The sequence below is a fragment of the Accipiter gentilis genome, chromosome 23 (assembly GCF_929443795.1).
Source record: "Accipiter gentilis chromosome 23, bAccGen1.1, whole genome shotgun sequence".
Lineage (NCBI taxonomy): Eukaryota > Metazoa > Chordata > Aves > Accipitriformes > Accipitridae > Astur > Astur gentilis.
Window position 1 is genome coordinate 11081572 of NC_064902.1, and position 51943 is coordinate 11133514.

Here is a 51943-nt window from a genome sequence, read left to right on the forward strand (position 1 = left end):
AAGCAATGCCAGGGTAAGAGATTGGGGCCAACTTAGATTAGTCTCTTGACCAATTTCTTGACCAATTCCTATTGTCTAATTTCAGGGGATATTGCTTAACTTTGACAGGTTCTTCTCCTGGTTTCAGCTTAATCACTGTAGGGGCTGCGTTTTTAGCTTTTCCTGGAACCTCGGAGGCCCAGGCTCCAGGATATAATTGATCAACAATTTCTGGAGGTACTTCAAATTTTGGTTCAGCTTGTATTAATGCCAAGCTTAAAATGTTAATTACCTGGTCTTCCTTGATTTTTAATTCCATTTTTCCTTTTTCAAAAACAATTTCTGCTTCCAATTGTTCCAGCAAATCGCGACCTAACAAAGATTTTGGAGATCCAGGCAAATACAAAAATTTATGTATTCCTATCTGTTTACCCAATTTATATTTAAGCGGCCTTAGGAAAAAAGCCTTTTCCTGCTGGCCCGTAGCTCCCACTACAGTCACAAACTCTTCATCCTCTGGTATTAGCCTTTGGTTTAACACTGAATAGGACGCTCCCATATCTACCAGAAAATCCACCTCTCGTTCTATTTTCCCAAGCTTAACTTTAACCAGTGGATCCGCTAGGGTGGATTCCCCCGGTCCCCCTCACTGACCAGAGGTAACATTGGCTACGACAGCTTGTGCTCCACTCAGCTTAGGACATTGTCCTTTCCAACGGCCTATTTCTTCACAATAAGCACATTGGTCTGATCTCAGGGGCTGGCGTGAGCCTCCCTCCCCTCCTTCCAGTTCCCCAACCCCTCGCACGAAGGGAGTCATCCTGCTTTCGCAGCGTAGCTACGGTGGCTGCAGCAATAGTTTTTCCCGATTTTCATCTCTCATCCCCCTCTCTGTTCCGATATGTTCTCCAAGCTTCCTCTATCAATTTCTCCAAGTCCCTTATCTCAGGCTCTTTCAGTTTCTGAAGCTTTCACCTTATGTCTTCTGAAGATTGTCCTAGAAACAAAGAGACTAACTGTTGTCTTCCTACTTCAGATAAGGGATCTAAGGTAGTAGATTTCTGCATAGCTGCTCTTAACTGATCAAGAAACTCTGTGGGAGTTTCAGTCTGACCTTGTTTTACTGCATACAGACTTGACCAATTAACTGCTTTCAGTATCGCATTTTCAATACCAATCTTTATCCATTCTCGATATTTCTTCAACAATCGGTAATCACTATCATCATTAGGGTCCCAGCTGGGGTATGTTCTTGGTACGTGATTATCTACCACACCGGGTAAAACCCCAGCAGTTATTTGCATTTGGACCTGAGTCCGAGCAGTCTTTATTATTAATTGCTTTTCAGTTTTGGTTAAGGCACTTGCCATCAAATGGATGTCCTTCCAATCTGGATCTTGATTTTTAATAATTAACTCAAATCTTTTAGCACCTCTCTCAGGATCACCCTGATATCCTTTTACCATTTCCCTCTATGAGTCTAAATCATTCATTGCAAATGGTACTTTCATTCTTGCAGGACCGGTAGGTCCTATTGCCTGTCTTAAGGGAGCCTGGATTATTGGACTGACCTTACTCTGGGTGCAAGCTGTAATAGGAGTAAAACCTAAATCTCTCGTGTTTGTACCTTCATCAAGTTCTTTTGCACCCGTATCGTCAGTAAAATTACCTACTACGGGTGTTGGAGGTAGTAGGGGTGGTGGAAAAACAAAATCTTCTACTCTTTCCTCGGGTTCTTTTAATTTTACACATCTTTGTCCTATACTACATGCCAAACAACATTTCTTCATCTTTCCTGCAGTCTTTTTCTGCTCCTTTTCCATTGCTAACACAAGAAGATCTTGTGGGGCCAAATTAATGCCACATTCCTTCTACCATTCTGAATGATTTCTTAAAGTGAAAAACATATCTGCATATACCACCTCATCCCATTTTCCTTCTCGTCTCAAAACCAACATCAATTCTAACAAAGTGTTATAATTCAGTGTCCCATTAAAGGGCCTTTTTTCATCATCATCTAACTTATATAAAGGCCACCACTGATTGCAATATTTTATTAAAGTTTTCCTATCCACAATTCCACCTGGCGGTCCCCCTATTTTCTTCCAGTGATCCAAAATACAGCCTAAGGGGCTCTTTTTCAATATTCCACCACTTTGCTTACCTCCTATATTACTAGTTTTGATTTTTACCTTTCCAACCACAAACAACCTTAACTGTATACGTAGCCCCATTCCCTCTCATCCCAGGGAGTCCAAACCTGACACTCAGGACATTCAATATCCTCTCCACAATCTATGTGTGACCCCTGTTTGTACCATACGCATTCCAAGATATACAAGGGCATACACTCATTTCCTGGATGTAAAAGACACCATTCAAATACCCACAATTTTACGATGCACCATACAGGGACTTTCTTACACCAACAACACAAAATGATTAAAACAATCAAACTTAAACTTACAATTACAACGCTAACATATAAATTTGAGTTCCAAATCATCAGTGAGTCACACTTTGTTCATCTCCGGCCGTACCCTTTGTGGAGTTATGAAACTGCGGATCAGAACTCCACACTCACTCTGCAGCTGAGCTGCGTCTCGTTTACTCAAACACTCAATCCACAATTTTAGTTGTCGTTTCAATTTGCAATCCAAAGACCAAAATCCGCAAACGATATCCGTAATTCAGTTCTAATAACATTTACCACATCTGGTAACCAAAACCGTCAAAACCAAATCCAAAACATAAACAAAAGCACACGAGTGGGTACCAAACTTGAAGCACACGGAGTACACAAAAGCATACGGAGTGTACTGGAATAAAAGGACCCAAACGTATACCACACCAAATGTATACCAAGGGTGCTAGCTACCTGGTATACACTATCCTGCTTAAGTTTACCTTATGACTTATAGACAACTTTTCAAATGACTGGTCCCAAAATAAATATAAAAGCATGAAGAATACCTTTACTCCGTTAGATGGTCCTTGTCTGCTCCCGCAGTGATCTGATTGAGGCGAGGAGTCCCTCCGGGAAATCCCGGCGGTACCCTAGGGAGTCCTGTTCTCAGCGGTTCCTGCAGCTGAGCAGAGCAGGTCAGATCTGGGTCGCCAGATTGTTTCAAAGAAACTAATTCAATAGCTTGATTAACTAATAAGTAGGTATTCTTTATTGACAGCGCTGGGCTGGGTGCGTGGGGGATGACTCCTCCTAACACACCGTCGGGCCTAATTGTGCAGGTTAAGTACATGTTCTACATACATATTCACTAGATTTCCGGGAAATGTTATACATATTCATTAGTTTTCCAGGAAACTATTAGCATATGCAAATGTCCTTTACACAGGCGCATTGAAGGTCTCTGGTGGTCTTCAGGAGTCCTCTGGTGGTCTTCCATAGTCTTCCTCACTTGTCCGCTGCTTGACCCTCCTCAGGTGATTCTGCGCAGTATGGTCCTTTACATGTTTTGATACATCAAGGCTTGTTAGTGCTCTTGGATATCTAAGTTTTCATTAGTGATGTAAAACCGTATGGCTAGTTCAAGCTAAATTATCTACAAGGACGAGAACAAAGGCAGGAGTTCTTATCTTTTCCAGCGCTATCTATTCAAGCAAGGCCTCTGCTTGTGCCTTCTCAACAAGATCATAAATTCATCAAACATTTCATTAAGTTTTGTGATTGCTCACGGCTCCCTCTTGCTCGTCACTCCCAAGTACCACTCTCTGACAGGCTTAATCCTTGACAAACACCAGTCCTTGGTATGTAAAGTTACAGGGAGAGAATCAAGACGAGCTAGATCATTAAGCAATAAGCAGTTCGTTCTCTATATCACCACACAAACCCCATGTCAGCATTACTAGAAATTGTTTTCCTTGTAAGTTTTCTGAATTAAAGGTGGAGCTGAGCCTTGGCCATGCAGGGATGGGGGTTCAGCTGGTGGGTTTTGAGCTACAGAGCACATGTCCCCAGGAAGGGGCAAACTTCAGCCCTGTGTTTTCAAGCAGAAATGCGCTGCCTTGCAGGTTGCCTTCTCACCTTCTCACTCACTCAGCGTTTTGTAACTTGGCCTGTGTCGTGGTTTAACCCCAGTCAGTAACTAAGCACCACACAGCTGCTTACTGACTTCCCAGCTGCCCAGTGGAAAAAAAGTAAAACTCGTGGGTTGAGATAAAGACAGTTTAATAGGACAGAAAAATAATAGTGATAATAATAAAATGGCACTAATAATAACAAAAGAATTGGAATATACAAAACAAGTGAGGCACAATGCAATTGCTCACCACTTGCTGATTGATGCCCAGTTAGTTCCCAAGCAGCAGTCTGTGCCTGCCACCCCCCAGACAACTCCCCCCAGTTTATATACTGGGCATGGCATCACATGGTATGGAATATCCCTTTGGCCATTTTGGGTCAGCTGTCCTGGCTGTGTCCCCTCCTAATTTCTTGTGCCCCTCCAGCCTTCTTGCTGGCTGGGCATGAGAAGCTGAAAAATCCTTGACTTAGTATATAAACACTGCTTAGCAACAACTGAAAACATCAGTGTGTATCAACATTCTTCTCTACTAAATCCAAAACATAACACTATACCAGCTACTAGAAAGAAAATTAACTCTATTGCAGCCGAAACCAGGACAGCATGGTTTGGCTTCACATCCCCACCTACTCTCTGCAGAGGGGGAAAAGTCCCATCTCACAGAAAGGGATTAATTGCATGTCAGTATTTTTAGCCAGCAAAGCCTGAAATTATCTGAAATTGGAGCAAAGGGGAATGCGGCGCTGGGGAGGTCAGAACTGCCGGGGTAGCTGGCTGAGCTGTGCTCCCAGGTGAACGCCCAGCTGGAGCTGCAGGAGCCAATACCAAGGAAAACAAGCGCACGTGCAAAATCCAAAGCAAACAAAGCCACCCACACCCCCGAAATCTGCACATCTGCTAATGATGGGGCTGACTGGCTCACGGGGCGGCCGGCGCAGGTCAGTACTCCAAAGAAAGCCTGTGTGCATCTGTCCGTGCCAGCTTTTTAAAATAACCACAGAGCAAGCATGTTTAGTGCAAGGAGACTAAACCAGAGGCAGTTTCTCTTTGGTGTGATCCTGAAGGGGAGCCGTGCCGGCCAAGCTGCAGCATCGCCTCACCCATCTCGCCACGAACCAAGACATTTTGCAAGGCTGAACCGCACATGCTGCTCCGATGGCTGCCTGTGCCACCCTGACTTTCTCACCTGGGGTGAGTGTAGGCTGATGTCATCGTTAATGACACGACACATGGGTTTTATCCCTAAGGGTATTTCTTTGATTGAAAAATTGGGCTGAGGAGAGACCTACAGTTAATTGCTAACAGGAACAGGGAGTTGTGGGGTGCCAGCCCTGATGCAGGGCGGGAGCCAGGATAATTCAGCATTCCTTTCCCATCCAGGTAAATTGGCAACACTTTAAAAAAAAAAAAAAAAAAGGGGGGGGAGGATGCTGGCTGTGCTCTTGGAGAGCCCCTTGAAAGCAGGATCCTGGCACAACTGAGCAGGGAAATGCCGCAGCTGGAGGCAGGTACCCGGGAAGGGGTAGGGGACAGTGGGGGGACAAGGCAGAGGGGGCTGCTGGGCCCACAAAATGCTGCTCTGGCCTCCAAGCAGGGCTTTTCCCATTCAGCAAGTGCTGGCTGCCCACTCCTCCCCGCCCTGCCAGCAGCGGGGCCGAGCCCGATGAGCCTGCAACCACCCCTGAGGACCCCACCGGCACTTCGGTGCCGACCCCCAGCTGGGTCCCAGCCCCGGGAGCAGCTCCCTATTGGAACAGGGTGCTCCCTTGGATTGTTCTCATGTCCCCATTTGCCTCTGCCCCTGGGTTGGGATCACTGACAATATTTACCCACGGGGCACATTCCCCACCTGATGTCACCGGGTCCGTGCCCAGACCCATTCTGCTGACAAGCCCTATCTAAATCACCAGCACTAAATCCAAATCCCTCCTGTGGCAGTGACACAGCACCTTGCATGGGGACTTGTCTGCTGCCCCTGCGCTGCGTGCCAGGCCGCCGGCGAGAAGCGGAGACCCACGGTGGCACGCAGCCATGCCGGCGCTCGGCGGCAGGGAGTGGTTTTGCAGTACGTGAGCCCTGCTGCTCTCCACTGGGTGCGCAGCCCCCAAGAGCCCCTGGGATGTGGGGCGACACCATAACATGGTGCAGCCCCTCTCTGTGCCAGGCAGCCTGAGCAGTGTGGCTGCCTGTGCCAGGCACGTCCTTGGCAAGCCCTGTCATGTGCCAGTGTCACCTGGCAGAGAGGGGGACAGCGCAGACCCCCGGGCAGATGACAAAGCTGTGGGCATCCCAGGGAGGACATACAGCAGCTCTTGTCCAGGGTGGTTACTGCAGCTGGCCATGCCTGGGCTTGTGCTGGCTGACGGGGCTCCGTGGCCAGCAAAGAGCCGATGGCAATGTTTGGGGTGATGATTGCTCCTATAGACCCCGAGAGGAACCCCCCGGTGCGGGGCATGAGGGAGCACACCTGGGACCGGGGCTGCCCAGCAGGCCCAAGGGACAGCGATGCATCCCCTGGGATGCTCTGGGGCTGCCACCGGAGCAGGAGCTGGCGTAACCCAGAGCTGCCGCTGCGGTAGTGTGGCTCGGCCCTGCCCGGGACAGAGGACCCTGGGGTGGGTGAGTCTCTTAGGGAAGCCATTGGCTGGCTCCAGCGTCAGACGGCTGTGGAGGGGGAGCATCAGTGCAGGGCTTTTTTCCTGGAAAATCTTTAAGTGTTTGACTCAAGTCATTCCCTGGGGAAAGCAAGCGCAGCCTGGTCCCCACTGAGCTGCACAGTGGGGAGGTGATGGCACATCCGTTGGGTTTGGGACACCGCTGCCTCCCACGGCATCAGCACAGGGGGACGCCTCGCAAACCACAATTAAATGGTCCCTGCAGCCCGCTTGGCTCCTGATGTGCAGGACCCCACACCAGGAGGAGTCGTGAGTGTGCCTGGCCAGAGGGAAGAGGCTTTGGGTTTTGCTCCATGCGTCACCAGCCCGGGGGGTGACTTCTCTGTGGCTTCTCCCCAGTGTGCTGGCAGATGACGGCCAATTTTGCCCGGGTGCCGCGAGGGCAGTGGTGGCCACCGTGAGAGCCCAGGCAGAGGACAAGGGCTGCCCTGTGCTTTGCTTCTCTCTGGATTTCTCCCTGTGCGGCTTCTGCAGGGGGGTGAAGGCTTTGAATTGCTGAAACTGGCACAGTCAAACCCAGAACTTGCTCCTGCCCAGCGGGGCTGTGTTGCACAAGTGAATACTAGCGTGGGGGCATGGGCAGTTGCCTCCTCCTCCCCCCTGCAAAAGCCCTTGCCACTGGGCTGGGAAAGGTTCATTTCCTCTGGCATATTATAATCTATTAATTAGGTAATAGGCACTGTTGGTTGAGGTTTGGGTTTCACCCGCCGTGATGTCAAACAGAGGTCAGGCTCTTGGCTTGCCCGCCCTCATTTAAAGGCTGTGCTCCCCGCAGCCATTGTGAGGGCAGCGAGGGCATCTCTGCTGCCTGCCCCGTGCTTGGCATGGGCACGCGTTAGTGCTTGGCAAGGAGTGTGTTGGTATGGCTGTTTGTGGTGCAGAAGATCCTCCCTGGGGTCGCAGGGATGGGGAAGGAGCACAGAGGGTCTCCAGGACATCCTCCAGCATTCCGGTTCAATGGGGGACCGCACGGAGGTTGGGGTGACCCTGGCATCACCCCGTGCTCGGGGTGTTCCCAGTTTTGCCCGCCAAGGGAAGGAACGTGTGCTGCTGGCTGGCACGACAGCAGGATGGCAGTGCTGGCTGCAGCCCATCCCTGTTCCCAGCACATCCATGGCTATTTTTACAGTGCAGAAACATTGTGCTCCCAATGCCATGGTTTAGCAAAGGTACTGGGATGGATCAGATTAACGAGAGCAGCTTCCTCATGATCTGGAAAGGTGCAGGGAGTCAAGGGCTGGGGGGGCTCTGGCGACCCTGGGGGTGGTCCCACAGCCTCATTAGCTGTTGGGGGACCCAGAGCCTGTACCTGGAGCAGCGGTAACATGCAGCCAGGCTTTCCCTGGCATGCAATCTGGCGAAATCCTGGCCTAGGTGGCTGGGGAAGGCTCACTCCATTTCAGATGGAGGAGAGCCAGCTGCCCTGTGAGGGCTTGCTGCATTGCTATCAGTGCGTCCACTCACCACTGCAGCTCTCCTCTCTTATTTTAATTTGCTTTTCTCATTTGCTGCATTGTTATTTTGTCCTGAAAGAGCTCTAGGAGGTCACTTTGCATCCGACCCGCCGGGAGGAAGCAGGGCTGCCCCTCCGCTCTCCCCACTCCCCAGCGTAAGGAGGCCTTTCTTTTCCCCCTTTATTTTAGTGCTTTGATGTCCTTATAATTTATTTTTGCAGCAGAGTTGTTTTCATGATAAAATGGAAATGTTTCCCGTGGGTGGCTTAAAAATGAAAGGCTGAGTGAGGAGGCTAAAAATAGCCCCGCATGAGCCGCTGGCTGAATGAGCCACTGGGCTGGGCAGGGGCTGCCTGCTTGCTGAGCTGGGGAGGGGACCTGGTGGTCCCCAGGGCTGTGACCATGGGGAGCCTCACCGATTGTTAACCCTCCCCACGCCGGCGCACGTGGGCTGGTTCATCGAGCTCTGGGTTGCTTTTCTGTGGAGCTAGGCTTGGTTATGCTGTGTTTGGGGCAGACATCCCCTCTCCCGGTGTGAGCCCTTGTTGCCTGGGTGAGGACACGGAGAATCCCCACGGTACCATTGCTAAGGGCACAGAGCACACGAGGCAGCCAGGGCAGTGCAAGTGGGGGGTGCTGAAGCCCCCTGCCTGTTCTCACCCCTGGGAAGGAGAAAGCCTGGAGCTGATGAGCAGGATGACGCTAATGGGCCGTAATTCGGTAGCTGGGTCTGCCCACCCCCCTGCCTGGCTGCCAGCCCTAGCTTCTCTCCCCAGGGGTGCACCGAGGGCTGCCTCCGTGGGAGCTGAATGTGTCCTGTGTAGGACGTGGCTGTCAGCCTTTATCCACTGGAAGTGATGCTGCCAGGGAGAGGTCTCCCAGTACTGTCTCTCCTTACACGAACCAACTGCCCCGCTAGCAGGAAAGTTCAGCCCCATTTACCCTGTTGACTCATCTTCTTCCCTTTCATCTTCTCTCAGAAGCAGCTTATTATACGTGGCTATAAATAGGGTTTGTTCCTGATTACATGTGCCCAACCATTACTGTTTCTCACCCAGGCGTGACGTGAGCAGATAGCCTCCCGGCAGGGATGCATAACACTTCGTTATGGCTGTGGGAATGTGAGTGGGTGGGTGGGCTTGTCTGGGTCTACTTCCTTTTATTTTTGATGGCAGTAGCTCTGTGGGTGCCTCTGACTGAATCTCATTGCAGCATCCCTTTCTGCTGCTCACCCACATCTCTTCTGTCCTCCAAGTGCTGACCCCCAAATCCTGCTGCCGTTTGCCGGGGCACTGCTGAGTGTCTCCCACTGTCCTGGTGCTACAGAGCAGAACTGTCCAGGCTGTGACCTTGCGGCACAGCAGCTGTGAGCAGCTGGGCAGCGTGGCAGGTCCCTGTCTCTGGGGTGGGGGATGGCATCCCACGCTTTGGTCACATCTCAGCAGCATCCAACGTATTTCCTGAGAGCAGCTTCGGAGCCCTGTAAGTGTGCCAGGGATGGCAGGGAGACCATCATAGGAGCTTTATTCCCCGCATAGGTGCTCTCAGGCTGCGATCGAGTCACCCTGCAGCCATCTCTGACGAGGTGCCGGGTAGGCTGGCCTGGCACAGCAACACTTCTGGGAAGCGGTGGCACATCATTCAAAGGCGTTTGATATAAATAGATGTGAGGCTGAAACCGAAAGCTGTAATCGTGTGCGCGCCAGCACAAGACGGGAGTGGGTAAACACAGGTGGCTGCCGCGTCCGCCAAATGGGTCCCTCCTGAAATACAGCTCAATGATACAACTGGCATCCCATAACGGTGGCCCGGTGACACAAATACCCCCAGCGTGGCTGTGAGATGGGGAGCAGGATGAAGGTGCCAGCAGAGCCTACAGCCCTGCTGGGATGGCAGTGAGAGATCGCAGGGCTGATGGGGACCTTCAGCCTCCTCTTCCTCCTCCATTGAAATCTACCCTGGGAAGTTATGGACACTGAAAATCCCAGTAGGGATGAGCTGACCCCAACCGTGAGCCCTGTGGTGCTGGGGATGTTTGCTGGGGTAGCGGTCTCTGCAGACTTTGGAATGTGGGGGCTGGCGATGCAGCTCACATCCCCCGAGGTGTGGTGAAGTCAGCCGTTTACTTGGAAATTACTCTCAGCTGAAGGCAGGCGAGGTTAAATTGCAAATGAAAGTCAAATATTTACAACATTCAAATTAGCACTGTGATCAGCTGGGCTGGGAAACCTTGTGCACCGATTCCTATGTTGCACAGAGATGTTTGCAAGCTGGCGGCTTTGCCCTGCTCCGGTCCTGCCACAGAGAGCATGGACCCGGCTGGCCTCACTTCCCAGTGCTGCCCTTGAGGGATATCAGTTCCCTGCATGTTTTCAGTGCCAGTCCACAGTGGGTGAAGGTGCTGGGGTGTACTGCCAGGTTTTTAAGGCCAGGAAGAACAATGATCTCCATTTAGTGGATGTGCTCCATAATAGGGACTATTGTAACTCTCACATTCCTTGGTCACCATTTGGGTGGTTAATTACCCTTGCTCTTAAGTAAACAGATAATTGTGCATTATTTAAGGGTGGATGTTGAAGAGACAAAAGATGAGGTATGGGCTCTGCTTCGCTCATTCACAGCGGCTCCTCCTGGCCTTGCCATGCAGGGTGAGGACGGATGGCTGGTGCCAAGTCTCTTGCATGGGGCTGCATTTCCAGACCCTGGGCCACCACTGCAGCTCTGCTCTCAATCTCCTCCGACACTTTGGGGAGCGTGTCTCCATGGATCTGGGGTGATTTTTGATGAATTTGTGTGACTCGGTGAATAGGGAATTGATCACTTGCCAGCAGGGCTGGCGTCACCATCCGGCGTGAGGGAAACGGGATGGGAACAACCAGTATTTATTAAGGAGCTGGCACTGGAAGGGAAGCACCCTGGTGAGAGCCCTGGGGAAGCGGCTGGGACCGGAGAGGCTGGGTTTCCTGGCAGATTTAGGCAGCAAGATCTGGGCAGCCTCAAGCTGGTGGAAGCAGAAAACCTTATTGCCCTGATTACTGCTGTGCCGTGGTTTCTAGTTTTTCTTTGCATTGATGGCCAGAGACTTAATGGTTTTAACATCAGGGCTGAGATGCTGGAAGCTGCTCCAGCGATAAGGAGCCCATCAGGGCAGGGATGTGTGAGCTCACGCTGTGATGCCCCCAGGACTCCATTTCCAAAGCCCTCAGGGATAAGAAAGGCAGGAAAGTGAAACAACCACAAACCCACACTTTGAAGAACTTCTCTGTTCACCTAAAATAAAGGGGGAAAAGAGCCTAAGCACGTTTCCCATCTTCGCTGGGACAGCCCACAGCAGTGAGGCTGCCTTGAAGCTGCCCAAGTAGAGATGCAGGATCTGGGACTCTGCAGGAGGGTGAAGAAAACTCTCCTGGATGGGTACCCACACATCACACGGGTGCAGTCCGGCTCTGCCCGCGATGCCCATCAGCTGCGGCTCTCCCGGGTGGCACTGGCCACAGCAGGGTGGTGTGAGCTCTGCCCCAGAAGCCCCAGATGGGGCAAGCAGGGCCGGAGCTGCTCCGAGGGGGCTGCAGCCCTCTCCGAGCACCACAAAGCACGTCCCCGCGAGGTGATGACAACAGACGACAACAATCCCTGCCGGCTGTCGGCAGAGGTGCTCCGCCGGCTTCACAAGCAAGGGTGAAGCGAGCCTCTCGTCGCCTTTGTGAGGACAGGAAACCCAGCGCGAGCCCCGGCCGGCTCCCTGCGGCTCACGGCACGCGTGCACGCCGCCGGCCTCGCGCCTCCCCGCCGGCACAGCGCCAAGCCGCCTGCGATGAGGGAACCAAAACGCTGTGGCCAGGAGGATTTTGCAGGCTTTCATTAACCTTGGCCCAGATAGAGTTTGGTTTAATAATCCCTGCACAGATTGCCCAGATCAGGGCAGCGTTCGCCTCATCTCGGAGATGAGAGAGAGAAAATCGTCAGGAATATTTTTTCAGATCAGTTCACCAGCTCTGTGACCCCGCTGACAGATTTGGCCTAGGAGGGGGGCAGCAGCCGAAACACAGCTCACGTTCCTCCCATCTCTAGCGTGGCTGCTGGGCCCGCTCTGCTTGCAAGCCTGCCCTACTTTGGATCAGCCCACAACATCCTTGATTTTGAGGTCAGTGACAGCTGCTGGCAGGCCTGGCCTTATGCCGTGTTTACTGTTTAAGCAGCTCAATGCAAAGACAAAATGAACAGCTTCCTTGGGCTGCTGTAGCTGTTTCATTGTTCCTGCTGAGGAACTGAGGATGAATTAGTATGGGGCTCAGGGCCTCCACACAGCTGTGGCCATTTGCACCGGATGAGGCTTTGGTCCTTCTACTTAATCCTGGGTTTGGTTACTGAGCCCTCACTAATAACTGCTTTATGCTGGGCTCACGTATAATCTGCAGCGTAACTCTGCTACTCCTTTTCCCTTGGGGGATGGAGGGGATCTTTGCAGCTCTCCAGTGACCTTCCGCATCCTCTTCCCTCCAGGGGACGCAGGGCTTTTCTGGCGAGGCGTTCGCCCCACGCCGCTGCAATGCACCCCCTGCCAGCCCTTCCCTGGGCACGAATACACCCTCCAGTCCTTCTCCATCGCCAAACCCTCCTGCTGCCTCGCTGGGAGAGCCTTGGCCCCGTGGTGACAGGCAGCCGAGGAGCGGCGGGAGGCCAGCAAGACGTCATCTCTGTGCTGGGAGCACACAGTGTTCCCTTCTGCAAATGACTCGGGAGGAAGGAATTTAACTCAGAATTTCCTCCTTAAGAGCGCCGGCCCTTGTTCTGGGCAGAGTCTTCTGGAAGAGGGATTTTGGCCCGCTGGGATGCAGAAGGAGGGCAGGGGGTGGCTCGGGGGACCAGGATGCTGCTGGGGAAGGGTGGTCGTCCCGGTTGGATCCCCCTATTTCCTCACTTCTGCTAATAGCTCATGCGCAGGTTTCTGTAGCCCCGGCTACCAGGCAGGCTCAGAGATGGAGAGGTGGGGAGAAGGGAGGTTAAAGTTTGCCATAGCTCAGGCAGCCCCTGTGGGGCCCCAGAGGTGCTGGTATGTACAGTGACAGTGTCAGCGCACAGTGACAGTGTCGGCGTGCCTGGGGAGGCAGGCGAAGCATTTGCAGCCTTGCAGGCATGCCGAGGGCTGGCTGCAGAGATCCCCTGCCTCTCCTCGCTGCCCCCGGGGCTGCATTGCTCGCCCCACGTTAGCTGCCGGCAGCTCTCCACCCAGGGGCTGCCGGTACCCCAGTGCCTGATGCACAGCACCTTTGCAAAGAGGAGCAAGGCAAACCTTCCTCTTTGCCACGTGGCTGCTCATGCCATCTCATGGCCAGAGCCACCCTTCCATGTGGCCAGCCAACACGTGAGTCACTCTTGCCCAAAAGCAAGAGCCAGTTGCCAGGCTAGAAATCGTGACTTCCCTGCAGGAGAAGCTCTCTCTGTTACTTGGTCCAGAGCCGTGATGTTCTGCTTTTGCTTGCTGCTGTTTCAGCTCTGCAGTGGCCTGGGTACTGGGAACAACTAGCATAATTAGCACTTTTGGTGCCACTTGCTTGTCATAGGCATTGAAGCCCTTTGCAAATTTCTCTGTAAGAAGTAGGTCAGCATAAACTCTCTCTTTGGAAAGAGATGAAGCACAGAGGATTAATTAACTTGCTTGGTATTGCACAGCCAGGCAATAGCAGTGCTGCCGGAAAGCATCCCCCGGTCCCAGGGGAAGCGGGGGCTCTCATGGCAGGGTGCTTCTTCTCCCCGTCAGGCACCAGCACAGCTGAGATACTCCTTGTTTGCTCCCCCAAACCAGACTCCATCCAGCAGCTTGCAAGTGCAGCCTGGTCATCTGCTGGCTGAGTGATAAAATTCCCATCCTTACAGCCCTGCGGCTTGCGGTCGCTGATGCCTGGATGTTCACAGCCAGTGCCTGTTTCAAAGCAGCAGAAGCTAGCAGTGATGTAACCCAGCACTAAAAATAGCCTGAGGAAGAGTCCCTGAAGCAGCAGCAGAAACTGCAGGGAAGGGATAGATGGGAGGGCTGAATTCACAAGAAATTACATTCCCAATCGATGCTGATTCAGTCCATCATCTTGGCATTGCCTGGAGCCCTGATGCTCCAGGGGCAATGGGCCAGGAACACTTGCTGCTGCTGGTTCCCTGGGCCCTGGAGACATGATGGAGCATGTTCATCCCAGCTGAGCGCACACCGCTTATCCCCATCCTTCCCAACTCTCATGTGGGTCTTCTGGTTTGTACCCTTAGCCATGGAGAGTTGGTGGGGAAAACTATAGCCAGGTGGTGGGCAGGATGGAGAGCCTGCAGCAGGAGCAGGAGGGTGCAGGTTCCAGCCATGGACACACATATTACAGCATTTTCTGGCAGAGGACAGTTCTCTTATCAAGTGGAGAAATCTGCTCAAGAAGTCCCCTGTGAAAGAACTACGAAATCTGCAATAGCTGAGCCAGCTCCTCCATGGCACCCATCACACGAGGCTGAGCTTCCCTGCATGGCCATGGCCCTGAGGGGGCTTGTAGCCCCAGAGCTCGCAGCCGCTGCCGGCCTGCCCCGCAGCACCACGGGCTCTGCCATGAGCACTGTCAGCTCTTCAGTGGGGACAACTCCATCAAGGGGAAGGATTTTGCTCTTCCATGAATAAAGAGGGTTTATTCTGAGGTGGGCTGGACCTCCTTGTTTAGGAGAACCTGGTAGAGTTTTCCCTTCCAGGTGGAAGGAAAAGGCTCATCTACAAAGCTAAAAGATACATGGGGGTATGTTCTGACTTCCACAGCATCATCTCCTCCCTGATGGCTGGAGTAAGGGGCAGACTGGTAGGTGGCTGCTCAGAGGAAAACTAACAGGAGGAGCAGGCAAGGGGAAGGAACAGGAGGAAAAACACACCCAAGCTTCTCCACAGGAGATAAAATGAGAGAGCAATGGGGGGCTGCCTCCAGGGACAGACCAGGGAGGGTGAAAGGGAGGGAGGCCTTGGTTCCAGTGGTGGGGGATTAGTACCAGAGCGTCTGTAGCACGAGCCTGGGGTTATTCAGTTGCTGCAGGCTTGGTGGGCAGGGAATGGAGCTGCCAGTGAGTCTGTGCCATCACAAGCCAGAGCCACACTTGATTTCTGCAAGAAAGCAGGTATCACAGACGGTGCCTGGCCCATCTGGGGCGAGATGGATGGCGGTGAGGCATCACGAGCCCTTTCCTTCCTGCACAAAAGGCGCCCTGTGATGTGTGAAATACAGACAGTCCCCTCCCAATCGCTATTTTTGCCAGCATTTATTTCTCTTGTTTGACTTACTGGTGCAAAATCTTGCAAGCATTAAATTTGTTGAATGGGGACGAGAAGTTTTCTGTAACCCGTTCTTCACCCAGGGGCATTCAATGAGGGGTGTCTGCAGCTGCTGAGCCAAAGCTTCTGACCTTGTCTTGCCTGCAGATGCCTCCCAAAGGGTCTGCTGGGACTGACCCTGATCCCACAGAAATGCAGCAGGAGCAGGATCTGTGGTATATCTCTGGGGAAAACCAGGCTGTGCAAAGTGGCTGTAGAAGCGAAAATGGAAACTGAAGGCTAGGGGTGGCAGGTTTAAAGCACCTGAAGGACAAGCTGACTTATTTTGATTGATATTTATATCTGAACTGGCTTTTCCCTGTCCTAAATAGTCTGCATTGCTGTGCTGTGCTGAGCAGTACTGGTGACATTTCGGCAGTGCCAGGCGGGTAGGTGTGGCAGGGTGTGTGACTCCAGGATGCCAGCCAAACCCAGTATCACCCAGCTTGGGAAGTTCCCAAAATGTTCCCTGGAGGAGTTTCAGCGCTGAGTCGTGCTCCTCTTTGCATGCTGGGGAGTTGGGGCTGTTTTGCTGAAGGTGAAGCCATGAAATTGTGACTGTATAGAGGGCAGAGAGCAGTGCCTTGGGGCAACCACACGAGCTGCTTCGTGGCGAGGTCTGGGTGCACCAACAAAGACCGAGGGTCTCTGGGCAAAGCCTGGAGCGGAAAGCGCAGTCCCAAACGTGGGAGTCTGGCCCTATGCACCACCATGATAAACATACTTATTCCACAAATAATAACACAAATAGAGAAAATTATTCCAGCCTGATGGAATGGCCATTATGCTGCTGCCCAGCCCTGTTGGGGAAAGGAGTGGAGGGATTTATTCACCAAGGAGTGCCTAAGGGAGGCTCAGAAAAAGGAGAATCAGACGGCGAAGCTGCAGGAGGCCACGCGCTGGGGAACGGAGCTGCCGCAGCCTACGAGCACAAGAGGAAACCGAAACTGCCGGCTCTTTCCAGCTTCAGCTGCTGCTGAGATGGTCACCCACGGAGCACGGCAGCACTGACACGGAGCAAGGGGCTGACCCAAACCTGTGGATTTGGGTTTTCACTCTGGCTGCAGAGTCTGCAGCAGGGCCGTGAGCTGCCCCAAACACGCGTCCCACCAGCCTGACAGATTCCCAGCACCCTCTCCCAGAAGAGCTGGAGGACCACATGTGGGTGATGCCACCGTGCCAGAGTGGCCACGGCTGCGTGCCACCAGTGTTTCCAGTGTGCGCTGGGAGGTGGGGTCCCACAGGAAGCTCTGCCTGTGCATTTACAGGCTCTGCCTTGCCCCGCAGGAAAACTTAGAAAAGACTGTGTGGAAAAAAACCCTCTGGCCTCTCCTAACCTTTGGGCACTTGCTATCTATGTATTGTTCTTTTTGTGTGTTTTTTGGCAAGTGATTGTTTTATCCTACAATAACACATGAATTCTGCTGTGGCAGCAGTTCACTAGGTAAGAGAGTCCTGCTGGAGAGTTACAGCCTCAGCAGACGGGACTGGTGAAGGGAGGGGAGCAAGGGAACACAGCAGTAACTGGCGTTTTGTTATTGAGAGCCCAAGCCGAATCTCCATTAGCAGCCCACGGACACCGTCTCCAGGGCTCAGGATGGCTGAATGGGCAAGGGAGGCTTTCTGGGGCTGGGGGGCTCATTCAGGACACCCAGGAATGGGTCTGACAAGAGTCCTTGCTCTCTGAAGAGGTCTGAAGATCTCCCTGGGACAGGCCAGAGTGTTGTTTGCATGTGTCGCTGGCTCAGAGGCAGCCCTTTGTTGCTGCCCTCTTTTCTGATTGCTTTCCTGAATCTTGCCCGGACAGTGGAGCAGGCTGCAGCCCCGTAGCATTCAGCCCTTTCCCGGCAGGTGAGCAGCCCGCCTGGCTGGGCACTGCCGCCGTCCCCGTTTTCCGCGCACCGTGGATCACGTGTGCTCCCTGCTTGCCTGAAGCATAGCCAACAAATTAAACCTTAAACCATAAGTTACAGATGTTTTTGCTTGTGGTTCCTGGGTCTGGTCAGATCAGTTAAAAGGAACTTGGGGTGGAGAAAAACCTTTCCATTAATCACAGACTTTTGCAGGAAAGCACAGATCCTTCACCTGCGATCCCTCGCGCCCTGGCTCGTAGAGCAGCAGCTGTCAGCTCTCCATTTCTGCAGCTCTTGAGAAATCCCAGAGCTGAGCTTCCATCCCAGTAAACAAAGTCCAGTTGTGTTTTTCTTCTGTGACTCATCCATCAATTTGTAATTGCTCAGGAGTAATAGAAAGTGCCTGGCAAGGGACAGGCCTGCCTGGTGGGCGGCTGAACTGCTGGGGCTCAGGCAGCTGGCTTTGCTGCTGCCCCGCGCAAAAAAACTCATCGTTATCCTTCTTCTTCCAGCTCCATTCTCATAATTATTATTTTTGACCCTGAGAGGACTGAGGATAGAGCATGGAATCTATTTCCGTGCAAGACATCTTTAAAGCATGACATTTCCCTGCTACTTCATTAAATTAAGTGCTGTCCTTCTTTAGTGGCCTGGCTTTTTGAGTCCTGAATCACACACATCGTCTGATGAAATGTTTTGCAAGTAAATAATAACTAGAACCATGTGCATTAATTTGAACTACCACAGGCACGATAAAAATGGCATGGACCACACCATGCAGACAAAGCACAGGATTAAGACTGTGGGTGAGGACTATGCAGTTAGAAAACTGTATTGAGTTGGAACTGGGCTGATTTGGTGACAAGTGGCTGAATTTTGTGGGGTTTATATTTTTTTGATTCAGGGTCTCAGTTTTCATATAAACAAAATTTTGCAACGCTCATCATGGCAAGAATAATATTGAACTAGGGAACTCCATAACAGTCCCCTGTTGCCTGTAAAAGGAACAGTTCCTAGATCCTTATCAGGGGAGAAAAAAAATGAATATGCATGAACTTTGTGCTCAAGGGTGTTTTCTATGGATCGTGCATTTGACATAGCCCAAGAGGGAGAAGTATGCTCTGCCACTTCGTATATTGTACCAGTTCTGTAAATAACGGGAAGTGCTTGTTCCTTTAACTGTCAATCTGGCACTTTTCACCAGCTCTTTAAAAATTTTTATCTATATATACACACAAGCACACACAGTGCACACAAGTGAGAGGAAGGTGTTTGTGGAAGCATGATGTTATTGCCTAATCATTTTGTGAATTATTTTGGCAGTGGGAGAAACAGGCACCTTTCTGCCTGCCTGTGTAAGCAGATCTTCACCAGCTCAAACACTGCATCTCCTTTGTCTCGGCGAGGAGGAGTGTTGAGGAGCAAGCATTGCTATTGCAGTGACTCCTAGAGCTAAGCGTCTTATATTCAACAGCCTCACGTCATTGCTCAGGGTGAAATGTTCTCAAGAGGTGGTGAGGGGTCAGCTGGAGTGCCAGGCAGCCAAAGTATCAGCCTTGCTTGTGTGTCTGGGGGCATGGTTAGCTGGAGGTTCATCCTAGAGCTGATGGGATGGGGAGCTGGAAGTTTAGGAAGTGAACATGAGCCGTGTGCAGGCAAGGGCAGTGGGGGAATGAAAGGCTTGCCAAGCTGAGGTCAATGTTGACGTCTTATCACAGGCATGAACTGTATCAGGGAAGCTGATCGCGAGCGAGGAAGGAGATGGCTGAGTGCCTGGCATAGCCTGGAATTGCTCCCCCACTAATTAAGAGGAACGGAAAGAAGCATAGCGAGGAGCAAGGCTTGAGGAAACCTAATGCTTCCCAATGAGGACGTGGGAATATTCCCAGCCTCTGGAGGGATCGTGCAGCCACTCACTGGGGAGGGGTCCCATCAGGTGGCACCTCAGCTCCCCTCTCCCCATGGCTGGGGAACATAAATCAGACGTGAGCCCTGGACCAGCTCTGGGCTTGCAAACGAAGATTAAAACTAGTAGCATGTGTCAATAATCTCCAGCCGTAACTGCCAGTCTCTTGAATAAATTACAGACCTGCTCTCTCACGACCAGCTTCAGCCCAAAGAGGCATGGATTTAAAACAAAATCTTTAAATATCCAAAGAAAGTCACCAGTTTTAAATGGTGAGAGACACATACAAAAACAGATTTTGAAATTAAGAAAATAATGATGGTGCCAGCCAGATAGATGAGGAGACTCTCAACAGGCAGCCCTGCATGGCTTCGACTGTCAGCCTGATGGACAAGAGAGGCGTATTTAAGCAGTGAGAACCAGGGGGTATAATTGTTTCTTACACAAGACTGTACACGTGCTTGTACTTTAGAACAAGGAGAAATATGAGATCTCTTGCCCTCTGAATCTTTTTGGTGAACCAGTGTTCATCCCTCCAAACCAAGGAGCCGTTCCCAAGCCAGACAGGCCCTGGGCCTACCTAGGGGCCAGCAGTCGGGGAGCAGAGGTGGGAGGTTTGAGCGAGATGCTCTGTGTGCGCAGCCCTGCCTCGGCAGCCCGTGGCCAGAAAGGCTGGGTCCCTTCTGGAAACAAAGGATGCCTTTTGCTGGGTGCGTTGTACAGCAGAATCGTGGTGGCTTGTGTGGCTTTTAGCTCTCCAACCTTTATTTAAATGAAATGCAGAGTAATTTGTATCTAAGTGGAGTTGTTCTGTCTCATTAGTGTGATTAAATAGATGGCAGAGCGTTACTAAGTTCATTGTCAGAGAGACTGTTGCTTAGTAATTTAAACTGCAATAATCTCACTATTCAGTCTTTTTTCCTTACAACGATGGTGGCTCTGTTGTTACAGGCGCATTCACGGGCTTGCATGCAAAGCCCGACAACTGCGATGACATTTAAAACACGAGGCCACAGGCTCCGAGAAGTCATTCAGGGTAAAGCTGAGTAGGGGGAGCCTCTGGGACTTTCAGCTGTGTATGCCTGAACGAGGTTTTTGGTGGTACAGGAACAGAAACGCAGAACTAACGAGTGAGCTCAAGCGTACGGCCCCATGAGCCTCCTCTGCTTCAAGGACTCGACAGATGCTCTTCCTCTGCCTCCTCAGCGGGGTGAGTGGCAAAAGCCCCGCTGCAGCCAGGCCCCAGTCACATCCAAACTAACGGCACTTGCCACACACGAACAGAGAGATACACCGTTTTCAAGCAGGCACTGAGGCAAAGTTAACCAGAGCCCTACCGATGGCTCCTGCGGCCTGCAGGTCAAGGTGTAACTCCGAACATCGTCAAGGGGCAGGAAGAGGAAACCCAACCCACCCCGCACAGGGCTGGCACCAGGCTGAGGGCAAGCGGGGGACAAGGCAGGGGACAAGGCAGGGCACACGGCAGGGCCAGCTCAGGCGGAGGCATTCGCCTCGCAAAGGTGGAGGCCACGTCCCGCGTTCGCCTCGCAAAGCTGAGGCAGGTCCTGCACGGAGGCTGGGAGCCACGGAGGGGCTGCTTTGCCCCGCGGTCCTGCTTCCCAGACCCGGCCTCTACGAGGCAGGCCGGCCGGCCAACCCCCCCACGCTCCGCGGTTTCCGCGGAAGGGGTGCGCAGCCAGGCCGGGCTGCAGAGCGAGGACGGCGAGGCCCCGAGGAGCCAAGCGCTGCCTGCACTTGCAGCACCCCAACCCCGCGCCCGCCGCCCGCTCCGGCTCCCCTAGCAACTGCGGCGCTGGCGGCCGCCCAATCAGCGTGCGGCGGTACGGGCCAAGCCAATAGGGAGGCGGGCGGGAGGGCGGGGCGTGCTGGGGTGGGGGAGAGCCGGCCCCGCTCCGTGCCGCCATTTTGACGTCTGAGGAACAAAAGAGGTGAAGCCGCCGCCGGCGCCGGCCTGACAGCAGGTAACGGGCGCGTCCCGCCGCTCTTCCGGGCCTGTCGGCCGGCCCGCTCGGCGCCGCGGGCTTGTCGGCGAACCCGCCGCCGGCCCCACCTTCCTCCGGGGCGGTCGGCTCTGAGGGGGTGGCCGGGGGCTGCCGCTGGCGTGTGAGGCGCGGCGGGGCCCTGCCTCTGCAGGCCCCAGCCCCGCCCGCCGCGGGGGGTCGGTGCCTGGCCTGGCGGAGGCGGAGGGTAGGCGGCTTCCTGGCTTCCCGCTGGGGATGCTCGGCGGCAGCCGCAGGCCTGTGGCGGCGGTAGGGGGAGGGGCATTGCCCGGGCCCAACGGGAAGGGAGGGGGGCAATGCCCTGTTTTCCTCCCTCCCCGGTGGGGGAGGGAGCAGGGCTCTGGCCTGGCATCACCCCCGGGGGATGCGGGTTTGGTCCAGGATGTGGGGGACGACGGCAGCATTCACGGAGCATCCCCGTTCGCACACCGAATCGAGCTTCCTGCCGAGCCCTGCCCTCCCCCGCGGGGCTGTGCAGGGCGGCGGTGGGGGGTTACCGGGGCGGGAGGCTTTCGGCAGCGCCGTTCCTGGCTCGGGGCGGCGAGGGCCGCAGTTATGCGGTCTTACGTGGCTGGGTGACCCCGGAGCTGGTTGTTGCCCCTTGCTGTTACTCAGCAGTTCTCGTCTGTCTGAATCATAAGACGTTGGTTTCCGTTTTGCCTGGGTGATGGCTGTGCTGAAGGTTTGACGACTGTTTCATACATTTGGTAATATTACAAAACGAAAAAAGGGTGCTTCGGGATGTGTGCATAATTGGACGTGCTGCTCACGAATACCCTTTTTCTGTGTAAAACGGAAGTGCTGGGTGATGTTACGAGCTGTTCTGAGCATCATAGGTTTATAATACCTTATTAACGTGGCTTGGGGCCCTCAGGCTCTTAAACTTCCGGTTGAGGCTTTGGAAATCGGCATACTGCTTAAGAAAATAAATGTTATCATTGTCGATAGAATAACAGCCTGTTGGTAGTTACACCCTGATACATCCTTGGTTTTAATTCCGCTGTGAAGAGTACACGTGTTTAACCCTGATATCTTTCCTGATACATGCTGGAATTTAATTGCCCTCTAATTCTAGCCTGCCTTTTTATTTTTTTGACACAATGCCTTATGTGTCCCATATATTCAGGTGTTTTAGAAATGAATGCAGCACCCATATGTTTTTTTTTAGACTCGTGAACATCTAAGGGGGCAGTTTGGTGTCAAATACTGTAATTAGAATTTTGCTTTAATATTTAGTTCTGGAACGTTAAAGCTAACATGAGTTTGTTTTAACTTTTCAGTCAGATGGTGTGCTGCTGGTCATTATTCAACACATAACAGTGAAGTGAAAGTAGAACAGTTCAAATTTGCCACTTGAGAATAACAAGGTCAGGGTTATTTTGCCTTTTAAATGTCGAAGAGTTGGCATCTTTGCTCATAACTTTGCTTATATAAGATAAAAGCTATTTGAAACTGTAGAATTGTCTTTAGGTTGAAATTAATTTGCATATTTTCAGGACTTACAGTAACATTAAGGAATGGAAACTGGGTTTATATACACATGCATCTACACATGAATATGTGTATTTTAAAAATGGACTGATTAACTTGTTTACATTTGGCCTGTTTAGCATCTTTCAGCTTGTTGTTATATTTTTTCTTGATTAAAGTATATTACTAAATGAGGAAGAACCCAATGATTTAACTGCCAGAATTCAGAAAAATTTCTTCAAAAAAGAGTAATCTTAAGTGCTCAGAAGTGTCTCCTGGTTAAGGGTTGTGGGAAGGATTTCAGGGAAAGATTACAGCCATTCATATGTACTTGTTTGTAAAAATGTCAGACCTTAAACTTGGCCAGGCAGCTTTTCATAAATTTATATTAATTCATTTAATTGAAAAGCTGTTTTCCTACCATTACTGTCTTTGCTGTTTAGACCTTTCTGAAGTAATAATCTGTTACCTTGTCTGTGTACTGTTGTTGTACAAGTAATGTAAGCTTTATGTTGTTGCTTCTTGAGGAGAGGTAGATCAGAGCCATCAGGACCATGTGGTATGGTAACTTGGGAACGAGTCAGTCATATGAATACTGGGCTTTGTGCTCTCAGAAATTCTTTCCCTACTAGTTGCTTGCAGGGAAGACTTTAGATTTGTCAGGCATGCGGTTTTGAAAAAACGGGATGAGAAAAGATATTAAAGTAGGAAACTCTTTGCTGCCTGTCAGTGGATGGGCTTCCAGCCAGGTCACTGGTATGGTGGTACTTTAGTTGTTCTGTGATAACTGGGGAGCATGAGAGGATATTTTTGGGATGTTTTTTCTTTTAAAGGGTAGGGGAAGGGTGTAAACCTTGAGGCACTAAGGGTGTCTCAGTCTGTCAGCTATGGTGCTGGGGTATGCCCTTCTGGTTTAGGAATAGGTGGAGGCAGAGAAGTGTATGCTGTCATGTTGATGGTGGAAGACCTACTTCACTAGTGACATAAATTCCACAAGGATATTGCATCTACAGGGTTAAATTAAATAGAAGTCACTCTTAAAAAACTTTAATTCTTTAGTGTCTGAATACTTTCAGTGAATTGAATTAGATGAGGTCTGGGGAAATTCTGGAGTAACTGGTATTAAATACTAGTTACTTTTGATGATTCTCATCTGATGGTGTTTAGAGATTGGGAGACAGCCGAGGTGTTTCTCTGGGAGGTCAGGAGTGCTGCTCCCACAGCTGAGTTGGTGCCTGCCCGAGGTCGGAAGCAGTTCCAGGTCCAGAATAGGCAAAACAAGTGTCTCAGTAACGCTTCTGATGCCGTCCTGCCCAGGGGGCTGCATGTTGGGAAAGGCTAGGAGCAAAGGCAAGGTTTTGAAGTGAAGCATGATTTGATGTGGTTTTTAATGCTAAGCCGAGGTGTAGCTTCTTCCTTTTTGATGTAGTTCATTGGTTTTCTTAATGTTTCTGCACCAATGCTTAAACACAGAAGTTGTTTAATGAGTAGGAACGTATTCCAAAAGTTCAGGTACTGCATCAAAAGATTGAAAAGGCAGAAATTGAGTTGCGACTAAAAATTTTTACTTGAATGCACTCTACTGCTCTAGCTGTACCCAGAAGTGTGGGGGTAAGAGCTAAGTACAGTGGGGTTTGAAGCTTAATTAGGCTGACATTTTACATTGATAATAATTCTTGTGTATCTAGTGAGCACGGGGTAGAACCATTATCTGAAAGCCGTCAGGTTTTTACACTGGTGTGTGGAAAAAACTTGCTGCCTCTCATTCAGTTCATCCACTTATCAGTTGTTGAATTTGCTGATGCTTAGCTCGTCCCTGTTGGCAAGAAGCTGCGGTTGGTCTCCAGGCAACGCAGGTCCGGTTGAGCATCTCTGTGCCTTGCTTGAAGAGATGAAAATTTTCCATTGCGGGGAGAGGATTTTTCCTCTCCCTAATTCTTTTATCTGGCTTTCTGTCTTGCCCAAGGTGGTTGATCTTTGAAACAATATAGGGGTAGTTTTCAAATATTATTAAGAGGCTACATTTTAGAGTGTTAAGGTATAACTGCAAATGTGCGTTTCTACAGCTTTTGTTAGAAATACCTTATTAGGTTGTTATTTTTGTGCCTCTCGTAATAACTATTCTGTTTCAAAATAATTCTTTCTTCCCCCCTTTTGCAAAAAGCTGTATGACACAATCTCATGTGCTGTAAGTAGCTAGAAATTTCTCCTGCAAAGTCTGAAATACTGGAAGACATAACATATGCAAAATTGTTTGTTCAGATGAAGGTCCAACATTGGTTGTGTTTAATTGGGTGTTTAGGAGCTTGAAATCATCACTGAAATCTTTTGCAAATTCTTGACTTTTGTAGCACTAAGTCTTTGAAGTCCTGACTCTGTCTCAGGAAGACAGTCTGTGTTAGAATAAGGTAATGATAATCTTTGTAATAGGTACAGAAAGTACTCTTACGCTACTGGTTATCGGATATTTAACCTGCAGTCTTTGATGACCCTGTGTCTGGATTGCTGGCACATATGGAGGATTGTCTGTTGGAGATAGCTGGAACCAGTTAGTTCCCAGTTTTGCATTGTTTTATGGCAAAAAGAAAGGCTTGCTCATAAAATGGTTTTGACCACTGAGAGTCCTGCTTTATGAAGACAAACTGTGTGCACGTGCCATGATGAATGGTTGGGCAAGAGACAGCACAGGCAGTGGCTGGTTTGGAGCTGTGTGTGTGCTCATTAGCCAGTTAATAGCCCAAACAGAACAGGTAAGTACTGAATTCACGCAGTGGCCTTTCAGCTCTACTGCCTCTCTTGGTCCCTGTCTTCTGTCCTGCTGTGTTGACATCCAAACTGAAAAAAAAGATTTGGATGACTTGCTGAAACTGGTTAATGATGCTGTAGGTTGTTGAGATTTATGGTGAACAAGCTCAAGGACAGAAGATGCAATTATTTAGGCTGTTTTTCCTCAGAAAATCACACTTGGAAGCAGCAAGGGTTTGGGGGGTTTGTGCCAGAATCTGTATTAGAATGAACACAGCAAAAATGTTCATTTTATTTTCTTGAAGCACAGAGGGCTTTGAGCATACCCAAATAGCTGTGCAGGGCTGTGATGCAGAAATTTTCTACAGTGCCTGGAACCTTATCAGGAATTGTGGGTGCTGCCTAATTTCATGCTTATTGAAGATGACCTCTTTCTTTTAACATTTGCTCTTTTCCTTTTTCATATCTTTTTCCAGAAGTCATCAGTTGGTGACATCAATTAGATTAATGTAGGTCCTTGTTAGAAAGATGAGAAGTGAAACTGCTGACATGATAAGCATCATCTTGATGTGTCTGAGGTGCTAGCTCTTTCAGAAGGTTGATTCAATTTAACTGAAGATACGAGGTTAAATTGGTATGTGGATGTGCTCATACTGATATTAACTAGCATTGTAACTGGGCATCTGTTCAAACTAACTTAAGGAAAAAATATGGATGTGGCTTAATGGAACCAGTCAGTTTTCTGAAGAGACATCTGTGAATATTAAAGTTGAGGGTATAGCTCAAGATGGGGAGGGAACAAAATGGTTTGGAGAATCATTTCAGAATTCATGGAAATAAGTAGTGCCTCAAGGATGAGGGGTAAACGAAGTAAGTGCTGATTGAGCTGCACTGAGTTGTGTGGTGAGAGTCAGTGCCGGGAGAGGAGGACTGTCTTCCAGTTGTTCTGTTGAAACAAAACCTTTTGTGTATTTAAATGTAAATGCTGAATGGTGATTTCTTGCTTTAAAGTGCAAATAATGATTTAACATCACTATGCATGGTTTGCTTCCAAAAAATAAAATGGTCTTTCATAAGCTTGACAACTTGAATTTTTTTTTTTCTTGAGAGTATGCTGGTTTTTAGAAATACAGGATTGGAACATGAGCACTGTGTTGATGGCGGTGCTATATTGCAGGTTTTTGAAGAGAAAATAGGTTTTTGGCAATCATCCTGTCTGAGTCTTCCCTTTTTGGGTAGTGATGGTTTCTCTTCGAAGGCTATTGTGCAAACCACACTTGCTTGTGCTGTGGAGTCACTGGCTGCTATAAAAATTGCCTGTAAAGCAACAGATGTGTTTAAGGGAATAACACTTACTATAGTTGTGTCCCATTAGCTGGGCTACTAAAACTAGCTAACTAGCTCTTTTGCGTCATTAAATGTGTTTCAGCCTGCGGTAGAGACGAGCAATACAGCCAAGCCCTGCAAAAGCTCCCTGTTACAGATTACTGGAATTGATAAGATTTTTCTTCAAGTGGTTTTGTACTGCTGTTTGAATATGTAAACTGTATGAGATTAAAATGGATTAATTCTTTGACAGTGATTATTACGGAAAGCCTGTAATTGGTCCCAGATGATGTATTATGAGATCACTGAAAGATGAAACATGAAATACATAAATAATTTTTTTAAAAGGCATTTTTTAAGTACTGTGCAGGTGTGCTTGTACAAAAGGTCCTTGTCCCTTTTACTAGAGGAAACTGTGCTTGAAATAAGTTACATTTACCAGAGGAAACATTCACGACTTTCCCCATGGTTTTGTTGCGCCACATCAGTCTGTCTTGTAAGAATCCTCTCCTGTCCTTAGTTGCTTATGTCCAATCTGCTGTAGTTTAGCAAGATGCACAGTGAAATTATTATTTTCTGGGGTTTGGGTTTGAACTTCTATAATTGCTCGGTCATCCTGGAAGGAACTATATGTTCAAGGTCTTAGGACTCAGTTATTTTCATAACTTTTTAGGGAAAGAGCATGTAGAGGGCACTGAATCGTATAAACTCTTCCCTTTAAGAAATAAGTCTGGGTTGTGTTATCTGTTTCGAGATGTATTTTCAGTAGTTTGAAGTGTTTTGAAACATAAATACAATTTTAAAAGATATGTTAATTGCATCTCATGAACTTGAGCTGGTCTGGAGCAAAAACTCCATCTGTCATGATCATCAGAAGTAAAGTCTTGGAACTTACACTTGAAGAATTAGAATTAAAAATGTAGATGGGCATTTCAAGTCTGATGACTACCTCCTCCTGGGCTACTTTTTAAGCATCTTCTACAAAAGGGGACTAAACTTCTTCATTTGAAGTATGTTGATGGTATAGATGAATATACACATGAATGGGATGGATGAAACGTGTAACTGCGTTTTGGGCACCATTCTTCCTGTAATAGTTTATTTATAGATGATCTTTGCTTTGTGCTCCTCTGGAAATTTTTGCTTAAGGAGTTAGACTGGATTGTAGGATTTGGGCATCTAAGCTTAAATTTAACGATCTTGTCCTGTGGACTGCTAGTTCTTAATGGTTTAAAAAGTATTAGGGATTGGGATTTCTGAAGGGAATACAGACAAAGAAAACCTTTATGTAGTTAAGTGAATGTGACCTTCGAACAGGACTTGACCATTGTCCTCTTGAGCAACTTCTCATATATGGCGAATTGGTCACAACTCAAGGGCCAGTCACAAAGATACAATGTTCTTCTATTGAGTGGCTAGAAATACAGTTCCCAGACTGCTAAATTCATGGTAATGAAAAAGGCATAGCCTTGGATTTATTTTAATCTTAATGCTGGAATTTCTGGGGGCTTTGGTGTCTTGAATAACACTTTCATGTGTGTAATCCACACAATTTAGCTCTTGCTGTCATATTTTCAGAAGATTAAAGGCTGAATGCTATTTTGGTTTCTCCACGACAAAGGACAGTATTGTCTTTTTATAGCAACTGGTGTTTTTAGCTGCTGGTGCCAGAACACTGTTTTAAGATGGATCAGTTTCTAAATAGGAAGTTTAAGTAGCTTAGTTTTGGTGGTTCAGGTTTCTTAGGTTCCATGGCATTTTTACTTGGAAAAGAGACCAGTTCTTAAATTACACAATCCCTGGAAAAACTGCATGGGTCAGAATTGCATGCTTTTTTCTGCCTGAATATGCTTAGTAACCTGTAACTTGGCTTTATTTTAGTTCTAGGGAGATAAAATAGCTTTTACTTGAGAAGTAAAACTCTGGCATTTCTCCAGAGCATTGTGTATATAGTTGTTAAACTTATAGATTACAAATGGTTTAGGGAAAGCTGAAAGCTGTTGCTTTTGGGGATCTTGAAATGTTAGTTGTACTAAGTGCATAACCTCCTCACTGAGGTTGCACTGAAATTGCAGCTGAGGGGCTGCTGTGTGTGCTTCTGTTAAGAAAAAGCTAGAAGCTGTTGGAGACCGCCTTGGTTACTTGCCTTGCTTTCCCAGACAACAGGATTGGGGACCTGGGTGTCTCTTGGTAATGCAGAACTGGTTTAAGGAAGATAGGGATAATGGCTGTGCATGAAGAACAGTAATAGAACATGACGCAACTTCAGATTTTGTTGTTTATAGTTTGCTCCCTTAATATGTTATGCCTAATGTTTCATAATTCTTAGTTTCATCTGTTAAAGTTGTATTCAAAAGTCTCTTTGGTATTTGCTACAAGAGGTGGCTCTGCAGCTGTGGTGTTAAATTTACAGGTGTAAATACATGTTGTAACCTGTGTGGCAGTGTTTATTTCTCATAGTAAGTAGTATTGTGTTTGGATTATATTTAAAGGAAGTCAAAACTAGAACTCCATGTTTAGAGGGTAAAAGGAGATGGCATAAACATGTTGCTCGTTTAAAAGAATTTGTTTTGTGCTGAAAGTGCATCTTTCTATACATCTTTCAGCATCTCAGTGCATTGTCTTTCATTTCTATATTATAGACAAAATTCTTAGTGGATAGAAAAGGCCTGATGCTCTTTTTCTTAAAAAAGAATTTCTAAGGGTGCTGGCTTACACTCTTGAGAAGTTCACAGAAGAACAGGATCTTGAATGTAGCACTTGGGAGTCCTTTGCCATTGTAGCTGGTGTTGGACTGTCCTCCCTCTCCTTTCAGTGGAGGGGGAAGAAGATGGGGAGGAGTAGTACCTTTAGGTGTGACATACCTGATCTGAGGTCCTCAGAAGAACCTTGGGCATTTCAGGATGTTCTTCTGCAGTTTTAAACTGCCTAGAGAGTTTTTAATTATTTAATGGTTTTGAAGGTATGTTAAACTGTTAAATGTTTACAAAAATGTTGGAACATTTTTTTTAAAAAAAACTAAATACCATTTCAGCTGTGTTTGGCTTGTCATGTGCCAGTGATAGATGAGCTCTGGCACAGAGCATCACATTTTCTTAAAATCTAATGCCAGTGGATGTTACTGAATTTTATTGTTAAATTCCTCCAATAATCCAGCAGGAAAAATGTATACAACTTGATACAGGGAGTTCCTGTAATTGGTATGGAGGAGGGCAAGGGCTGCTGTTTTAATTTATTGAAATGATGAATACATACTTTCCACCAATAATAAGCATGCATTCTTTCTTGGTGGGAATCTTTTGTTCGCAGTCTAAGGTTAAAATTAGGATTACCTTTCTACCTTGATGGGCCAAGACTGCTGTCCAGTTAGCTCTGTCACATTACCAAAGGGTTTTGCAAACATGTTTTGTAGAAACTTTGTGCATGAATTCATGTATAGTTCTGGGTTTCTAGATTCAGTCTGTTTTGTGTGATTCAGTAAATTAATTCAAGGAATTTTTTTTTCCTTTTTATCTGGAGAAGTTCTTTCATTTTTCCAACTACAATGATGTGGTGCCACAGTTACTAGCCATGTAATAAGGACAGATTAAAAAAAAAAAGGGAGAATATTGCATTATATCAGCACTTTCAACAAGCAGATGGTTTCTTTTATTGGTCTAGCCCAAGCACCCTACATTCAACAAGAATAATCTGCTCTTTTTTGGCTTTCTGTATCTGTAGGTGATCATGATAAATTCATCATGACAGCGCCTGACTCTCATCACCCTCATGATCTACCAGTGAAGGATATAGCAAAAGTATTTCTGCTTGGAAAGGGAATGCACATGTAGTCTCAATATGTAGCTGTGGAGGACTCGGTATTTTACTCTTGGGTTTGCAAGTGTTCCTGCTAAGTATTTGTACAAAACCTCATGCTTACTCATCTCTGAGTACAAGTCATGTGGAGATAACTTAATGATTGTTACATTGATTGATTTGCTGCAGAAGAGCTTAAATAACCCTGACTTGCATAGAAACTTAAAGCTCAGCATACTCTTTTTAAATTTTTTTATTACCATCACAACCACTTGGTTTAAGGTTATACTTAATGAAAAAGAAGGGATTTTTCCACTCTAGTCTTTCTTTTAAAGTAAGCTCAATGGAGTAGTTTTCTGTACCTTTTGAGTCTGGGTATTTCCAGACATGAACCAAATTTGTTAGTGAGTTTTGCAGACACTTACAGCATGTTGTGTCATATTTTGTTCTTGCATTTAGGGTAAACAGAAAATGAGACAACTAAAAAGCAGTATGCTTACCTGGGTGATGTTTTCCCCCTGGCCCCCACTTGATATCATGGCACTATTCCCCCCACAATGTTGAAAAGTATTAAGTCTGCTGTTTTAAAATCGCATTACTTGCTGTTTAGGGGACAGGTTTTTGTTTACAACAAAAAAAAATCTGATAATTGAGAATGTCAATGCACTTTTTTACTGAAGATAAACTTTTTTCTTAAAATTAGTTACCAGAATAAGTGTTTGCTTCCTGTAATCATGCAGGATTTAAGGCTGCTCTTAAGGCTTTTTCCAAAACTATAGGATTCATATGAGCACATTATTATGCAGGCTCTGCATTTGTACTGTAATGAGATAAAAAGTTAGAAACTATAGCTCTTATTGCTTAAACTTAGTTATATTGTTACTATTGAACATACAAAAGGCTTCAAAAGCATCCTAGTGTGGGACTTGGCATTTTATTTACAGGTATAATGCATCCTCAAAGTTAGGAATCTATTAAAACAGTTGTGATAACAGAAAAAGGACCTCTGCATTCATTTAAGAATGAAAACCATCTATTGTATGGGGTTTGCTCCCTAATCTATATGCAGTTCATCTTATAATTCTGTATTTCTGATACTGGTTTAAGGCAGCTGACTGGTCAGTAGAGGATTTGAGTGTCTCCATTCTAGTCTTAAGAACTACTGGAGCAGAACACAAACACATCAGAGTAACTTCAATTCATGAGTCAAGCAGCAACTAAAGTGAATGTTAGAAGCAATTCCTTACCAATGTTAGACTGGGCAAATTGGCTAATAAAATAGTGTTATGTGTAGAGGAATGGCATTGCTTTTCATCAAAATGAATCACAAGTTGTGCAAGAACTATAAGCCTGAGTATGTTTAACCTATCTTAATATTATTAATATTCTGATGTTACATCTTCTGCTTTGTATTTTGTGTTCTTTGATTCAAGGAATGTACCTTGCTATTTGTGAAGTAACAGGTAATGAAATGTGTAGTTTGCTCACATAAGGACTTGTAAAATTCCTGTAACTATTCCAGTTTCATAGGGGTATTGTAGGTTCTTAAAGTGTGTTTATTTTGCTTTAGTCGTGAAGGGTTGTTCTCTTTGAGCATTGTAATGACTTACCAACTCAGACCTGAGATACCTATTGAATTTTATGCATGAAACGTAGTGGGCTCTCAGAGACATACCATATACTTTCCGTGTTGATATCTGCGTCTTCCTATGTCCTTTCTCAGCTGGTATTCATTTCTTCCTGAGCATTCTTTGGGCTGAAGCAGCTTCCTCTTTGGCTTCTCCAATGGGTCACTGATACTGTTTTTTGGTCCTGTTAGCTGGCTGTGCCATTCCTCTGTTTCCTTGGAACCTTGGGAAGGGGCTTATCTTTGTCTGGTTCAGCAGGGTTTATAGCATCCTGCAGCAGCTCGACTTGGCAGGTAGCTACCCCGTCAGCTTCCTCTTTGCACTAGCCAGTGAACTGAGAAAAGGACAGGCAGAAGGCTTTACTGTCTTGCTATTTCTGTCACTGTAAAGCTGATTTATGGCATTTTGGAGCTGCAGATACTGACCACCCAAAGTAAAAAGTTTGCATTTGAGAGAAGCCAGTTTTAACAGATTCATTAGGAGGGCAGCTCTGCATCAGTAATTCTACTATTACAGAGTTTTGGGAAGAGGTGTTATTTTTGAGATTGTTACAAGGGAAGGACCTGCTGCTTAACTGAGAGCTGTGCTCTCCAGAGGATGTGTTTGTTAATGCAATTACATATGGGACTAAGTTGAGAGTCTGTAATGACATGAAATACCTTCCAAAGAATGCTGTCACCTGAGATTAATATTAAAAGGCTGGGAATGTGACTTCATTGCGATATTCTTTCAATGGTCATTGTCACACATGAATGAGAATAAGATGTCTGTACATGTCACTTCAGTTTTACAGATTTGGGTTTTAAACATCTTTTGCTGCTTACTGTAAGAATGATATTGCTCTAGATGAGTTTTTATTTGTTTCCTTCAAGTTATGTCAGTTTTTTCTCTTAAAATGCTTGACATGTGAAGGAATAGTACATCTGCTGCCTTTTTTTTTTCTTTTTTTTCTGATATGTCCTTTGAACAAAAGATCTTAACCAAAGGCACTTAAAAGCATGTAGGAGGAAAAGGGCAGGGTACAGTGAGCCTGTGTTTGGTATCTGGGAAAACTGCCTAAGCCCAGCTGTTCTGTGCTCTTTCTTGCTCAAAGAGCGTTGAAAACAAACTGGGTGTAGGATCAGAGGAAAGGCAGTGAAGAACTGTATTGTGCTTCTGCTGGTCGACATCAGTGCCACTTGAAGCTGTTGGTCTTCAGTTAAAGTTTTTATTTCTAAGGAAGTGGAACCAATTTGACATACTTCTGAGGTTGTTTGTGGAAGTAAGGTATTTACAAATTGAGGCTGTGCAAAGCATTTCTGATGGGTGCTACAACTGTGCTCCAGGTCCTGTTGTTGTTCTGCCTAAATATTGCATAACTGATATTTTTATAATATCAGAGCTATAAAAAACTTGCTTTGTTGTCCGTTGAATGGGAAGTTACACTGTGTGATGTTCTGCCAGATGTTACTTTTTCAGGAAACAGTAAAGTAGCATGAGTAGTCCTGTCCAATTTTGCGTTTGGCAATTCCATTGCCGAGTGAATGTGGTGCACCATGTGCAAGTATTGTCCAGACCACTTGGGTATATGTGAAAGCAAACAAGTTGAGCTGCTACTAATGAACTCCCTGAAGATGTGCTGGGTAAACAAGGTGTTGTGTATGGTCTGTGTTAGAGGTGCTTTCTTGCTAGAGTCATTTCTATAGCATAAACATCTACAAGGCTGAACTCCTGATGCAACCCTGATTGCAGGACTAGGACTAACTAGGTGTTTGAGGTTAAGGGATGTTGCAGCTACTTTCTCAGTTTGAATTGCTGCTGCTGCCTATCAGTGTCTCTACATCGGGCTAATTAGAAAGGCGGCCACAGAATGGTAATGCTATCTTGGAAAGGGTGGCTCTTGTAATGCTGATGTACTGTGGCGCTGTTAAAAGCGGCTGTGCCAGTGTCAAGCTGTCACCACAGGATCTTGTACATACGTAACTGTGTTTCCCGGTAAAAGCTGGCACTCTTCTGGCGTTCCCTGGGAAATTCCAGAAGACTGGAGGCACTGTTGTCTCTAGGAAATCCTGATGAAAACTCTTGAGACTTGTAAAATTACTGGTGCATTATACAAACACAAACTGAAGCTTAAAATTTCCCTAATAGAAATTGGAAGCAGCTCTCAGTCATAGCTTACCCGGGAGCTCATGCGGCTTGCTAAGCGTGCGTTTGGTGGAAGGTGAAGTATCTGCTGGTAAGCCAACTTCCAGTCGAGTCTAACGTGAGGAGGAGTGCGGCCCTGCCTGGGGTGGGTGGTACCCTGGGGAGCTATCGAGCAGGTCTGTGACTCTGAAGCACTAACAGTGCCACCTTCTGACTGCGGCAGCTGCGGAGCTGGGTTGGACGGCCCGGGGTTTGAGGTCAGGCCAGGGTACACGGCTTTCCACGCTCTCTGGGCACCGCAGTGTTGCTCGGCTTGGCCGTAACTACGTAGGTTTTTGGAAATGGCTTGTGTCCGGCATGGAATGGAGAGGCTTCTACCTGTGTGTCTCCCAGTTGTCAAGTTGTTGATGCTGAGGTATATGAGAAACTGTTCTGGGGATGCACTAGCTGCATTATAAAAAAAAAAAAAACAAACTAGGAAATTAAAAGTAGTACAAATAGGGATGGAAAGCTTACTGATTTTGTTCTAATCTTAGAGTATCAGAAGAGAGTATTGTTTCTGGGAAATACTGTTCCAGATTAAATTTTACCTGTTTGTGCAGAGAGGGCCTAAGTTTTGTTTTCCATATTAAATAATTAATTCTAAAAAAAAAAAAAAAGTTGGTAACTTTTTGTCAAATAAGGCTATTGAAAGAAGGTGTGTGTGTGTGTGTGAGAGAAGCTAACTGGTGTGTAGTGAGTAAAACTATTGATCTGTTATCCTCAGGCGCAGGTAAACATTCCAGGAGCTGGGGTTCAATTGATCGATCTGTTGTTTCTTTAAGCAGTTTAGTTGTTTAATTCAATTGATGCCCTTACGTACAGGGCATGCTGCAGGGGTCTGTAGTTCTGTTAGCGCTGCTGCTTTAAGCCTGCAGGTCTCTGCTTTTCCAGTTAATGTAAAGCTGTTAAATATCTAAGGAGGACAAATAAAAATAGACCTGTGACCTAGAACACTTTGTAGTCTCTTTGAATTAAGTGCATTATTGTTCGTGTAATGATCTTCAGACAAAATAAGTACGAGGTTGTTTTTAGCTGCAAAAAGTTAATGATTAAAGCTCGGGTCTAAAATTAGAGCAACTCGACTTAAAAATTTACTGGAAGGTACAGACCAAGACAGTCATGTTTTGTTTTTTCAGCTTTGCTCCTTTAATTGTGTATTGAAGTGGAAGTTGCATGAAACTGGAGGTTGGCCAGAACTGAGTGGTGTGTAGTCACAGGGGTACAGCAGCAGATCCTTTGGATGCAGATGGCACAAAACACTGCGTTCTGCTGTACTTACGCAAAAGTAAGTTCTTGGAAAATGGCTTATTAGCAGTATGTCTTTAAACTGAAAAGGTAGCATCTATGGAATACTTTAAATATCTGACATGTTGTTGTGAATAAATCGGTGAAATAAGTGTTCAGCCTGGACCTCGGCAGGTTACTGTGATCGCTGTCGTTGTCTGGAAGGGAGGAACTGTAAACTTGGTTTTAATTACGAATTTCTCTGGCGGGCCTGGGATGTGTGTTGTTAACCTTCAGCACGGGGGAGGCAGGGATCCTTGCGAACGCTGATGCGTCTGGCTCTGTGAACGGATGCTGGAGGGCGTCAGGCGTAACTTGAAGTAGGACTCGCCAGGAATTGCCATCAACGTTTTTTTAATTTAAACAAAACAAAACACACCAGGAGTTTATCTGCGGCTCGCCCTCCGACCAGCGCCGCCGATGCGCATGCGCGGCCGGGCGGGGCGGGACGAGCGACCCGCGGCGCTGTCCGCCCCGCCCCGCGGAGGCTCCCATTGGTTGTGGCGCGCTGAGGGGCGGGGACACGGCGTGCCTGCCTGGCTGCGCCCCGCGCGGGCCCGCAGTCGGCCGCCTCCGTAAAGCGAGCGGCGTTGCGCTGCGCTCCGCTCCGCTCCCCTCGGCTCGGAGGAGCCTTCGCGGCCGGCTCTGCTAGCGGCACCACCCGGCAGCTGCTCTCAGCCTTGCATACCCAGGCCTCAGCGTGCGGGGAGGCTGACGGCCCGGCGCTCTCTTGTGTTTGTTTTAACAGACTTTTGAATCGGAATAAACACCTTCAGGTCTCGGAGGCTTCTGGCTCTGAACTGCCTTCACTACTGTCGCCTTCTTCTGTCTAATGTGCTACAAGGATGAGCCCAGCATTTGGAGCTATGGAAGTGGAGCACTATTCCAAGGGAGTCCTGCTCGAGCCTTTTGTCCACCAGGTTGGAGGACACTCCTGTGTCCTCCGGTTTAATGACAAGACCATCTGTAAACCCCTTATTCAAAGAGAACACCAGTTCTATGAGACTCTCCCAACAGAAATGCGTAAATTCACTCCGCAATATGAGGGTAAGTTACCAAACCTTAGGATGGGGTTGGGCTTTTTCTTTCTGTAAATACAAGTGTGCTGTGCTCTCTGTTATCTCTGAAATCTCTTCTGTGTGGAAGAGATTTTAGGGTTTTCTTTTCATGTATTTTGATGTTGTCTGAGGCAGGCTGTGGAGATGCAGGGTGGAAATGCTTGCCAAGTTGGTGTTTGGGCTGACTAACAGCATTAGAGTAGAGCAACTCTGCTGATGATAGCCCATATATCTCCCTTAGGCACAGGTAAGTAGCTAACAGCTTGTGAATGTTTTCAGTAATTCTCTGCTGCTTTTTCTGTGGCTTTCTAATCTTTTTTTTTTTTGCCACTTGTTTAATGTTTGTTTACAGGGATTTGGTAAGATTGGTTGACTGTTTTGTGTAAGCTTAGTTGTGGTCTCTCTTGTTTTTGGATTTCTCCTCAGACTCATTTTGATCGCAATAAATACATGTCAGTGAAGTGTCTTGTTGAATATCTGCAGTGTTGTTTCTGCCATTAAGGAAATGAAAATTCATGGCATTTAGGTAGGGAAGGATCAAGTAGCCACGATGAGGCTGAGTCAGATGTTATGTAGGAGTGGAAATTCCAGTTCTCCTAAGAATTGCGCTAGTTAACAGAAACACTTTTCTTTCCCTTCTCTATTCCATCAACTGCTGCCTGGTGATTAATAAATAATATGTCTGAAGCACTTTTTAAAATGGAGTTGCTTTTTAAAGCACATTGATTTTAACAACCATAAGGGGGACGAAGTTTTGCATACTGTTTGTGAAACTGGCAGAAGACTTCAGAGGAGGTGTTTCAAAGTTAATATTTCCTGCACGCTTAAAGAGACTTTTTGACATGTAACTACAAGTTCTGTTGGACTGGAAGAAAATGTGATCTTTGAATGATACTTCTCAAAATGTAATAGAACAATTGTACTAGTGTATATGGCTTTTTGGGGAGTGTGGGGAGGGATTTAGGGGTAAGGGGCCTCACTTGGTCCATCTCTGTTGTTTTTTCCAGGATAAAGCCAAAGGCCATTTGCTAGCTGGCTCCCCCCTTTTTTCCTGTTGTCCTTTCCTTTGTGGCAGCAGGACTGTCAGTCAGAGCTTCTGCGCTCCCTGCCCCAGCTACTGTAGGTCTCGGAGCCGCCTGCCCAGCTCAGAAGTGCCAATCTCTCGCCGAGACCTCTCCCCTCTGGCCTAGTGATGAGCTGCAAGAACTGTGCAGACTGATTGATTTGAGAATAAAGAGAGAGGACTGAAAAATAAAATTAAAACCAATTCAGACAATTGTTATGGTTTCTTCATTAACCACTGAAACTGGCTAATGTAGCACTGAGCGCATCTCTGTCAGAGTGCTCCACTAAGACTCTTAAAATGCAATGTAGTGCTCTAGAGACTCTTGAGGGGAAGATGAGAAAAAAAATTGCTTTCAAGGTTCACCATGTTTCTGTACCACAAACAGATTTGTTTTGTATTGCATTTTTGTTAACTTATTTGACAAGATTGCTGCATAACCAGTATCAATAAAATATATTCCAAAAAGGAGAAGAAAATGTATAATTAAACGTGGTGATTCTAAGTGGAAGCTTTTGGACTAGTTTCTGTTGTAATGTGACATTTTCCTTGTTTTGCTCTATTTGCAAATCTTTCCTTTCCCCTGGGGATCTATTAACCAAATCTTGTTTGGATAAGTGCTTTTTGCTTTGCTGTCATGCAAAACTTAAAGCTTTTGATGTGAGGGGTTTTTTTTTGTGCAGGTCACTTTTCACTACAAGATGTTAACAAATGTTTTACATCTCACTTAGGGTCAGACCAGTCAGGTTTTTTAAATTAATAAAATCTTTTATTAATTGAAATTGTCTCCTGTTATTATTTGATTCTTATTTGACTGCATCAGAGAGAGAAAAGAACCTTTTGTATCATTGTTTTGTCGATATGATGAATTGTCTTTTGTGAGGTGTCATTTTTGTCTAGGTCTTTTGATATTTGTTAGGTTGGCAGATGAGGTTTGGCCTGTGGCAAGATAGAAACTAAGGACCAGGGTAAGAGAAAAAAACCAAAAGTTGCTATATTCTTAGTGTAAAATCATGCGTTCTAAAAGGCTTGCTTGTCGCTTCAGCAATTCATAACTGTCTGTGTCCTTTCTCTCTTCAGGTGTGGTGTCGGTGAGCTTTGAAGAGGATGAAGATGGAAACTTATGTCTAATAGCATATCCATTAAGTGGGGACCATGATAACTTAGAAAACTTAGATAATTCTGACTGTGAACCCAAAAGTAAGCTGTTGCGATGGACTAACAAAAAGGCAATGTTGTTAGAAAATGAGAAAGTGTCTAAGGAATGGGTCCGGCAGCACAGGAAAGAGGAGAAAATGAAAAGGTAAGTTTGATAGGGGGATCTGGAATGCAGAGCATTGAAGCATAAAATTTTTTTGCTGTCAAATTAGGATCTGGTCTCCAGAATTCCAGAGAATTCTACAGAACTCTTAACTTTCATTTTCTTTTCTTCTTGTTTCTTTTGTTTTTCCTGACCTCTTCTGTGTGGACAGGTTCAGTAGTGAAACTAGTATGTCCTCAGCACAGTTGTGTGTTGAGTCTTTTTTTTTTTTTCTTTTTGCTGTGGTCAACTGAAAAAGGTTTACCAAAGTTATTTTTGAAGTTTCTGCAAAAAAAAGAAAAAAAAAAGCCAACAAAACCAACCCACCTGCGAAAGCACAACAGTTGTAAAAAAACCAAAAATTACTTCAGTGTTACAGCGTACTTTTGTGGGAATCCTGCTTTATCCGTGTTAGTGATGTTTTTCCCATTGTTCACCTATGTAAATTGTGCCTACTATAAACTGTAAGCCGTGCTGTATTGTGCTAAAAACAGTGACCTTAGTGAAGGATAAATCTTAAGCCATATCGCTATTTCTTGCATTACTTCCATGGAAGTAATTCATGCAGGTAAAGAATATATAAGTAGAATTAGTATGTATTTTGTAACATATTTGGCTATATGCTAATTTATATTAATACAGAAGTAGCTTTATAAAGGTTGAAATATTACTCATGGGGAACTTGCCCACTTGTACAGAAAGCAAAATAAAGCTTATGCCAGCTCTTAGTGAAGGTGAGCAAAATAGTTTGTAAAGTTAAATCCACTGACAACCCTTTTAAAGTGCTTATTTTTCTATTTGACCTCTAATTTGATGCTTTGTTCTGTTTTCTAGTCACAAATTGGAGGAAGAATTTGAATGGCTGAAGAAATCTGAAGTCTTGTATTATACTGTAGAGAAAAAAGGAAATGTAAGTTCACAGTTTAAACACCATAATCCTTGGAGCATGAAATGTCATCAGCAGCAGTTGCAGCGGATGAAGGAAAATGCAAAACACCGGAATCAATACAGTATCCTTTCTTGAAAATACCTCATAACAATGGAATGAGTAGGGCTCTGCTTTTTATTTCTTGAACATGCCAGATGAAAGTACAGAGCAGGCTTAACTGCAATCCAGAGAGACTCTGAAGCTGTGATTTATTTGGTGACTTTGAAGGGATTGCCAGCCCTTTCCAGAACATGGGCTTTTCCAGCATGTAATAAAGTAGCTAGGCTAGGAAATTCAGATAACTTAATTCAAATCTACGAATTGTGGATTAGTTAGTGGACAGGTTTTACAACATACTGTGTTTGGGATTTTCCACAAAAACAGTTTACTAATGCCAGCTTTCAAAGGAGAAGAGTTCTGTCACTTTTTGTTACTGTTTTGGTATTGGTGATGTTAAAAACTAGTGTCATCTTTCCCTTTTCAGAAACTTCTTAAATGTAGAGGATATTCCAATGCCTGGAGTTGTCTGCTTCTAGTAGTCTCTTTTTAGTGAGCCTTTCTGGTAAAGAAAAGCTGAATATAAACAATCATGTAGAACTGGACCATGAGAAATGCAAAAACAGTGACTAAAGCCATGAAACCTGAAGAATGCTGGTTTTGTTTGCCTACAGTTCCATAGTACATCTCCACCCTGTGCATTCTGTGGAAAAAAAAATCTTGCTGTATGCAGGCTTGGATGCAACCAATACATCCTGCAAAAATATTAGTATCTATATACTTAGTTTACTTAGGTAAACAAATTCCTTGTGTGAGTAGTTTCAGTGAATGGATTACTAGAACATCTCTGACTAATGAACTGTTCAAAATAGAAAGCATTTCATGGTTGGTACCCTCACCATTTCACTGAAGATGATTATTAAATTACTTAAATGGAAGTGTGTGATATCTCTGGAAGGGTATTACTACAGATGTTCTGAAGTGCTTTTAGCTTCTGTGTTTCAGAGGTGGTGTGAAGATGCTTCACTGTTTCTGAATGGTAACTGAAGCACACAAAATCTTCATTTCCCACAAAAAAATGTCTCTTGCTAGGCAGGAAGTACTTCATAATTCCAAGTCAGCTGCCAGATTATATTTCTGTATGACCCTGGCTACTTTTTCTCCACTTAATGTGGAAATTCACCTGTCTTCTCTAGAGATCAGTAAAACTGGAACTAGATACCCACTCTGCTTTATGCCAAATTTATGTAACTGTAATTTTTGATAGGCTACTATATACTGGGCATGTTTTGGGTATGCTTAAAGTTAAGACTGTGCCACTATAAAATCTGTGGTAATGTTTTTAAAACCTGTATTTCTCATTGTGAGGATTGTTCCTTAACTAATCAGAATTCATTTTGCTGGAAAACCTAACATCTCGATACGAAGTACCATGTGTGTTGGACCTTAAGATGGGAACCCGACAGCATGGAGATGATGCGTCAGAAGAGAAGAAGGCTAATCAAATTCGCAAGTGTCAGCAGAGTACATCGGCTGTTATTGGAGTCCGAGTTTGTGGCATGCAGGTGAGAGGAAAACTAATTATGCATAGGGCAAGACTGGCACCCATTTCTGTTGGTGGGGTTTTGGGCTTATGTAGTCATCCCATGTGTTGCTATCCTTGACGTTCTGTGCTTCATTTCCTTCAGTAAGGGGAATGAGGCTTTTGGGTATCGCTTATCAGTTGAAGGTGGCAGCACATGCAGGAGCAGCCTGCAGTGTGCACTCTGCATCAGTGAATGTGTTCTCTGAACACAGAAACAGTCTCCTGCACAATAGTGGCAATTCAAAACTGTGTAGTAGAATTACTGATTTGATTAACATTTCAGGGTAGCGTAGGAAACAACTGAAGGGAGGCTCTGCCAGTACATGCATTTTGAATAAAGCATGCAGCAATTTGCCAGAATATTAAGAACTAATCAGTTCTGTCTTGTAGACTTTGAAAAGCCACAGATCTTTCACTGCTTAAAGTAGACTTGTTGCAAAGTGCAGATGAGAAGTGGCTTGGAAAACGTGATAAGACTCATGGCCAAATAAGGAGATAGAGTTGCATGGACTTTCACCTGAGTTTTTTGTTTACTTGTTTCTGTATTCCTAGAGTGACAAATGGGAAACAACTTGTTTGTATTTGAGGCTTTTCCAAAGCCTCTCTCCTCCCATCCAGTAGATTCCAGGAATGCCAGCAGTGTTTGCTAGGAATTGTTCCACAGCGTGATTATTGGCATGTTTGGTGTTTAGCTCTCTTTAACTTCAGAGAAAAACACAAGGCAGAAACGAAAGTGTGAGAGCTGCATTTCTGACCATAGTGTGCTGGGATTTGAGCGGGGCCTGCTCGTTGTTCACCTTCCAGTATAGACCTCTGCTGCTAAACAAGGAGGAACTTTGGAGGCACCTGCAGTCCTTATTTGACTGAGATGTTTAGGCATTATCAAGCTGTGTCGTGTATAGACTACTCTCCTATAGGAAGGAATCTTCCTGCAGGAGCACCTCTGACTTCTTTAAATACAGAGTATTATGGGGCACACCTTAGGTTTTTATATAGGAGTGTTTGCTGTCACTTAGAGCTCAGCATTCTGGGAATCAACTGGTACACCTGTGAGCAGAGGGAGGTAAAGAGCTGAATGAGTGGCTGTGGTACAAGTTGTAGCTTGAATTTGGAGATCTTGGCCGCAGCTTTCCTAATCTCACTTAAACTCCTCATTCTTACATTCCCGGTGGAAAAGCTCAAATCTAAACTGAAGGAATTTTCCATTTCCTCCATGTCTCTGAGTTTCACAGACATTGCTGGATCTGTTGTTAACAGTTTCTGTAACTGTGCAAGAGCAATTTTAAGAGAGTAGTATGTCATCTTGTAAAAGCTTTCCATAGCATGTCTGTCTGTTTTTTGGTTTGGGGTTTTTTTTCCCCCCTCTTCAAGGCTTTGAGTCAGTATTACCACCAATTTTAACTATTCCTTTTCTTGTCTTGTGCTTGTATATACAGGTCTACCAGGCAGGCACTGGCCAGCTAATGTTCATGAATAAATACCACGGAAGAAAACTCTCAGTCCAAGGATTTAAAGAAGCACTTTACCAGTTCTTTCATAACGGCAAATACCTGCGCAGGGAACTCTTTGAATCTGTTATTAAAAAACTGACTGAACTCAAGTCTGTCCTAGAGAAGCAGGAGTCTTACCGCTTCTATTCAAGCTCCTTGCTGATCATTTATGATGGAAAGGAAAGGCAGGAAGTTGCTGTTGACTCAGACCCAGAGGACTTAGAGGACCTTTCAGAGGAATCGTCAGATGAGTCAGCAGGAGCATATGCCTACAAACCAACTGCTAGTACTGTTGATGTCCGTATGATAGACTTTGCCCACACAACCTGCAAGTACTATGGAGAAGATAGCGTGGTGCATGAGGGCCAAGACACGGGTTATGTTTTTGGACTTCAGAATTTAATAGATATTATTAAAGAAATAAGAGACGAAAGTAGTGAATAAACAGTGTGAATGCACATCAGTAGAAAGCACTATTGTGACTCTTTGTATTCCAAAATTATTGGCCACTTTCTGGTGGTAGGAATCTTTACAGGCTCTGCAGGGATGGTCCCCTCAGAGTCAGACTTGTTCAGAGGGCATTTACTTACATTGGTGCTGGACCTAGCACTGGCAAAACTTGGTATCCTTATTTATTTTAACTTTCTTAAACATTCCATATTTGATTACTCAGATACCTCTGTTATCCCTGTGTGTATACGTTCCAATAAAATTCTTTTTGTTCATTGTAAGCCATGCTTCTGTTGTTGCTGGTGACTGAGGAAGAGATGAAGCTCAGATCTTTCTGGTGGTGTAATGCAAAAGCAGTGTATAAACACGCAAGGCTTACCTGCCTTGTGAAACCGCGTGTGGAATAGCACATCTGTCTGGGCCTCCTGTTAAGAGCAATGAGCAAGTCCAACAGTCACCAAGCTGGCCAGGGGCTGGAGCAACAGGGCCTGCATAGATGGGGGAAAAGATGGCTCAGAGGGACCAAATGTCAGAAGGTTGGATGGGAGACCTCCAGAGGTCCCTTCCAGCCAGAATGACATGACTCTAAGTGAAGACTTGTCTCTTAAAATCTCTAACAACCTAACAACCTATCTCCTGTTTCAGGATCTTGTAAATTAGATCTCATGCTGTGTAACCCGTTTCTAGAGAGCTATTGACGTTTTTTAATCTAAGCTGAGCCAAAACATGCGTAAAACTCCTACAGGATTAGCCGCAATGGCAGCGACTAGGGGAGAGCTTCAGAGCCTGAAAGGTATCCTAAGCAGCTTAAAATCTTACTTGGGACAAATAGACAGGAGAGAAGTGTCAGAAAGTGAGAGGACAGTAAATAACTGAAGGATTTATCTAACCATTTTTAGATAAATGAGTTCTGCCCTTGCGAAGCTTGGAAGTCATTGTGATAGTGCAGAAGAAAACTGGGTGTGGAAGTGCTGAGGTAAGCGTGGGGATGTTGCCTGGGATAAAGCAGCAAGCTTATGTAGAAATTGTTTGGGAAGGCGGGTGATGACAGGATCGCCTCCCTGGCCCATCCTTTGCCTTCCCACAGGTGTGCCTAGGAGGTTAGAGGTGGGATGTGACAGGAAGGCTGCAGATCTGCTGGTGGAAGGTCACCCTCTTCAATCGGCTATAGCCCTGCAGCTTTGGTTTCATATACCCTGGCTGTTGCTATCAAGTTCTCCTGATCAAAGTCTCTCTGATGGCCGTCCTGTGCTCTTTTGTACTTTTTGAAGAGGTTTTTTACCTTTGCTCTTACAACATTAGTTTGTGGTTGCTTTTTTTTGTTTGTTCCATAGTGTTCAGGCACAAACTGATGTCAGTATTAAACAGGTATTTTTACATCTTGCAGTCACTTTGCTATATTATGCCTGCATGTGGGGTATTTCCCCATGAGGTAGGTTTGTCCATCCCTAACTTGCCATTTGTTGCTGCTTCATGAGCGTCTGGTGCTGGATGCAGCTGATGAGACCCCCATGAGCTACCCCTGGCACTGGCTGTAAAGAAGCTCTCCGGAGGAGGATGGGGCTATTTATTTTTGGCGCTTTCAATTGCAAAATGTCTGCTGTCCCTGAGATGTGCTGTAGGTGTGAGTCAGAGTGCCTGGCACAGGGAGAGGGTCTGCGGCTGCAAGGTGATGTTTCCATTTCAGTTCTCCTGCTTAGAATGCGATGCCCTCTGCTAATGAGCTAATGACAAGCCTCTTGGCAGGCGCTATGGTTGCCCATCACTGGTGCTGCGTATGAATAAGCCTGCCTGTGCAGATTCATCTGATACATGGTTTGACTTTGTAGTCTGAAATTAGCAGGGATAAAGTCCTCTAATGTACTTGTGTTACGTAGGAACTCTGAAGGGAATTCATAAAATCCGATGAGAACAATCGCATTTGCTCTGATGCAAGCTGCCTCCAGAACAAGTCCTCTTTGTTTTGCTGCCTGCAGAGAGGGCCCTGGGTACAGGCAGGGAGCTGCCTTCTCGGTAATGTTGCCAGCGGTGTAAGCTTGGGTCTAGACCTGGTCTCAGACCAGTACAGTGTCAGCAGCCAGACCTGGAGTACTTGGGGGTGCAGATATAATAATAATAAAACCCCAGGTGGAATTGCAGCTGCTGTAGGAAGGCAGGGGGACAAATGTGGCCCCTGCCCCTGAGGGCCCTGGCCTGCGCTGCTAAAATCCTTTTGCCAATATTGTCTGAGGATTAATGGAGGCTGTGCCAGCACTGTAAAGCAACAACAAGGTGGCTGGGAGCTTCCTGGGCCTGCAGCAGTGGGGGGGGGGGAGCGGGGACAGAGATGACCTTTTTGAAAAAGCTGTAAGATCAAAATGTCAAGGAGGAAAAATCTCCCTCACCTGCACGTTCTAAACCGCAGGCATCCTGGCCCAGATCATGTCCTCAAGGGTTAAAGAGGGGGAGACCCAGAGGGCAAGTCCCTCTGAATAACATATTACCTTGCAAAGTTCAGGAGCAGGTTTGTTTTCCTTCCACACTGTTCTGCACAAATCCCTCGGAGCAGTTCCTTGTGTTTGTGGAAAGGCAATTGCGTAACTGCCAGCCTGGGACACGCTGGGGTGGGAGCGGGGCTCCCGCAGCCCCTGCCTGCGAACGCCCACACCACCCATCAGCCCTGCGCCTGGGCTTCTCGGAGGACAGGACTGGGACCAGCAGGTTAGGGGTTTGGGGAGGGCATGGGTGGTTGCAGAGGGGGGCTGGGGGTCACCCGCCTGTCAGGGCACAGCGAAGGATGGCGTGATGGAATAACAGAGAACAGCAGCCAGGCTGGGAAAGAGTCTTGAGGGCTTTTCTGTTCTTGTTTTTCCACCATTGGTGCTGGGCCGCTGCTGGCTGGCGGTGCCAGGCTGACCTTGGAGGCAGATGCTCTGGAGAGGTCCCTCCTGGCTGGGTCTGGCAGCGGGGCGGTGATGAAGCAGTCCAGCCTCTCATGCCCCCTGCGAGAGAAAACTCCAGCAGGCTCCGGGGTGTGCGTGCCATGGGAACTGGGGCTTCTGCCTCTGCAAGAAAGCGCTTTCCCCTCTGGGGACGAATCCTGCCCTTGCTGCGTGTGCTCTGAGCATGGCTCCACACAGCTCTGGTCCTCCCTGGGCAGTAAGCTCCCGGCTGGCACCGGCTGTGCCGGCAGGAGCACTGGGAAGGGGCAGCTGGGCTGGCTCCCTGCTCCGTCCTGGGGAGCGCTGAGCCCCGGCAGCGGCACCTCCACGGGGCAGCCCTGCAGCTGGGCAGGGGGACGGGGAGCTGGGGCAGTCTGCGGCCGCTGCAGCCTCTGCTCCGTGGGGGACGATGCTGAGCGCACGTCCCCATTCCTCACGTCCCCTCACGGCTCCCCTGTGTCTGGTCTCCTCCCTGGCCGCTTCCTGATGCTCAGAGAGGACCCACCTTTTCCTGCCAGCCCAGTCCCGGCAAGGCCATCGCCCAGGGTGGCTACCACGTGCCGGGCCTGACCCTGCAGCGGGGGCTTTGCAGGGGCTGGGTGAGCAGCAGCGCGTGGTCCAGCCTGGCTGGGCTCTGGCACCCGCACCCTGTTTCCCCACACCTCCTCTGCGTGATGCTGCTCCGGCCCTGAGCTCACAGGGAGCTCGCCTTACGTAAATAGGTCACTTCTAGCCCAAAACGGGTGGCTGCTGGGAATTGCCACGGGTCAGCTGGCCGGAGATGAAACACATTCCTGCGGCCGGCGCCGGCTTCTCCGGTGAAATGAGTTCCGCTTTGATGGCGAGGCGCTGAGGACTGGGGTGGGGGGCTGAGCGGGCATCTGTGGACCTGCCAGGCTATTTTGGTAGGTGGCCTCCCTGGCATTGGGGCTGGGAAGGGCAGGAGCAAGAAGAGGCAAGGGACAGCCCATGGCCCCCCTGGAGGAGAGGACACCTCCGTCCCCGCACTGTCCCCATTCTGTGCTGCTGCCTCTTGAGTAGCCGCTGGACTTCCTCCCTTGGGCTGGGTCCCTGCCAGCGGGGAGGGACACACAAATGGCTTTTATGGAGCAAGAGCAAAATATTTCCTTGTGGCCAGGCAGCAGCATCCCCGCAGGGCAGCGTCAGAGTGACCCCTGCCCGAGGGAGAGCCGTGTATCTTGCTCACCCCATGGCCCTGGGGCCGTAAAGTGCTTGGGCCCCAGCAAGGCATAGGGCACGTCCCACTGCCACAAGCCTTGCTGGGGACACAGTGACTCCCAGTACGAGAGGGCAGAGGGACCCTGTCCCCTTGCAGCTCCATGGTGGGACAGTGGGTGCTGTGTGTGGCCAAGGAGCTGCGCCTTCACCGCTTCTAATGATGGTGGGTCAAGTTCGTGTAACTGGACACTAATGAAACTGATTTTAAGCTGTTTCTATGGTGATGCCATAGTGGGGCTGGGCATCTGTCCATCCTGCACATGGGTCCATCCTCGGTGCAGGGCACCGAGGGTCCTGTGCTGCCACTTGGCCAGCTGCAGCAGTGCGCCACCCTGGAGCCATCCAGGGCAGGGCAGAGGGGACCAGCAACAGCTTGTGTCCAGCTGGGAGCTGCTGGGGACAAAGCCGCCTTCCCTGAATTGTATGGATATGAGGGTTGGCTAAGGGGCCTCCTGCAGCCGCCTCTCACCCAGCCTGCGACTCAGCCGCCTGCATGACGGCAGAGCAAACCCCAATGGGGTGCCCGGAGCCAGGCCCCACCATGCCAAGCACCCCACTCCTCCAGCGGGGATTCCCATCCCAGCACCCCTCACCTGCCTGCCAGTGCCTGCTGCACCGGCCCACCTGCCCACGGCTCCCCCTCAGCCGAGGGGTGCAAGCAGGGACCTGGTCCCTGCCCCCCTGCCCCGTGAAGAGCGGGGACAGCAAAGGGCGACGTTGGCAGGCAGCCTGACACGATGCAGGCTGGCATCCGCCATGCTGGGCTGCCAGCTCCAGATGAGGCCACGGGCTCTGTCCTCTTTTCTTTCTTGGGTTTGCGCTGGCCCCACAGGGTCTTTTCAGTCTTTCTTTGAAAGGGAAGCAGGGGAGCTCCTCCAGCCTGCAGGGCCAGGATCTGCCGCTACAGCCCAGGCATGTGCAACGGGGAAAGGATGTGAGAAGGGTGACGTTGGGCAATGCAACATTGGCTTGGTTAGAGACGGGAACCCGAGAGCGTCTCCTTTGCCCTGGCAGCCCTGCGTTGGGAAGGATGGCGTGGGGAGCCCAGGGCGCAGTGCCGCCCACCGTGGTGCACCCTGCCCTCTCACTACCAAGCACCTTACCCCAGGTCCCCTCCTTTCTTCTCTCACCATCCAGATGCCTTCTGCTTCCACCCAGGTTTTACACCACAGGCAAGGCAAGGCAAGCAGCTTGGCTGCTGAGCTGATGGCAGAAAAAGCGGTATTTCCCTGAAACGGCTGTTCCCGCAGCGCGGCGTTGCAGCCTGCAGAGCTGCCCCGGTGGGGGAGAGCTGGGAAGGGGCCATGCTGGCAGGCAGAGTGCGCAGGCTGGCAAGGGGCTCATCAGGTCAGGATGCGACCAGAGAGCTTAACGAAGAACAGGGTGCTGCTGCGCAAAGCCAAAGAGCTTGTTTTCCCGAAGTGGAACTGCAGAGCGGGCTGGGCTGTGTGCTGCTCGCCTTGCAACCTGCAGCGCCTCAATCCTTCCCCTTCCCGCAGCATCCCCTCGGTTCCCCCGCCGCCATCCCTCAACTCTCCTGACCTTCTGTCTTCTTCGTTTCCAGGAAGCGCAGCTGTTGGCAGCAACTGCCTGCTCCTTCCTCCCAGCCGCAGGAGGGGCCTGGGCCCCTGCCAGCCCCGCTATGGGATTTGTGCAGGACAAGTTGCGCAAGGAGCCCTGTGGACGCCCCAGCCCCACGGGCAAGGGAAGTAGAGTGGGTCCCAGAGCCACCCAGTGCCCTGACAGCTTCGGCTTCTCCACGCGTTGGGCTCCGCGGGGCAGAGGCTGCTGTCAGAGCAGCCCTTCACCGGTGTTTTTGGGCTCAACACGGAGCACCGTGTCCCTGGCAAGAGGCGTCAGCGGGGTTTGCAGGAGCAGTGCTGGTTTTGGGGCTTCGCCTATAGGGGAGCAGATGTAACTGGAGTGGTGAGGTCTCCTGTAAGTGATGCCGGTGTGTGCACTGCACAGGCTGGACATGGGGCTGCACTCGCAGCTGCCAGCCGCTCCGGCTTGCTCAGGGACGTGTATATGGCACAGGGCACAGAGCTGCCCAAACCTATCCCTGCCTCCCGTGTGCGAGCCCAGCTCCACATCTTGCTCGGGAGCAGGGACATGCATGTGTCCTGAGCGCCAGCCGCCCAGCGCTGTGCAGCGCCCCGCTGCCACGTGCGCTGCAGTCGGGGCTGGCCCAGCCGTGGACGAGCAGGCAGAGCGCGGCCCTGTGCCTCGCGTGGCTCGCCCTCCTGCTCTGCTGCTGAGGTGCCTCTGGTCCACGGCAGCCTTGGCAGCTCTCCCACCTGCAAACCTCCTTCCCGAAAGGAGGTGGCCGGACCAGCTTCCCGCAGAGCTGTGGGAGCTGCTGGCAGCATCCCTGGAGCAAGCGAGGGCACGTGGCACTGCCTGTGGAGGGGCTGGGGCTGCTCCCACCCTGTCAGTTGTGCCACGAGACTGCAGGAGTGAGACAGGGCCGTCCCTCCTGCCTGTAACGCAGGCAGGGACCGTCCCCTCCCCAGGTGGCCCTGCTCCGCTCAACAGGGTGGCAGGGCCAATGCTGGTGGTGGGGGGTCTCAAGACATCCAGTTGGGGGGTCCCATCCGCAGCCTTTCAGTGAGATTTTCCAGGAGGGAGGGCTGCCAGGTCATCAGGAGATAGGGGCATGCCCAGGAGACATCCCAGTGCCTCCCCGTCCCACTCATGGACACTCCCAGTCCCCACGGGACATGCTGATGGCATTGTCCCCAGAGACATGGGCCCAGGGTCCTCGCAGCACCTCCCATCCCGTATGACTTTTCACCCAGAGAAGGCAGGCGGGAGTACAATAATATTTGTATACCTAAAAGTAGAACGATTGATCCCACTGCTGTTTTGCAATGTGTTGACGACCAGGCGGTGCAGAATTATATAAGTGTACATGGAGCTGGCAAGTTTGTGTTTCAATCATATGAGTGCTGTTGTGCAATGCTTCCCCTCCGTGGCCCCGGGAGGAAAATGGGTGCGTGGGGGCTGCTGGTGCTTTGGTGGAGGCTGCCGTGCACGCGCCGAGCCCTTCTTACAGTGATCCCGGTCCCCACGGCTCTGAGGGCAAGGGATGCAAGCGTTATTATCTGAAGTCTCAAGTTCAGATTTAAAAGTCACCTGCAAATGACACAGCGGGATCTTTGCTCGTTGCCCCTCCCTGTCCAAGATAAATCACCTGGCCCTTGCAATTCAGAGTCGATTCCTCAGCAGCAGGAATCCATCCTGGGCTCTGAACACCCTTGGAGGCTCTTTGCTCCCCCTGCATCGCACCCAGGTGCAGGAGGGTTTGCGGGAGCCATTGCAGAGGAAATCCGGGCCCCTTCCCGGTCACCGGCTGGCAGAGCTGACACGCTGTGCCGAGCAGAGGGTGAGGCCGGGGTGCTGCTGCCGCTGCTGCCGTGTGTGTGGGAGGTGAGTGCCTTCATCCCCCTCGGCTGCCTTCGCCTGCCGGCACAGCCTGTGCTGCCCACTTCATGGAAATAAAGCGCCATTATCCTGGCGCAAACAGGAGCTGGGCCAGTGCCAGGCGGTGGCCGGGGCTCACCTGGAGCGGGGACACGGCTGCGAGCAGACCCCGAGGCAGGGCAAACACTGCGGCCGAAACCGGGACAGACGACTGTGGCCGTTCCCCGGGCAGGGGACGGGCAGGCGGGGGGATCCCAGCCCTGTGGGAGCCCTCGTGATCCGGGTAATACCAAGAGTAATAATCCCCTAAGTGGGAAGGTTTGCCCTCCTGCTGCTCCCTGACTGCCCACCCCTTGCCCACCATCATGCCGTGCCCCCGCCAGGCATCTGGAAAGGACCATGACCAGGCACGAAGCCCAGGCCCTGAAAAGCTCCCAAAGGGTTGAGCCCCGGTTGTGTCTCACAGTTCCCATTCAAAGCACCTCGTTGCCTTTCCAGCCCAAACGTGCCCGGCTTCAGCTGATTCCTAGTATGCCTCTGGCAGCGGGAGAGCCTGGGCAACCGCTCGCTCCTGGTCCATCCTCCATCCTCACTGCCCTAACCAGGCTCAGCCAGAATTACCTCACCGGCAGTGCTGGGAAAACCGGGGGGCTGGTGGGGCCACGCTGGGAGCAGGCAGGGGGCCGTGGCAGCCACAAGCCTGGCTTTTATTGTATAACTGCTGGCTGGATTTGATTGTTGATAGTTTCTGGATGAATTAAACTCCCCCGTTGCTGGGAGCAGGGGTCTGTGGACTGTTCCATCTCTGCGTCCCTCCATT

At 48.4% G+C, this 51943-nt stretch overlaps 1 protein-coding gene across 4 annotated transcripts; it reads left to right on the plus strand.

Moving 5' to 3' along the window:
* Positions 1-21124: 21124 nt before the first annotated feature.
* On the plus strand, positions 21125-43821 carry IP6K2 (inositol hexakisphosphate kinase 2). Of its 4 annotated transcripts, XM_049826448.1 has the most exons (7): positions 21134-21216; positions 35522-35670; positions 36418-36716; positions 38871-39093; positions 39925-40100; positions 41405-41580; positions 43037-43821. In XM_049826448.1, exons 3-7 carry the CDS (start codon positions 36515-36517, stop codon positions 43532-43534), a joined length of 1275 nt encoding a protein of 424 aa, XP_049682405.1. In that variant the 5' UTR covers positions 21134-21216; positions 35522-35670; positions 36418-36514; the 3' UTR covers positions 43535-43821. The 4 variants fall into 4 exon arrangements, with proteins under 4 accessions (XP_049682406.1, XP_049682405.1, XP_049682409.1 ...); XM_049826449.1 differs by lacking the exon at positions 35522-35670 and having other exon boundaries at positions 21125-21216; XM_049826452.1 differs by lacking the exons at positions 35522-35670; positions 36418-36716 and having other exon boundaries at positions 21166-21216.
* Positions 43822-51943: the final 8122 nt, after the last annotated feature.

Bases quoted from the DNA above. Each gene is read 5' to 3' on its own strand.
- IP6K2 (XM_049826449.1), top strand. From the start codon at position 36,515: ATGAGCCCAGCATTTGGAGCTATGGAAGTGGAGCACTATTCCAAGGGA. The intron at 40,101-41,404 runs GTATCCTTTCTT...TTAACTAATCAG, and splicing joins AAAACACCGGAATCAATACA to AATTCATTTTGCTGGAAAAC. The intron at 41,581-43,036 runs GTGAGAGGAAAA...TTGTATATACAG, and splicing joins TCCGAGTTTGTGGCATGCAG to GTCTACCAGGCAGGCACTGG.